We start from the raw sequence: 72089 nt of genomic DNA on the forward strand, positions 1-72089 counted from the left end.
ATGCCAATAGACAGAACTGGTATTGATGTTTACGAATTAGTAAAACAGAGACTACAATTTTCTCCTACACTCCAATGCAATTGACAGAGAGGGGGAGAAAATATAGCGTACATACCTCAAAATTTTGTTCCCATACAATGAGGTCAAATAGGAAGTAAAATTTTACAAAGAAATAAAAAAAGGTTGTCCTAGATGATGTGCCAATCTGCAACTGTCTTCCGACTGGACTCAGATACATTACAATAGGAACAAATAGTGAAAGAAACCACAAGTATGACAATAAAATTATTTATTTTGTTCTTGTCTATCACAATGCATTAACAATTTCAAGTTTGCAGAACAAATAGTGAAAAAAAATCACACAAACAAAACCAGTGTCCATTTGGGGATTTTTCCAATTCAGTAGCTCGGGCTTACAAAAATATTTTTAAAAAAGTAAGGCAATAATTAGTACAATTAAACAAGCAAGAAATAATTTTTCTTTCAGACAAAAGAGAAACAAAACTAACCAAAATTTTTCTTTCAGACATAAAGAGAAACAAAACAAAAACAAACCAGTTTTTCTGATCTCACTTAAACTGTTATTGAAACTGCTTTTGAATCGCTCTGAACATACTAATACTGTTGCTCTGAACATAAATAATCAACAAGCACAGCAATATGCAATCACAGACAATATGCATTAAAACTGCATTCAATGAGACCAGATATGATAAGATATGCATTAAATGACAATGAGTTGTTCTAATATTTACACTCACATTACTTTGCATTTATCACAGTACTTTGCATTTAATAATATGCATTCCACAAAAGAGCTCGCTAGATATCAATGTTTTTGAATTCGGCGATGTAGATGATAAATATTTTTGCACAAGACATTAGAAAACCATCTCAATTTTTTTCTGCTCACATTTGATTCGTCATTTTTTTTATTTTGAAGAAAAAACAAAAAATACCCAGAAAAATATACACCCGCCAATGGAAAAATCTAAAAAGATAGAGGAAATTGATTTTAATAAATAAATTACTGTTAACTATAGGAAACTATAGAATAAATTTTGACTCAGTTTTCGGGGCAAAAATTAATTGGCAAATTGAGAGAGACGAAAACATTAGTCTCCGCCTATAGATAGGCGGGACTAATAACTATTTCTATCTATTTCTATCAGAGGAAAACATAAAAATCAAAAAATTAGAAAAGTTGTCCAGTAGGAAACTTTCAACAGATGGAAGAATGATTGCAATCATCCAAACGAATGTTCAGGAATTTGATTAAAGAGTACACAATCCCAGTCAAAATAATTCTTAGATTGCTGGGGTCATTGGTATTACAATGAAATACAAAACCTATCTGATAGAATTTAAACCTATAATCAATAGTCAGCCTTAGTCAACATATATACATTGCTTTTTCCAGCCCTTCTCACCAAAAAAAATTGGTATCTATCGGTGTCACTATAAAGGTGCAGAAGAAATCTTGGTTATGAATCATGACACAAGTTAACACTGCCAACTTCACAATAACATCCAACACTGAAGTTCACAGACTTCACCTAAATTCCATAAACTTTGCCAAAGATGTACTTTAGAATAAAAGCATAGAACGCCAACCCTCATGGTATGCCATAATGTGATCCACCTTTGAAGTCAGCATTACCAACTTCACAATAACATCAACCACTTAAGTTCATGGAGTTTACCTAAGTTCCACAAACTTTGCTGAAGACATACCTAATGAAAGAGCACAGAATGCCTATTCTCAGGATACCTCATAATCTAATTCCACCATTGAAGTAAATTTCCAGAAAGTAAAATCCAAAAGGTCATAAGTATATCAGCTACATTATAATGCATTGATGCAATCAGAAACATGGGATTAATCTACGAAAAATAAATTCTTAATCAATCCCTCTTTTAATTACATTGTCTTCTAAACACGTTTCTGATGTAGCTCCTTCATCACTAGGTTCTTCGATTTTGTTACCATTGTCCCTCTGTGCAGCAATTTTCTTCCCATACTTGGCATATGCCAAGCTTAGAGCTGACTGTACTGATAGCTCAGGCTGTTTGACTTCCAAAGCCTCATCAGCTTTGTCCCTGCCTGATTCTTTAGTTCTGTCATCATTTTCTGTTTTGTCCTGGCTTGCAACTTCGGTTTTCATGGGGCTCCTACTATACTTTGTGACCCGCCTAAAGGGCTCATGAAATGCATCATAAAGCCGCTTTACCTGCATGAGGAGTAACTGTGAGGGCTACTGTAACTACGCTTAAAGAAAAATAATAAATAGCATGACAGTTGGTAAGTACTACACAAAAAAGGAAAAAGATAAGAGGAATTTTCATACATGGAACGATGCAATTAAAACTGAACGACTGCTTAAATTAGAAGAGAAAATAGGTCAGAAACAATCAAATATGAAAAAAAATGCTTGAATCGAGAGAAATTTGTAATTGCGCAGTAGCTTCCACCCACACACACTGAGATAATTTCAAGAAAAAGCTACCCAGGTTTTTCACTACTCAAATTTGTCTACTGGTATGTGATCTAGTGACAAATTTGACCAGTTGTCCAAATTTCACACAACCTGGGTTCAAATCTTACGAGGACACGATCCAATGTGAAACAAGCTTCATGAGTTCCACGATGTCCTATGCAAGCAGGAAGGGAGGAAGATGCACTCCCGATAAAAGAAGTGGCCCTTTGAACACTTTTGTGCTGAAAATGGAAACTGTCAGCCATGCCTTATAAAAAAGAAACAGGAATTTGTATTTTGTTTTCCCTGGTTTGGTCTGAAAGTGTAGCAACGATAAAATCATAAATCTACATAATTTCAATAAGCCAAAGTGAATTGGAATAAGATGGTGCGCTTGGAAAAAGAAATTTAAAGGGGCATTTTGTACAAGATTCAAACTTGTTTTCCTTCCTAGTCCATGAATATTTGTTTTGTGAGAAAAATGTTGCTACACATGTATTAGTAGTAATAATGTCTTCAGTTGTCGATTATAAAATAAAATTGATAAATGATGTGATAAAAATATAGATCATACCTAGTAATACAAGCGGCACATTCACCTTATGTGCTTAGAAAATGGTATTTTGTCCAAAACATAGGATATGTTTGGAGATCAAAATTTTATGGCAGCCGTACCAGGAAAAGCATGGACTTTGGCGTTGCACTGTTCAGACAAAATACTTGGAACCACCTATTGATGGAGAAGATCTTTACTCTAATCTGCCAACTGGTTCTGAAACCCCAGAATTCAAAAAATCATGTAATTCTCTCATACTGTCATGGCTAAGATAGGATATCAAGGATGGGACCCAAGCATTAATTTAGGATGGATCCTAGGTTTTGAATATCCCCTTACTAAGCATTAGCAGTTTATTACTTTTAAAGATTGAGCTATACAAACTTGGTTTGTAAGGGTCAAAGATTACTAGGTTGTCAAGAGGCAGAAATGTTGGAGAGGAATGGATTAAAACCAGATTTTGACAGGAATATCATTGAGGACTATCAACAATGACTGCCTCTTTTCCACTTCTTTCTTCCAGAGAAAAGATCAGCTCACTTGACAAGATAAACCGGACTATTTATTAGAGAAGCTAATAACACAACCAATCTCTCAGCATGCCTATCTACAAGGATCCATGAAGTAAGATTTAGACCATAAATTTGCAGTATAACTCAGCAGCAAGTTACTTAACAATAACACAGCAAAAAACTCAAGACTTTCAATTAAAAACTCACCTGCAGTTCCATAAGTCCATTTGGCCCCCAAAAAATCATCGTTAAGAGAGTCCTTTCTTTTTTCACAGTGACGTTGGGCAATGGTGTTTAAGTTTGCAGGGGTTTGGGAACAAGAAATTGGCTCTTATCAGCTCTTATTTAGTAGCATTTCCAGTTAACACCAACATATTTCCTGTGCTAGGGTTTAGTAACTTGTTTTGGTGAAATCTTTCATTTGAAATGTTTTGTGCTAGATTGCTAGGGTTTTGTTTGATTTTTTTTGTCTTTCCATATTGCTAGAGCTTATTTCTATTTTTTTCAAAAACAAAATGATATCTGCAAGTATGAGAGTTGGTGGCAAGCTTAGGGACCCTGCTTGAAAGCATATGATAGTAGGTCAGTGTATGGAATGGTGATCTGCAAATAAAGTGGGATGGATATGAGAGGATACACAAATTGCCTCAAACATTGCCTTGTATGGATTGCTTTCCGAAATGTCAAACCATGTACTCAAGTGGCTTAGGAGGTTGAGAATGAGGTAAAATGTAATGTCCCCTTTGGCTAAATAGTAATACCCTATTTTCTGCCCTAAATCAGAATTTCCAAGTAAAACAAGAAATGGAATAGGGTTAGTGATATCATTTACCTGATTGAGACCCTGCAAACAGGTTAGAAACCATTTGTAACATAGTTCATAAAATAGATTTTCTTAATTAGGAACATCAAGAGCATAGATCTTACTATATTGGAGACATTAATCTAATCATAAGATATCTCTAATCTATTTGGGGGAATTCAAACATAGGGAAGCTAGAATAAGGTGACTTGATAGGGTGCCCTAGAGATCCTCTACCCTAGGCCCAAGAGTGGATATACCATCACTCTTGGCCTCATGTGGCCCTTGCCATCCATATGAGGTGGTGTACCTAGTGAGGTGTCCTATAACTGTTCCCCTTCATCATGGCATCCTTTTCCACTTCCTATGATTTGGCTCCTAGTGTATTGGTCCACCATGATAGAGGGCTGAGGTGTATTCACAATAGGGTGCCCCAGAAGTCCATCCCTTCTAAGCCCAAAGGCAATACCCCTTGTACCCCCTTGGCCTCATGGGACTCCCCGGTCTACTACCATGAGGTGGCCTACCTAGAAGAGGACCTGTTGATGTGTATTTTGTACACGACCAAACACAGAATAAAATACCCAGAGGTATCTTATCCTCTCTTGAATAAAGTCTCTGAATGCTGAAGATGTCGCAAAAAGGATCAATCGGGATGACTTCAAGGTTCTGCTTTGTAGGATCTCTACTTGTGGATAAGCACCAGTGGTGGTTGTGTTTGCTGTTTCTTCAGGGGGCCTTACGTACTTTCAGAGAAAGCTTGTCCATACTACTTCCTTTCAAATGAGGGAACAGGATTTTCCTAATGCTGACAGATTTTCAGAAATATCAAAAGATAAGGTTTCAAAGAAGAGATACTTAAATTAATCCTAAGAATGACTCAATGAAGGCTAGACTTGATAAGATAATACCAATTTCAGTATCGCCAAGAGATTACAACTCTATTGGAATTGATGTGATCATCTAAGGGGATTCAATAACTTTCAAATCATCAAGGATATAGATACTATCAAGGAGATACATATCAATACTTCTAATGATGATTGAATTCTTAATCAATCTCAATGTTTCCAGTTGACCACACAAGGCGTTCTTACAATCAGTAAGAAGCTAGTGGTTTGGAATGTGAATCTTATCTAAGATCAAGCACAACAATTCGTCCTTCAAACTTAAAATTTAAATGCTATTTCAATTGAAAGTGATTCAAGAAGATAAACAATCATGAAGATAGCCACAAGTATTGCAATAAAATACCATAACTTCAATATTTTATTGATCTCATAACCAAATGGACAACAATTGTTCAAATTTCTCTCTTCACTACTTAATTTTGCTACAACAATAACTTATTTCTCTCCAACTTTCTAACTTTTTTCACTCTAAACTCTCTAACCCCCTAAAATGAAATGAGTGAGGGCATATATAGCATCCTCAAATACAATGAACGGCTTGGATCAATTCGAGATCAATGGCCAAGATTTTACAATGAAACCCTAATTAGGGTTTGTTACAACAAACTTAATTCTGACGAATGAAATAATTGCATTATTTGGACACGTCTTCTTTGGAATATTCGACCAATGGATAGTCGGGGTAGGTACATCGAAGTTTGTGCCATCTTTAACGAGTCAGGTATATTGAATCTGAACATGCTGAGGTGGACCAACCCGACTGGAGGAGTGATGACTGGGATGCCACCTTGTCTAACACTTGGTTGATGCTCAATTTGGTGATGCTTTCCTTCAAATGCTGGACTGGAAGATAGATGGAGAAGGTCGTCCTTAATGAAACTGGATTGGAGGAGGTTGTCCTTAATGATGTTGGACTGGAGGAGATCGTCCTTGTCCTGGCTTGATCTTTTTTGATGAGAGTCTGCCAAGTAGTTGATCCTCCGGCTTTGGGGGTCGTCATTTGATGCCTACACAAAAGATTAAAGTTAGTCTTTGAGTATAATATCTTAAAGCATAGGATCTAAGACCTTTCAAGGGAATAATTTAGACATTAATTTGAAAATCCAAGAATTATAAACTTTCAAATTAATTATGAATGAAATCAGATTTTACAAGACTAGAATTTTAAAAGATTGCTATGAAATCAAAATAAGTCTTGAATAAGAACTTCAAAAAAAAAAAAAATTGATTCTTCATACCTCTTCTTTGAAAGCTTAACTATCAACCTTGGAAAATGAAGAAAAGGAGATCAAAATTTGCTGGATAAGGACTGAATTTCTGGTCCTCCTTTGGATAAATTATGCCTTAATCAGCCTTCAAAAGAACTTCGCTTTCCACCAGCCTCCAAACACTTAGCAAATTCTGGAAATTAGCCTCCAACTTAATAAAAATTCGCTCCTCTAATCTGCTCCTCAAATTCGCATGTGAATAATGAATGAATGATTTGCATTTTGTCCACAATACACCTCCCTTATATAGGGCGCTCACTCTAATTCCTCATGAGGCCGACTTGGGTCAATTAGCAATAAAATACAATAAAATCCCACTTAAAAGGAGGCCGACTTGCCTAAAAAGACAAAATAAAAGGCTTGAGTGCTCACCTTAATTTTTTTTAATTTTAAAATTAAATACAAGGCTTCCAAGGTGAATTTTATATTTATTTTAAGGCTTGAAATTAATTAATTCAATTGCAAATGCCTTAATTCATGCGAACTTGCATTAGCCTCGCCAAAAGTCTTGAATTTGGCAAATTTAGTGAAAATTGAGGAATATTAAGGTTTGATCAAGGCTTAATGAAGCTTCTTTCCTCCTTAGGCATTGAAATATCCAAAGTAATGAAGGTCTAAATTACTTTCAAAGCTTGTTTGAACCTCACATCCAGGCTTGTTTACTTCATGAGTCAAAATTTTCACAACCTAGATTTGCAAATTCCCATGCCCTTGTCTTCACAATCTCGCAATTTACCCTTGACTCACTCTAACAAGGTTGAATGATAGGCTTTTTTGATGATTTCACCCTAGACCCTTTGGAAGGGTCAGGAGCGATTTTTCAAATTAGGACTTGAATACCTTGTTTTCTTGACTCCAAAATCTTCCGGAAGGCAAGCTCATATTTGTTTTGACCTAATCAAAGTCTTGCATTTCAAGTTTTAGCATTTCTCATGAGCAAATTAGGTGATAATGTGAATTTCGCCCTGGACCCTTTGGAAGGGTCAGGAGTGACTTTCTCTTTTTAGGTCACAATTTACCTTAGCTTGATCATTAACCTCCTTCAAGGCAATCTCCAGGGTATATTCATCTCAATCACTGAGTTGACTCATCAATATTTTGAAGGAAATACTGCTTTTTGGGGAATTTCGCTTTGGACCCTTTGGAAGGGTCAGTAGCGAAATTCCTCCTGAGCTCAAAATTCTCATTTTTTGAAATTCCAAATCTTCCCAAGGCATTCTAAATGGGTTCTATCACTGTAGTCGAGGCCTAGTTTTACTTAAACTTTGGAAGAAAAGGTGGCTTTGATGTTTTTCGCCCTGGACCCTTTGGAAGGGACAGGAGCGATTTTTACTTGCTTAGGCTTACTCCTCCATCATTTTAACTTCAATCCACCTCACAAGGTTAGGAAATAGTCTTCTTCATTCACCCAATCCAAGTTTGATTTGTTCTTGTAAGGCAAAATAGGGGATTTTAGGATTTTCGCCCTGGACCCTTTGGAAGGGTCAGGAGCGAAAATCTTCCTCTAACCTAGAATCATCACTTTTGGAAGCCAACATCAACTCAAAGGTGGTCTCAAGGGCAATTTCTACCTTGGTCTAGTCTTGTCTTAGCACAAACTTAAAAGGAACACATTGGTTTTAGGATTTTCGCTCTGGACCCTTTGGAAGGGTCAGGAGCGAAAATCAGTTTTCAGGGCAATTTTCCAATCCTTTCATCTTCAAATCACCTCCAAGGCATAGAACATCTTGCCTCACTCCTTTCCAAGTCATGAAAATCAAAATCTTGTCTTAAATTGCAAGGAAAAAGGAGAATTTGGAAATTTCGCTCTGGACCCTTTGGAAGGGTCAGGAGTGAAATTCTCTCTTGGCTTCAAAACTTGCATTCTTGTCCACCCAATTCCACTCTAAGGCAATCCAAATGCCTTCTCATACCCATGTCTAAGCTTAGTTTTGTCCAAAATTTGGAAGAAAGGATAGTTTTTAGGATTTTCGCTCTGGACCCTTTGGAAGGGTCAGGAGCGAAAATTCTCTCTTTAGGCTCAATTCCTTCATCTTTTCAACCTCAATCATCTTCAAAAGGCAAAAACACACCTCCTCACACCCATTCAAGCCATAAAAACCAAAAAGTTGTCTTGACCTTGCAAGAAAAATAGGTGTTTTTAGGAATTTCGCTCTGGACCCTTTGGAAGGGTCAGGAGCGAAATTCACTATTTGGCTCAATTCCTTCGCTTTTCAATGATTTCTTAGCACTTCAAGTCACTCCAAGGGGCAATTCCTTCTCGATTTTACCTCATCCCACACTTGTTCTAGCAAAAGTTGATAGCAAAAGAAGTTTTGAGAAAATTCGCTCTGGACCCTTTGGAAGGGTCAGGAGCGAAATTCTCAATCTTGACCAAAAATCATCATTTTCTAAACTTGAAACTTCTTTGCAAGGTAGGATTTCATGTTTCATTGTGCTAGGAATAAAGTTTCATGTCCAAGAAAGGCTAAAAAATAGGTTTATAAGGAATTTCGCTCTGGACCCTTTGGAAGGGTCAGAAGCGAAATTTCCTTTCCTGGCCAGAATCCTTCATTTTCACAACTTCTAAACATGCCCAAGGGTTTCAATATGTTCATTCTTCCTTTCATCATGTCTTGGACACCTCAATTTGACCAAACAAGGCCAGAAATACCTCCTATAGAGATTTTCGCTCTGGACCCTTTGGAAGGGTCAGGAGCGAATTTCTTAATTTAGGCTTATTCCACCATCATTTCAAGTTGAATTCACCTCTCAAGGAAAGAAGACACTACTCCTCTCTCATCCAAGCCATAAAAACCCAAGCTTGACTTGATTTTGCAAGAAAAACAGGTGATTGAAGAATTTTCGCCCTGGACCCTTTGGAAGGGTCAGGACCGAAATTCTCCCTTTTGGGCAAAATCCTTCATTTTTTCAATTCAAAACATCTTCAAGAGGCAAAACAAGCTATCTCCCTTCCATTCATGCCAAAAAATTTGACCTTCTTCACTGCACAATAAGAGCTTTTGGGAATTTCGCTCTGGACCCTTTGAAAGGGTCAGGAGCGAAATCTCCATTCTAGGCCAGATTGCTCAGTTTTCATGTTTCAAACCACCTCATTAGGCAAAGTTAGGTCATTTTCCAAGCTAGGAACAAGGTTGCAAGTCTATCCAAAGCAAGAAATAGGGTTTAAGATGAATTTCACTCTGGCCCCTTTGGAAGGGTCAGGAGCGAAATTTTCATTTAGGCATCAATCTTGCTCTTCAAAATCCACCAACTCCTTCCTCAAGCAAGAACATATCAAACTAATTCACCCTTCAAACATGCCCTACTTAGTCAAAAATGAGAAGAAAAAGGAGGTCTATAAGGATTTTCGCCCTGGACCCTTTGGAAGGGTCAAGAGCGAAATTGAGATTCCAGGCCAGGTCTTACCTTGGTTTGCTTCATTCTCCATCAAACTTGATCATATCAACTCCCTTTCTTCACTGACTCTGCTCAACTGACTCAGACCCGGAAACAAACAGGACCCTGACAAGAAAACCTTCTTTCAATCTAGACCTGACCTGAGACCTATTCACCCTGTTCCTTGATCTAACCCACTTGACTCTCCTGAAAGGCATGCTTCATTATGGCAAACTTGAGGTTTCAGGCAGACGACCAACAACTTCCCAAAACTAGGCTAGACTTAGCTTGAAAGAAACCCTAAAACGAGCTTCTAAGGATTAGCCCTAATCTAGCCAGCCCAGGCGAACCACTCACTCACTCAAAAACCTAGAAAGCAGAGAGAAAAACAAGCAAAAGGAAAGCAAAACCTAAAGCAAAAAGAGAGGGTCCCCATTCAAATGGGGCGATGTGTGAAATGGTCACAACAGGACCCCAACATCGTTTCCCCTCCTTGTAATCCCTCATTGCCCCTATCATGGCTGATTATAATAATTAAGCAGAACATATAAAGAATCCTATATTATGGCATGTAGTCTATACATACATAATATTAAACAATCATAAAAGACTAACATATTATTAATCAGCAATGAGTAGAAAATAATATTCACTATGCTATGTATAAGGAACTCATACCAAAACCACAATATATATTTGAACTGCTGTATACTTAATTTATTATTAATGCCCAATCTGATCTGATCAATGATGATCACTTGATTGCATGGGTGTTGTCTTCTTATACTCCTTCATTGGGGTTGGAGGGTTATGACCGTTCTTCAAGGTGGTGACCATTGGAATGGGATGTGTTTCTTTGCTGCCAACTGTATTTCTCTTCATGTTTTAATCGCTCTTCTTCGTGCATTATTGTTTTATGCTACTAGAAGGGAAGAAGATCGATTCCTTCAAATAAATATTATTTACTATATATCAAATCTTATCATGTCTGCCCTGCAATAATTCTGACTGCTGAAGATAGGTGCATTTTCTACAATCACTGAAATTGTGAAGTCTTACTTGCGTAAGACAATTTCATATTATGGTTAGGAAGTGTTCACTGTTTTGGTCTAGTGTCATGGCAGGGATAATGAAAAAAAAGCAGAGAAAAAGACGATGGCAGGGGTATTGGCAGGTACTAGTTCTATAGGGTCAAAAGGAGATAGTGGACCCTACTTCCATTGGGACACCGGACACATATACAGGGATTAGGGCTGCATTGACCGTCACAAGTAAAAGGTTCAAGGCACTAAGGCATTATGAGTTGAATGGGTCATTAGTGCAAGACGAATCCATAACACAAATTTGTTACTGGATGAACAAAAATTAATTTGAAAACAATTGAGGGGTGAAATAATTTATCTAACAAGAGGAGGAATGGCAGGAATTGTACTTTAATCAACTTTCTCGTGGCTTCAGAAAAACAATTAATATTTTTGAAGTCAATTGAAGCCTCCAAAGAAGTAAAAAATGCTGAGACTTTTTGCAACTTGTTGGATAAGGTGCTAATGGAGGTTGGAGTGATGAATGTTATCCATCTAGTGACAAACAATGCAACTACATGTGTTATTTGATAAAATTCTAAAAGCAAGGTACCCTACTTTGTTTTGGAGCCCTTCAACGTTACCCAATGCATTGACCTTTCCCTTGTGGATATAGCAATACTTAGGTGGGTGAAGAACATGGTGGAAGATGCAAGGAATGCCACAAAATATATTTATAACCACATATTGGTAGTGAATCTCATAAGGGAGCACAGTGATTGCAAGCAGCTTGTGCAGTCGAGATGCAATTTGGGACAATTTTCATCACTTTCTAGAGTATTACAGCCACATTTCCCAACCTTAAACAAATGTTTGTCAGCAAAAGGTGGTTGGAGAATCCTTACTGTAGAATGCCAAAGTGGAAAGAGTCATGAAGACCATTTTTTATGATACATTTGTCAGAGGAGAAGAAGAGATCACCAAGTTCTAGATTATAATTTTCTTCTTTTTAAAAAATATATATAATATTACAATTCGCTAATATTGTAGATTTCTGATATTTCATTTGCTGATATTTAGTTTAACTTTATGATTCCATTTTTATATGCTCTCTTGTTTTAAGTGTCAGAAATGTTGGTTAGAGTTCTACAATTGGTGGATAGAAAAAATCCACAGAATATTTATTTGAGGCCATGGATAGAGTGAAAAAGAAGATTTAGCATTCGTATGAATTGAACTAACATAAATATGAACCCCCTTTGGCACATCATTGATTGGAGGCAAAACTAAGAACTCCAACATATTCATGTTGCTGCCTGCTATTTGAATCCTAAGTTTTTCTTGTCTGCTTTCAAAGCAAATGAGGAGGCTATGAATGGCCTCAACATATGTATGGTGAGGATGATCCCCAATGAGAACCTTACAGACATCATACATAATGAGTTACACTTTTATAAACGGGTGGAGAGGAGGTTGTTTTCTTCAACTCTATGCATTTGAAGGAAAGCCACCCTACAGCCACATAAAAAAACATATATGTTTAATTTTAGTTCCTTATTTAGTTTAACTTTTTAAATTTACTAAAGTCCTTACAAAGTTAAAGGTGTTGTCCTTATAGATTTGTGATAGAAAGATTTCAATGTTACAACACCTCATATTCAATACATGAAGAAAATCAGTTATATGTTCCATAAATTCAATGATATGCATGTTTTGGAAATAGATTTTTACGTATTTATGAGTTTTTTTTAATATGTCCACCAAATCATTGTCAAGTCTGAGTTTTTCAACCATGATTTAGAGTAGCACTGGACTCTCAAAATGCAGGAATTTCTCAACTTCTGATTGTCAGATGTGAAAGGGTTTCCATTGGCCTTGTAGCATCCGTTTTGTATATGGTTGGTTGATATGATCCAACTTCTTGGAGAAAATGGCACTTTGTTGGACAAGGCAAATTACTGACAAGAAATGTATCATTGGCTCAGAGATGAAAGGAAGATCAACCAATGATGCTTCTTTGGAAGATTGCCTTGGTAGTGATTCTGTCAATCCGTAGACTAGAAAACACAGCAGTCTTCAGGCATAAATCGTATTCAGAATCTAGAGTAAGGGTTAAAGAGAAACTTCTGCTATCTGAAATTATCAACACATGGAAGAATGACGAGGATATCTTATAGATCGGGAAGCTGAAATATTTGCAAAATAGCATGTATTTTCTGCCATCAACCTGGTAATCAAGGATTGTCATGATGAATTAACAATAGACATCAGAATTTCATGAAATAGAAAAAACATAGATCATATTAATAAATGGCATTTTGATTTCAGGAGAAAGTATAGGTAGGAAGGGGAGGGATAGGAGATGCCATCAAGTGACCCCACTGCATCTTAACACTTGGAAATACTCTAATCTCTACTTCATTAACAACTAATCTGAGCTTCTTTCACAAGGAAATCACACTTAAATTTGACCTTAAAATCATTTCCCAATGTGAGGAAATTATTAAAAATTTGATCAGCATTGGTTTCAATGAATGCTTTCCCCAGGTGGTAAACTTTGGCAATGGCAACCTAAGAGGCTCTCTAATTTTGGCTTCAATATGGAGGCATGCTTCTTTCTCCTCTCTAAGGGGCAAATGAGTGTTATATGGAGACATAATGGAATGAGGGTGGGTTGGATTTGAATTATAGTTTTTGCTCGAGGTCTGATATACAAAAATCTGTATAATCTAAATTCTCCTTTCCCCATCTGTGACTTGCCATGAATGTGAAAAATTGTGCTTAACAATGTGATGCAAGAAATACTGAAATAGTGAATACTTTCTGCTCATTTTATCTTAAATAAATTTAGAATAGTTATACCCTGCTTTCAGAGAATGGAATCTTATTTTCGATAGCCTTTCAGGGTCTTTTGGGTTTGACCAACTGCTCTGATCACATTTCTATGTTGGAACCAGATTCATATACAATTGTGTATAGCTTCCACTTCCAAGTCAAGCTCATGAGAAATGATAGAAATGATGTGAGGAGCAAGAAATATGAGGCTGCACCCTGCAATATGTCAGCCATCTAAGGAAAATATTATCAGAGAAAGACTGCTATGGAAGTAGCAAAAGCCAGGGATGAGAAGAAACTAAGATTACAAAGAAAACCACTATGCAAAAATGGGAAGAGGAAGAGGATTTTGTGAGTCAAATTTATGCATAAATTTAGCACTCAAATGACATAAGTGGCAGGAGAACTGCATCAATGTTGGTCTTGAGCTAGATAGCAAGATAACACTGCAATTAAAACAGTAATTATAAAAAATCATGCAAGAGCCTAGACAAACATTTAGGAGAATTAAAGATGATAATGCCTGAAATCACCAGTATACAATTCAGCTATGGTATCTGGAAGAGATCACCAGTAGACTCAGTATAACCATACCAGCTGATGTGATTGACCCCAACTCTCCCATATGCAATACCTGGGGGGTGGCTGGCCTTCCTACTAGATAGATATCTTAAATACATCTATCTAAAAGATAAGAAGATATATCAGTCTGGAGGCACCTATATTGCATTTGGGACATAAGTTAGATAAGTGCCTCAAGATTGATATCTAATCTATTTTTATCAGGTAAGTTTATGTAAATGGCTGCCAAATTTATGTTAATATTTATTATCCACTCACTCCATTAAAGCCCCCTTGCTATCATGGAGTTACACCTATCATCGTAATTAACCTGCACACCAATAGGGAGAAGACATCCTAACACAAAGGTTTGAACAATATGGGTGAAGACAATAAGCTTTCAGCTAAGAGATTAGATACTAAAAATCCTTCTGTATAAACTAATATGGAGTGCTGATTTCTTGTCCTTCTGGATAGTAGCACACCTTAGATTAGTCTCAAAACTCATTTTATGATACTTGAAAATCAATGAAGACATAGTGACAGATCACCACCATGAATTTTTCTTTTAATGAGAACTTCAAAACCTTTTATGTTAATGTCATGCTTTATGTTCACCTATCGTCATAATTAACACCTTAGATTAGTCTCAAAACTCATTTTATGATACTTGAAAATCAATGAAGACATGGTGACAGATCACCACCATGAATTTTTCTTTTAATGAGAACTTCAAAACCTTTAATGTTAATGTCATGCTTTATGTTCACCACCATCAGCACACGTAATGGAATGTCTTTTCTGATGCAACTAAGTAGGACTGTAAATCTTGAGAGAGTGCAAAGACAAATGAGAGAGAGCTACTGATATTTGTCTTTTTTCCTCTTTTTGAAGATAGTTCCAGAAGTATTTGAATAAGTACAATGGATTCCTTTCTATTCAGTTGTGTGGTGATTGAGAAAACAGAGAAAACACGTAAAAAAAATGAGAAAGAATTCCAGATGAAAATGCTGAATGAGAGAAAGCTCTGTGAACTTTATACTTTTCTGTCTGTTCCCCTCTCCAAGTTTTCCTAACAATTCTATACATCAATTACATGTCAAGGTGTAAATACTGAATGGCCTGAGTTGTATGATAATTGCCAGCATTTTTTTATGGGCCTGGAGTCCCTTTACACAAAATAAAACAGCAATAAAAGAGGAAATTAGACACGTTACATGGAAGTAGAACACACAGACTGCCAACACCAAATAATATAAGAATAAGTGAAATGTGAATTCTAACATAAAGTATTGATCATTAAAAGATCAGAATAATACCTTGTGTTCCCCAATTCCAGGACAACGAGCCAAGTCTTCCATAGAAGCCCCAATGATTCCTGACAATGTCTGCACATGTCAAATAGAGTTTTTTAATGAAAGTTAGGAGTAAGGAATAACATATCACATTCATAAAATATAATAGAGTTTCTGTGACATTAAAATACTTCTAGTTTAAGAAAATAAATATTGATTGTAGTTATTCAAGAAAAATAAAAAATGTACATTACAAGAACACTAAAATCAAGATTATAAAAATAATAAAACAAATCATGTACCATGTAAATTATTACCTGTGACTCTTCATCCATATCACACATGTTGGAATAAAGAACACAGTTACCAGATATGAGACAGATATGAGAGCAAAAGATATAAAAAAAAAAATTCTAAAACATGGAGGTACTTGTAATATAAGCCAGGAGGTTTTGGTTGGATATTGTGGATAATATTCATTCAAAAGAAAACTATGCATGTCTAAAAACTCAAAACACTGAAAGTATATTATAAAGTTTGAACATAAATTGAATTTGACCACATGCCATGTATGAAACTGGCAGACAATATATGCCAAACTTTTCCTAGGATTCTTCCCAACACTGTCGTCGAAATGGAGATCACCATTACCAAGTATAAAGACAAAAAACTAAAGTCGCAAACATTGAGGTACTTTTAATCTATGCTAGCAGAAGATTATTGAAATTGTTTTAAGTGCGAAATTATAATGTATCTGAATCACCAAGGAGCTAAGTTACCAGTTCCAGTATGGCAGCACAGCAATTTTTTTCCTTAGGTATGGGTACTATATGTACAAAAAACTAAACTCGCAAACATTGAGGTACTTTTCATCTACAGCAATAGAATATTTGTGAAATTGTTTTAAGTGAGAAATTATATTAGTGTCTCTAAATTACCAAGGAGCGAAGTTACCATTTCTGGTATGACAATACAGCATTTTTTTCCTTGGGTACATATACTCTCTGTGTATGTGTGCCACGTATAAAAATAAAAAACTAGAGTTGCAAATTGAGGTACTCTTAATGTACACTAATAGAATATTTTTTAAATTGTTTCAAGTGTGAAATTATATTGATGTCTTTAAATTACCAACGAGCTAAATTACCAGTTTCAGTACGGCTGTACAGCAAAAAGTAATTCCTTGGGTATGGGTATAGGATGTGTGTGTGTATGTCCATCCATGTATGTTTGTGTGCGTCTGTGAAAGTATGTATGTCTGTGTGTGTGTGTGTGTATCTGTGTATGTGTATGTGTACATGTACACGTATGTGTGTGTGTGTGTATTAAAAAATTTAAAATTATGTAATATAAAACAGTAATACATTAATTTATTAATTGCTAATAAAAAATATTTAAATACCTCATTATTTGCCAAAATGAAAACACTCATAAATTCATAATTCAGTGGTTTGTCAAATGTCAATACACAATGATAATTACAATCGATAGTTAATTTATCTTCATATTTCTCTTCAAAGTCAACATTTTGTTCAATTTCACCTTAACCACAATGAGTTGCAATGCCACTTCCAATAAGTTACAATGCCACAATATTAATTCATTTAATCTGAAGGATAGCAGACTACAGTGAAAGACAAGCAAGGAGATAGGGAAGAGGCAAGTCATGTTGGATTATAGGACGATGGCAGCATTAAAATCATTGAGGAAGAAGCTGGGGGCTGAATTTCTTCATTTAGCTTGCGAGGGACAACAGAGTGGGAGCAAGAAGAAACAATGGAGGTAAATTTTAGCCTGCTTGCAAGAGATAGACAAATTGCCTTCACAAGAAGGATAACGGATCAAAGGCTGTGAAACATCTTCAAACGGCATGACCCCATGACACTGCAAACAATCAAAATGAAGCTTGGAGACAAATACTTGAACTTGGAGTATAAATATAGGACGAACGTGGAGATAGCGACAATGTTCTTTGCTTGAATCCTGGAATTGGATTCGAGGGAGGAGAAAGATGGGCTATGACAGAATGTGTTTGGGAGAAGTGGCAGGGTCGAATGGAGGTGTTTATAGCAATGGCAAAGTTGGGAGCAAGATTTCAAGCCTAAGGAAGATGCTAGAAACAAGTGTTTTAAAGGTTCAATCCTCCTTTGCAACTATTTATATTTTATACTATGAGGTACAAATTTCAATGAGGACTAGAGGATGGAGCAAGTACCAGCTGGATGGGAGTTTGTGAAGGACATGTTGCAGGAGCCAAAGGCGGTTGAAGTGAAGGAGGTTGCGGAGCACAGAGATGATGGTGACACCGTAGACAAGAGACAAGGAGGAAGCAAAACCAGTCCAATAAAAAATTTCTTTGTTCCGTAGATTTTCAAGTGAATTATAATGTAGTTTTTTGCTATGAGGGAAAAGAAAAATGAAAATCTGAAGTGCATGTATGAAGTCTTTTTTGGCATATTGTAGGAAAAAATATATTATATGTAAAATCTTTTTATATATCAGTATAATGGATGCAGGCCCAAACCTGCTATTTACCGATTAAAAAATGATAAGAAACAAAAAAAATTATCTGCAAGCATAAATTAATTTCAAAGGTTAAAAGTACACTTCAAAATCTAGGAACGAGGAAAAGCTTACTCCAAATGCAGAACCAAGTGAAACTACATCATTTTTATTGACACGTCGAACAGTTGTCAGAGCACTACTAAGCTGCATGTAAAAACCAAATACAATACAAATTAGACAAAACAGGAAACAATTTAATATAAATGACTTAAATTCATTTGAAGAGGTTCTTCTAGATCTACTTCATCTTTCAGACATTTGTGTCCTTTTTATTCCTAGCAAAAAAGAAATGAATATTTATAAGTTTTGAATCTGGATGAACAGTGCACAAATTTTACTCAAGAGAGGTACGGAGAATACTCGTGATAGATAGTCATTGTCAGTACGCTCCAGAATATTGTCAGCTGGCTTGTTCTCATATGTTTTGATTGTCTCCAAGTAACGAGCACACTCTTCCACACTGCAATCTCAACCAACAATTTTCATTGATGACATACAATTCTCACTAAAAAATGCACAGATTATTTACAACAGGGATAAGGGGCAATAGATCCTCAGAACATGTGACAAAATAAGGCACACATTATGAAATGCTTGCAACATCATTGCAATGCTTGTAGGAATAACAGATGACTTCAAGTTCAGAGTGATTAATATTAAAATAAAATCAGACAAATATTCATTACAGTATTGCATAGTTAAGAGCAAGTCTCACCAACACCAAGCAAACAATTATCAAAAATGGGAATAGCAGCTGACTGGCAAGGAAAAAATCATTACATTGATGCAGAATCTACGAGAAGTTTGACCAGAGCCAGACGAAACATTTTCAAACAAAATGGTAAGGCTGCCAGTAGAAAGCCTTTAAAGTGAGATCCACGATGCAAATAGGCATACAGATTTGTTCCAAAAAGGAACCTATGAATTAGAAAATCACCATGTATCTATTGGCATTTGATGTTCCGGTGATGCTCCAGTGAAGATTGGTAGTCTTTGATGATTGCAGATGCTTAGGAGTTGTCATTGATGGCAACTAAGCCTGTTAATTTGATCCGGTATGAAGTTCTGGTTAACCAGTAATCTGGAATGTCTTCTGTAAACAGTTTGCCCAGTGAAGCCCATTGTACGGGTTTGAAGAGCACTTTTCAGTTTCGGTGAAGCAGATTTTGGTTTTTGTGATCAGGGTTAATTGGTTAAGCATTAGAAGCCTATTATCATGCAAATCTACCCTCCGGTATTGATTTTGTCACTTGTTTGTAGATCCAGTGTCTGGAAGAGCAGCAATGCAGAGTATTCTTCATGTTTGATGATGTAGTGTGTGTCCGGATTGTTTAAGTTAATTCCGGTGGTTGGAATTGTGTTTGGGAGTTATGTGAGACCTATAGGAAGCGTGTGATAATGTGTTTTGGGTCCGGTACAAAGTTTTTGATAAGATTGAAGCCGACTTGCAGCTACACATTTCATGTTGCGTGTTATGCAATTTTTGGAAGGCGACCTATGGGAGATTAATCTTGCGTGTTATGCAATTCTTGGAAGCCGACCGATTTGGATGATGCGATATGTGAATAGTGTGATATGGTAGACCGTTTTGGAGCGATTGAGTGTAGTTTCACATGCGCATTTTGATCTTGGTTGATCCGGTGAGCAATTGTAGAGCAGAACAGTGCAACAGATCATTTTGTGCCTAACCGGAACTGATATTTGGCATAGTCAGATGCTATTCTCCAATTCTTCACTTATTGTAATCAGTTTGTAATCTCTTGTAAGGCAGTGAGCCTTCCCAAGGTTGTAGCCCTGTTTTGTAACTTGAGTAGTGAACTCTAGGCAGTGTGGCTGAATGCAAGTGCATTCCCCTCATGTAATATTGTTTTGCTGCTGGCCATAGTTGAATAATATTGTCGGTTCAAATCCCACCATGGTTTTTCCCATAAGGGTTTCCACGTAAAAATCCTGGTGTTATGATTTTGTGGTTGATCATCTTGTGTTTCTGCATTTTACTTTCTTGCATATGCTTCCGATGGTTTCAGACTAAGTCAGAAAATTTGTTTGCCGATAGATCACTGATTCACCCCCCTCTCCCCCCCCCCCCGTCCCTCTTAGTGATCCTTGAATCCAACAGTATCAGAAGTGATAGATCTTATTGCACAGCTGCCAACATCTGATCAAGCCCAGATGAACCTTATGCCAAAAGAAATCCCTTTCATCGAGGTCCAAGATATTTAAGAATATTCAGATTCCTAAAATGAGATTAGAAATTAAACAATTGAAAGGTGTTTTTGAAAGGGGGAAGGCATATTTTCGTTTGAAAAAGGTGAAACTAACATCCCCACTACATTTCACTTTTAAGATATTTTTTCATTGCACACACTAATAGCATCTCAGAATTATTTGCAATAATAACTTTGAATGTCAATAATAATTGTTATAAGACATCCCCACTACATTTCACTAGATATTTTTTTCATTGCACACACTAATAGCGTCTCAGAATTATTTGCAATAATAACTTTAAAATTCAATAATAATTGTTATAAGACTTTTTCCCCAAAGTTATGGTGGATTCCAAACCATTACACTAATAGCGTCTCAGAATCCACCCCTTATATAAAAAAGTTATGTGAGCTTGTAAAGGACATGGAGATCACTTAAGGGAAAATGTGGTTTTGGTGAGCTATGGGAATTGGAGAAGGGGAGTGTGTCCAACTCAGCATACAGTGTACCCTCGGGATTTTCCTAGCAGGGCTCTGTGCATGTCAAGTGATTACTCTGGAGCATGCTGTGTTATGCATGTTGAGTGATTACTTTGGAGCATGTCTTGTTGTGCATGTTGAGTAATTACTTTGGAGCATGTTGTATTCTGAATAAGAACTGTTCCTCCTGGAATAAGCCATTGTTATGAGGGCCAAAACCACTGAAATCTTCCAAGGGTGAAAGTGATATTTCCAGGTGCTCTGATTCAGATAAGTACCAAACTTATTATATCATTCAAAGATATTTAGAATTATAAATAAGTGCAATGCAGTTGATTTAATTGAATTATCAAACGAAGTTATTTGTTCCCTTTTAATAATAATCATATTGTTGGATGTCAATTTATATATTAATCATAGTGATCATAATGTGCTAAGTCTTAAGCTAGTTAATATTGACAAACAAACATTTTTGTGCATTTGTTCTAAATTATAGATGTACTCTATAATCTTTAAACTTAGATACTACCACTAATGAATCCGTTTTTATACTGAATTAACTCTGTATGTTACATCTATCTAATTTTATACTTTGGAGAAAAGTAGCATTACAATAATTGCCAAACAACATGGAAACTACCAATGTCATTCTTATGTTTACTTACACTACAATATATAAATAACACCAAGCAGCCGTGCACATACTATCTAAGCAAGATGTGCCTGCCATACGTTTAAAATAAATCTGTGTGTTTTCCTTATCCAAATGCATACCTCCAACCACATAGAAGAGTACAATCGTGAAGAAGTGCTGTTCTTGTAACCTCATGAAGTGGTTTAATTACATCTTCCTGGTTAGAACAAAATACAGTAACACTGATTACATGAAAATAATATTGCCCTATGAATTGATATTCCCGTTTCCCTAAAATCACATCTTGAATTAGAGATATATTCTTTTCACGAGTATAATTCAATATCACACTTTCAAGTGCACCAATTTGTCTCCCAAGAATCTAATTTATTTAAGAATAATCCCAATTATTAGGAAACAACATTCCAATAGAAGCTTGCAACTGACCATATTATAAATTGTGACATACTAATACTTTCATGTTCAGGGCACTCAATCTTACCACATCAACATAGCATAGAACAACCCGTAGCTTAAAGCTCTTTTGTATTTCGCGTATCCGATAGTAAATATAATCTGGATGAAGTAAATGGTAGCGCAAACTGCATGGAGAAATAAACAAAATATTTTATTTACTGCACACCCCAACCAAAAGCAATAACAAAACTCTCATAAGCATCCTAAGTCAACCTCATGAGAAATTAAACCTCTTAGATTCTCCATATTATCATTCACTATATATTAAAGTTAAACCAAATATTTTACTTCAGACAGCATGCCATGTACAAGTGAGCAAAATCATAATCAATAATTTGCCCAATTAGTTAAGAGTTTAAATCAAGTGCCATCTGCACAGACTCAAACAGGAACAAATTTTTTATAAAGCTCACTACATAAATATGTTTCATATGTAATATACAATTTGTTATTGATTGAAATCCCCATAGGCACTATCAAGTTGCTATTCCATTTGACAACATTAGTTGACAATATCAAATACCACTGTCTGCAAAACATCTTTGAGATATTTGTGAAGATAGAAATTGTAATCAATTAGTTCCAGAGCACTTCAATCACAAGGACAACAAAATACATCTTTGAAGCACCTCAAGCAAGTTGAACATCTCAATAAAGTTAGAAGGAATATATGGTAAACTTCAAGCAGAAGGAAATGAGCTAGAGAATAAAAACACTAAATGAACAGCCATCCTATGATACAATGTACGATCAATTCACTTCTTAGTGGCCATATATTGCCTTGTCAAAGAATAGATTGGAGCAGAGCAAACTGCAAGTTGAGTTAGCAATGCTGACAGAGCTCTGACCAAGCATGGGCTGACTAGTTTTTGTATCTTTTGGTGGCAACTGGACTACAAAATACCACTTGTATGAGAAAAGCTAATTTTGTACATTCTAAGTTGACACATTTACTATGCTTCACAGGGCTAAGTCATCAGATTGTCTTGGAACACATATTTTAGAAATACGGTACATATGCAAAATACAGGATATTCCATATACCAGATCACTGGTTCCAGTACAACAGCCCAAATTTTTGTTTTATTTAATTATTCAAGGTAATTTCCCTAGATGCTTGATCAATAAGCCATGGATTCTGAATCACTAATCAGAGTTTGTATAACAAAGGAAAAGGTCATATCATCCTAAGCAATAAGGAGAATATATTATAGTAGCATACCATTTACATGGCACTGACATGGTATTTTAAAAGTATAGATGGAATTCAATTATCCAGGTTTATACCAGGGAAAACTCAGCAAAAATTGAGAGCCAAATATAAATATACTAATTGTAAAAACAGAGAAAAAAACTGATTTTGTTATTTCTTGTCAAATATAATGCAGATGTTGTGCATTATAAAATAAAATGCTGATTATAAAAAATTGTATATGACTTTTCAAATATCAATTTTACTTTCACCTAATAGAGTTTACATAAAAAGTATACAACAGGCCTTAAAACAGTAGGTCATTCTGTTATGAAGCATAACCTACTATTTTAGAGGCAGCCCTGTCTTTTTAACCTAAACCTTCATTAGGAATAGGATATAAATTAAAAAGAAAACCCCTCATTGTGGTTTAAACTTAACTTCTAAAAGAGATTCATTCAGGTATAACTTAAAGAAAATTTAAAAGACCTTGACCTTGTAACAAATATGTTAATTCTGCCATTGCTTTGTAGATTTGTTTCTATGCCTAAAAATGAGCAAAAGGAGATATCATTATTAAGGCAATTAAAAATTAAACAAATCTAATTTCTACTTTATACGGTGAGTTTGCTTTTTGAAAATGCTGATAGATACCATTATTAAGGCAATTAAAAACAAATCAAATCCAATTTCTACTTTTTAAAAACAAATCGAACCCAATTTCTGCTTTTTGAAAATAAATCAAATTTAATGTGAGCTTTTTAAAAACAAATCAAATCCAATTTCTGATTTATATGGTGGGTCTGCTTTTTGTTTTTCATACAAGGATTGTGCTGACCTCCCATACACCTTGCTGCCATTGTAGAACGCCTATCGGCATAATAAAAATATCAAAATCACTTTTTGAAAAAATCTGGAACGGCATGGCAAATGCTGCAGATCATAATTGCTCAGGGTTACTTGCCAATTTTTCAAGTTTAATGCTACTACAAGTCATATTGTTATGAAGTAGATCCAAATAGGACAAGGAAAGGAAGTCCCCTCATCCTGGGGAAGTTTTATAAGTCAAACATTGATTCCATGGACAAGTGATACAAAATATTTTCATCGCACATACAAAAACCATTATTAATGCACCTCCTCAACATTCACTGGAAGGAGAATCGGGTGCAAGAATATGCTCTGCTAAACTTAGATACCCTTCAAAGATTGCAGCAAAGTACTCAGAAGCTGCAACAGCTGTAATTTTATACCTGTTGATGGTATTTATCAGATTAACAACTGCTTATCAAATTTATATCAGAGTGGTGGCTGGCCAAAGTGCAGTAGATTGAATGAAGTACCATTCTTAAGTTCTCTGTTCTCCATTTAGAATTTCAAAAGAAAGTTTCCTGCTAAAGCCTAAAGGTTGTAAATCTGCTGAAACCAGCACAAATAAATCAACAAAAGTATAATTGAGCATAGTGTTGTTAATTAGAATTGTTACCAATACCCATAGGCTTGCATGGATGTAGTAATAAATTTGAACCTAGGAGTTGCACATTTGTTACATGGATTTGATATCTGTTGGGAGCTATAAGGAGATTTGCATGTGTAGCTTTGAGTTCAAACTCTAGTCAATATGGATGAGCATTATGCATTTTTCTATGGGTTCTGAAACTATCTATGAGTCAATGCCCTGAAGAGAAAAATAAATTTAACTACCGAGAATCTTGGAGGGGGCCTTTTTAAAAGGTTTGTGATGACCATTATTCTCTTGATAATGGTATGTAGTTTAGCAAGCAATGTTAACTGAAGCCACAATCCCCATAGTTCTTCACTCAGAAAATGCTATTACAAACTAACATTTTATATAAGAGTGCTTCGTGATGTAATTCCAGGTTGCGAAGACAATCTTTTATCATTCAATTTTTCACTTCAACATTGACCAGCTTGACACTTTTGATGATAGCTCACACATAACAGAGATGGATTTAGCTTCCCCATAATAAAGCATACCTCTCATGGTGAAACATTCACCCTACCAAGACAACACATATAATCCCCACAAAAATAACATTCAGCACATAACCATAGAAGCAATAGCTTATGACAAAGAACAATTATATCAAAGCGAGAATAGGTCCAATACAATCAAGTACAACGTGTTAAAACTGTGAATGAAAATTCCAACAGTGGTTGAAATTTATTTAACAGATAACCCAATGGCAGAAGGAGCATCCAACGCCTCTTCTCTTACAGCAAGGCCTCAAAAGAACACACAAGAATTGTAAAATCCATATCATCCACTAATTTTATAACCAAATATGTTCATGATACCAATCCTAATTGCCAAATACTCACATGAGAATGATTCTAAACACAATGTTTGTGTTTTAATGTTCCCACTATGATGCTTGTTTCAAAGACAAAAGACCAATAAATAAACTAGAGATTTAACATTAGCACTAAGAAGTAACTGAACGTGCCTTCTTGACCATCCATAACTTGATTGAACCATATGCCATACCATGTTATGTGTTCATCACAATCAACATTAGTTGACCTGCCCAAATAATGTCCAGTTGTCTTAAAATGTCCATATGATGTTGATAGACCATCAACAACAATGTCACCAGTAGGGTCTCACAATTCAAAAGCACGGTACATTTTTAAACCTCATTAAAGGTATGGAATAGGTTGTAGAGAAGCTATCTGAATAGCTTTAGCTAAAATTGAAGGGAATTGACTGAAGCTCTTAAAAGTCAAAGCCATCCTGGTAGAATACATGAATTAACTAAAGGCTTATTAACAGTAAAAAGAGTTGGTTCCAGACACTACTACTATTTGGTGGAAGAACCCTGCTACCAAAAGCAAAATAAGCCTAGCTGGCATCAACAGGTAGTTTGGCAGAGCCTGAAGAATAATACTATAACAAATCACTGCTGGCTATCACAAGTAGAGTGCATGAAAAATAGGACCACATGAGTTTATAATGCAAGTTCCTTTGAAACTATTATTCAAAAAATGATATTCGGATATTCTGTAGTTGCGCTAGCCTTGTGAAACAGATGCCAAGGAAGACCAGAATAGTTGTTCCCGTTGACAAAAGAACAAATTCCAAAATGATATCTTCTTCCCCAATACAATCATAAAAATTTATGCTTGAGAAAATAAGACATACCATATGGAAGTGTCTATCAAAGTAGGTATCTATACATCTTGCAAGTTGAATCTTTAGAGTAAAGTTGCAAACAAATGCCACCAACTGCAAAAGAAAAAAGAAATCGTAACAATTCAGCACCTACTATTTAAGTGCATGTCAAATCTCAAACGCCAAGAAGAGACTTCACCAAAATCAAACTCCTTGCTTATGACTCCTATGTCAAATGTAAATATTAACCTTTAAAAACCGTAGGAAACAGATTGCAGCATAAAGTTGTCATGTTATTGTAAGCATTGAGAGCTCAGTTAAAAACAAGATCCTACAGATTGCAATAGGTGATAAAATGGTTTTACAATTTGACATATAAGCACTACTTACCACAAGCTGGCAATAATTTTCTCAAGTATGTGTATGTAACTGTGCATGTATACTATGTAACAAGATTTATGTTCATGTCCAAGTTTAGTGTGGAAAAAAATTGGTTCAAGTTTGTCAACCAACAAAATTTGCGAAAAAAATCATGATTAAATTTGAATAATATAAGTCTGCAAATTTTTGTAATTTAAACATATTATATTAAATTTAAATAAATTTTAAATTGAAACTTAAATATTCATTTTTGTTTAAAAAATTATAGAATTAAATAAATGTTTTTTATTTAAAAGTTAAAAGCTAAAGGGAACTATTACCATCGTAAGATTAATACCTAAACTTCTATTAACAACAGGTTATTTTTTTATATGACAAAGCTTGACCAGTGTTGACCTTGTAGACTGCACTCAAGATTGGTAATGACCATTTCAAAAAGAACATACAACACTTTGAAGTCGTTGGTTTGCTTATGTTTAGCATTTTCTAGTTCAAAGATGATGCTTTCTTCGTGTTCACATGTGCTAGTTGTTCATTTGTTGACAGGGCCTTGAACTTCTCAGCCACATGGAGAATAAATTGTTACAGGGTGTGGAAGCAAAGGAGAGAAGGCTGATAAATCTGATTGACAAAACCCCCAAAATTTCAGCATATGTTCCACTACCAAATTACTTGCCTTCCAGTAGAGCTTATGGTGAAAAAAATATTAAAGCTCTATGCAATATCTTCACTACCTTGCTGAACAATTTCTTCAACGCCAAGAACTCACTCTGCATTGGTGTTGGCCATTGCCAACCTATATTTTTTATGTTTTTTTTTCTTTGTATTTATGTCAAAAAAAACCATTGATGCCACAACCACTTATAAAACCTATGCAGAACTGATCCATCAAAAAATCTAGTATTTTTGTTTGGGCAAACTAATGCCAATTCCAAATGAACTTTAGGGGTTTTTAAAAGACTTAATTGGATTTCAAATCTCCTATTTCTATGATAATATGCAGCGAACTCTATAACATAGTTTGTATATATATCATGATTCATAGTTTGAAGACTCCTGTGGATGCACTGAGACTCGATACAAATCACAAGTTGACTGAGAAAACACACTAACTCACCAAGACTCATGAGCCAAGTTTAGTACTCAAACGAATTCAAGGTTGATTTTACAAAGTTATTTTTTTTATTTTTTTTTTTAAATTTGAATTTGAAATAACAAACACTGATAACCTAGGGTACTCACTCCATAAGTACACCATCAAAGAAGTTTTTGTTTGCTAGATAGGCTTTCAATTAGAAGACACCACTTAAGAACCTCTCCAACAGCTTCAACAAAAATTTCCCCAATTCCAATCTCGAGGACAAGGCTTTTCAAAATGGGAGATCATGTTAGGACCCTCACATCCTAACCTTGTACTACTTTGAGCTTGTAATACTCATAGTATAGTTATTTAGTTAATATTATATTGTGTGGATTTATCCCACATCGGTTGTATTTCATAAGTCATTCTTTGCGAGGGCTTTATATTGGTGTTATAATAAAGCAACTATCATCTCTGAATCATGCTCTCAAGCAGTTTGTGCCCTCAAAGAGGCCTACAATTAGATTGTTATCAATATAAAGCATATTTGCAACTATATTTTGAGCATTGTATTCCTTTCACATGTTATTGTTTTGTTTTATCATATTTTACAAATGAAGATCCTAACAAGATATCTCAAAGGTTTGCTTGATCCTCAAACAAAGATTGTGCCCCTATACATTGCCACACTTCATACCGCCAATATTTTAAATCTCACAAAACCAGACCTTTCCAACTCAATAAAACTAGCTAAGTCACCAGAAATCACAAACCAAGATGTAGAGAAAAGATAAACATATCATCGATATAGGCATACTGCACACAGAAGCATTATGAACAAAGCCAAAAGTATGTATGTGCCATGCAAAAGAGCAATGTAGAGTATGTATATCAGTTGTGAAAAAAATAACGCATGTATCCACCTTCTACCAAAATCTCTATTGAACATTAATTAGGTAAATGTTGAGGCTCACAATGAATCTTCTCATGCTATATAAAATGAGATATTTTCCAATCCTTGCTATCCACACTAATCTTGGATGTGAATGGATATTGATCAATAATATCATTAGAAAAGCGATTCATTACTTTTTTGAAAATAATGTATGAAGCTCTCTCACATCATCAATAATGCTTTCCAAACACCAATCTTGAATACCACCCACAACGCAGCCATTGATAACGATTTGTGAATCCCCTTCAATTAAAAGGTGCTAACACCCAAATATCATATTTTAATTTAACCCCTTCCAGAATGGCTGAAGCTTCCCACTTCATTCTTTGTTGTCAAACCTAGATAGAGAGCCTCCTTTCATAAAATCACCAATTACACAGTAAAAGCCCCACTCCTACCAAACCCAAATTGCTTTTTGATGCACCAAACAAAGTTTAGCTTTGAGGACTCTTCCAAGGCAGGAATTCATTTGCTAATTTTTATTTCTTCTTATTTGCAACTATACCTTGAACAGGGTTATTTTACTAACTCATTTATATTGGTATATCTATATATTATATTTATTGTTAATATATTTATATTTATTTATATATATTACATTTATAAGTCATTTAATTTATATTTATATTAGTTCTATATATATTTTGTGTGGCTGCACCAAGCTATACTGAACCCGGGAAAAAAAAAACCATGAACTCAAACTGGCAACATAGGATATAAGAAAAATCCCACTTAAATTCTTTCTAAGTGTCACAAATAGCAGGGCTTAGAAACGAGCGAAAATGCAGTAAGTCTTTTAAAAAGAAATATCAATGTTGAAAAATGACTTACATAACTGATACTTGAAAGTACAACCAACAATACTAACAATAAAAGGAGCTACTATAGCATCTCAAACTCAGTAAAGCAGCAACAGAGAGTCTGCAAAATAGTTTAAATCTAAATACAAGAATGAAATCAAACCCTCAAGAATAAATGACAACAAATACACACATGAAATCATGTAACATTCAGTGACAATGTAGAAGAGTGTTAACTTCAGTAGTCACAATTTTAGGGGTTTTTGAAAAATAAATTGAATGAATGATTCAATAATTGGATGATTACATTGAACGATATACACACGTATATATAGAGGTTACAAGACGATGTTCTATAATTAGAACATAACGTTAAAGTAAAAGATTAAAGAGCTAAACGCTTAATTAAGCTTAAAAGCTAATTAACTAAAAAGAAAAATCTAAATGCTAAATAAAGCTTAAAAGCTAATTAACTAAAAAGAAAAAGCTAAATGCTAAATAAGCTTAAAAGCTAATTAACTAAAAAGCTAAATGACCATTAAACAAGGAACTAAATATAGGTGACTAAAATATAATTAAATATTCTAATACCCTCCCTTAATGGTCATGCTATCTATCACACCAAGCTGCCCTCTAAATTTGAGAAACTTTGCCGGGCTCGAGGACTTGGTGAGGATATCTGCAGTCTGATCTTCTGTAGGAATGTACTGCAGTATCACTGATCCATCTTCAACATATTGGCAGATGAAATGACAATGAAGCTCCACATGCTTTGTCCGCTCATGGAAGACTAGATTTTTGGCTAATTTTAGAACCCCCTTTGATTATCACAAAACAAGGGAGTAGGTCCTGGTTGAGACATTTGCATATCTGCAAGCATCCTAAGTAGCCAAATTGCCTCACATGCTGCCTTAACAGTTCCCCGATACTCTGCTTTGGTCAAGGAAAGAGATATTGCCTGTTGCTTCTTGCTGGTCCATGTGACTGCACATGTACCCAAGCTAAAAACATACCCAGAAGTTGACTTTCTATCATCAACACAACCTGCCCAATCTGAGTCTGTGAAACCAACCAGCCTAGGATCTTTGCTTCTGTTGTACAGAATGCCAAAATCAGGAGTGCCCTTTACATATCTAAGCACACGCTTCGCTGCAACCAAATGTTCAACTTTTGGGGCTGACATGAAGCGAGAAATATAGCCCACAGCATAATTGATGTCAGGTCTAGTGGCGGTGAGATAGATGAGGTTGCCCACTAGTTGCCTGAATGAAGACTCATCCACTATAGGTCAATCTGATTTGGCTGAAAATTTGAGCCCTATCTCCATAGGTGTAGATGCAAGTTTACAATCTTGCATTCGAAACTTATCTAGTAGGCTCTTGGCATACTTTGAGTGAGAAATGAATGTGGCTATCAATGTGCCAAACCTCTACACCGAGACAATAATGGAGAAGTCCCAAATCTGTCATATCAAAATGCTAACACAAATTCTGTTTGACCTGCATGATCAGATGTGTTGCATTGCCAGTAATGATGAGATCATCAACACAGACTACTAGAAATAGAATATCATCACTAGTATGTTTGATATACAAATTGGGATCTGATTACAGATGAGATAATTTTTAAGGGAAAATTATAAACCCTACGAACAATTTTTGAGGAAAAAATCGTGAAAACCCTCCCATGATTTTTTATGGAAAAAATCAGAAAACCGACAGACAATTTTTCAAGAAAAAATCGTAAAAACCTTAGGACCTGTAAGACGAGGTCTGGCCTAAATCAATCTGATCAAGGCAACAATATTCAGATATCGTGAACATGCATTGTTTTCAGGTGTTGTGGTAGCTGTTGAACTTCTGACTATGTTCCAATATGATGTTGGTCAAAGATGCCATCACAAAAATGGAGGTTGAACGAGATCAACCTAGTGAAAGCATGAGACAAAAGAATCTGATTCAAAAATCAGAATAGAAGCAGCTGCACAAAAAATTTGAAACCCTGGAGGAGAATTCTGGCACGAATTCTAAGGCGCGAATTTTGAGGTATGGAAAAAACCCAGAAATTAAAAAATTTCTGCACTTAAAACAGCATAAATGGGGCCCAAAAAAAACAGCAAAAATCCCAACGTCCACAGAAATAGCAAAAATTGTTAACTATTTTTAAATTCCAAGGCAAATTTGCCGACACAAAATTCGAGGTGCACAAAATGAGGCACCCAGAAAAGCTCTCGAAAAACCCACCAAGAATCTAAAAATAGAATGCAGATCTGACGGCTCAAAAATTGAGGCACGGAAAATGATGCACCCAGAAAATATGACAACGACCCAGTTGAGGTCTCATAAAACCCACCAAGAATCTGCAACCAGAATAAAATTTCGACTTGAACTGAAGAGCTGAAGAGGCAAATCCCTAGTCGAAAATTGCAGAAACCTTAGGTAAATTTTCAATCTGCAAAAAAAAAAACTCGAAGTTGCAAGCCCGAAAAATCTGTAGAACCCTAAAAAAAAACATGGACTGCTGCCCAGCACAAAGAAATTCGCCCACGAACCAGAAACCCTCGAAACCCTCAAAAAGCCTTCAAAAAAACAAAATCGTTTTTTTAATAAAAAAACAACAAAAAAAATCTGGAAAATATTAACAAAATTCACCAAACTTTAAAGAATCCCATCGACCCGCTCTAATACCATGAAAAATAAATTGAATGAATGATTCAATAATTGGATGATTACATTGAACAATATACACACATATATATAGAGGTTATAAGACGATGTTCTATAATTGGAACATAACGTTAAAGTAAAAGATTAAAGAGCTAAACGCTAAATTAAGCTTAAAAGCTAATTAACTAAAAAGAAAAAGCTAAATGCTAAATAAAGCTTAAAAGCTAATTAACTAAAAAGAAAAAACTAAATGCTAAATAAAGCTTAAAAGCTAATTAACTAAAAAGCTAAATGACCATTAAACAAGGAACTAAATATAGGTGACTAAAATATAATTAAATATTCTAATAGTTTTAACTATTATGGATAAAACCCACAATTAGATGCAGCAAACAAATTAAGTGTGTTAAACTCAACTATACAAAAGACAGCAATGTTTTTGTTCAAAAGTCATTTCTAAACAAAATGAAATGGTAACAAATTCTGAATGACTAAAGCAAAAAAGTTTGAGAAACAACAACTCATATGGCAGAAGGAATATGCCAGAAAGAGATGGTATCTTAGGTTATTAAGGTGATCCCTGAAAATGTCAAATACTCAATATCTAACATACATTTTAAGAAATAAAAGTGGGAAAGAGCATTCAATGAGCCTTTTTCCAAAAGGAAAATTTAATCACATAGTTGATTAAAATCATTAAGTCTAAGATTACATCCAGCTACTGCAGCTTAATCAAAAGTGTATAAACAATCAGAAAACCTTATTGCATAACCCATCATGCACGTAAAAAGGTTGAAACCCAAAGAAAGCAAAGCAATGTGACCTGATATACAGAGCACATGCATTTTGACCAAGCACATAATCTGGTATGATATCTGCAAATGCCCACCGAACATTCCTAATATGCTTAAGAATTGGATTGCCTTGCTGCACCCAAAAACAAGTGAATTAAATTAGATTTAGCATAAGCTCAGGAGGAGATCTCACTGTACTTCCAAATACTTGACATTTCAAACTTTTAAAAATATTAGTTTCATACATTAACTAGACAGATAAAATCTAAGTTCCTATCTGTATCAAAGGATCCTGAAGTGATGGATGGTAAAGTTGAGGAGTCAACTATAGCTGAAATGAACCAACTGATCAACTGATTTCCTTATATTAAAAGCTGTGTTTAACTTAAATGGCAGAGATTATTCAATGTTTCTTGATGTGCGATGTATATAGCTACCCATTTTAATCAAGTTTAACATTTTCTTCATCTTTCATAAAAGCAGTCTACTGAAATTGTTGTGAATATTTACATTCCTGCCATGTCTGCCAATGGTAAACCCTGATGCCAAAATGTAATCTAGGTCAGGATGTAGCATGCAGTAATTGATCAGCACATATTTTATGTTAACAATGATAAAGTTTCTTAGCAGTTGTATCAAATATTTCACGTGTGGTGACTTGATTGCTACAGAGAAAAACAAGACATGTATACTCAAGAAACACCAAGTAACAGGACAGTTTTATTTTCTTGGCTGGATACACAATGTAACACAAACCATGGGGATAAGTTAACAATTCTTGGCTCAAAATTTCCCAGGCATGTTAAGGAACCAAAATCAGAATTCACCATGAAAGAAGAGAAGAAGGAGCTGATGGCACTACAAGGAATTCATAGAATAATGTAGATAAAAAAATCTACCAACAATAGAAGCAAAAGAACAAGATAAGGAAGTTGATAACACTAAAAAAACAATTTGTTACTGCATTTCTGTATTGAACACTGTGAATTCTCAGGTTGAATTTAATGTGAAGAAAGGTAATGATAATACACAGAATTTCTGTTTTCCTATCAATGAAAAATTGACCTCATTTACATTAACATTTTTCTGGAGGAAGATATCTCTCACTATATAAAAGGGAATAAAGTTGAGCACATTTTGATTTTCCTCCATAGTTGAGCTCAGAAAACCATAAATAATGATATAGAAGAGTTGGATCTTAAAAGAATCGCTATATGTCATGACATATCTGATGAAGGAATCAAAATTGAATTTAACAAGAAACCTTCTAACTAGAAAAATGAAGATGATTGCCACAAGGGGACAGACAGTAAATTTATTCAAATCGGTATGGTCATCCGAGCATGCAGCAAAAGTTAATGTAGTTGTACCTAACCAGACAAATTTGTAACTTTAAAGTCTTCGTTATTTTCCTCCTGCAGATCATGAAAAAAAACATCATGATCAGAACTTGTTGTAGTTTAGAATCTTTTAATTATGATGATAATGGAGATCTGAAAGCTTGTCAGCACTGCATTTATGGAAAGTATACCAAACAAACTTTCCACAACCAGGGTGCCAGATGCACTACAGATCCATTAAAGCTTTTCCAAATAGACGCTTATGAACCCAATTGACCATATTACATGATGGTGTCAGATATTTTTAAAACTTATCAATAATTGGTCAAGAAACCCATTTTTCTATTTTTTATAGAAAAAATCTCAGGCTTTTAAATTTTAGTCTTTAAAGCTAAGGCAAGAATGTGTTCTTAAAGGCTCAATTGCTAGTCCTTCAGCACCCATAGAATTGGTTGTTGTTCTTTAGTATTGAAGAACACATGGTTGGTACTGTTATTCCTGCAATTGATCCGGTTGCCACCAATGGTACCAACAAGAAAGTAGCCCAGAAGTTTGTGCCAAAAGAGATAATACTCCTGCACTTGATGCAATCCCTAGTCATTTTTAAGTCAAAAAAATTGTGTAGAATATCAGAAACAACAACAAGGTACATGTTTTTGGGAAGGCACTCCTTATCGTCAAGCAATGGGTACATAAGAATTAAAATAGTTTAAAAGAACGAGGGCTTTCACCACCTGAAATATGTGACAAAGTAGCTTCTCATCGTTTTTTGAGTCTGCCCCATCTGTAAAGTAGATGCTGTGTCGTAAGCTTAGGTTTTGCAAGAATAGCTTGACCGTTTTGACAAGTCACAGACCTAAAGCCTAGCTCTCAATCAATCACGCAACAATCCCCCCCCCCAGTGCAAGCGAGGGGTATGAACCTATGACCAAGCTCTAATACCACTTGTTACAAGTACGGTTGTCGTTGCACCAAAAGATCAACCTGTTAATGCCCGATACAACCACTAGACTTATAGAATCCACAGGAGATGGTTAAGCCATGTCACAAACCCGAGTGTTGAGCTGCACAACACAAGGAGGCCAAGGGCGCACACCTTGCAACAAAAGAATCACGGAGTTTTAAAGAGACTATAGCCATTTGTCAATAGAGGAACTTATATTGCATCCTGTAAGGGGCCTTCCAGTCAAAGTCTTTGCTGATGACTTATAGTTATTGTCTCGCAATAACACCAATCAAATCAGAATCTCCTGGTGGGAAAATGCTCCCACAATAGAGAGCTAAATTAGAGCTTAATTGGTTGCATCTTAAGAAAGAAAATTCAATAGGTAGCATTGGAGTTATCGTTATTTTGTGCCTTTGCCCTTCATAATTAAGAATGGATCATGCGATAGGAAGAAGCTATTATCAGGAATATTGATTTCATAAGGGCCTATATTAAGAAAGCAATGCTAAAACTAAGAGGTTAAGAAACTAGCATGTCAGTGAATGATTGTTTATGGCAGGAAATACTTCAGAAAATTATCGCTTTAACTTTGGTTTGCGAAACAAACAAAAAATTCCAGGGATACCCTGAGAATCTATAAGGACAGGAAAGCACAAGGGACCAAAATAGAGGATGTTTACTCAAATGTTATGTCCCCATTTTCCAAGTGATCACCCAACGGAGTCCTCTAGCTTATTTTATTCCTATAAACTGATAATTTAATTTATTAAATACTAAATTATCCTAAATCATATTTTGGACATTTATATTTAATTAATTGGTCTATACATTAAATTGACTTTATTAAATGCTTTGGTTAAATACTAAATAAAGTCAATTTGTAAAACGCAAAATATATTTTAAAAATCCAAACAGTGGCTATGAATAAAAAGGTGGTGAAGGAAAATTTTATCATCTTTTGGAAATATTTTATTGAGAAGATTTGGAGAGCTTGCTTTACAGCTTCAGGAAGCCTGGGTGTAGGGCCTATCCTTATGCATAATTATTATAACTCTTACGGGTGTCCAGAATTGTTAGTGTGCTATGTGCTCTTGTTTAAGTGTGTTTCATCATGAATCATAATGGTGAATGATATGGGTGCTTACTCTTTCTTTAACTGCATATTGTAAAGTTGTGCACTATTGTTAGGAAATTGGTAAATTCCATTATATAAATGATTAATTTATATTATTAGTCATGGTACTATATCATAGAGTTAATGTTCGAATGTTGTGAATTCAAATGATTGATTCTTGGACTCGTGATGTTTAAATATAACATTTTACCTTGCTAGTAACATGATATAATTGTGTCTAAATCAAAATTTTGATTTAAATATTAAGCGAAAATTGAGTTAAGTTTAGATACCTGATAGTATATATAATTTCGAATTATATGTACCTGATAGTATTAAGTTTATGAAATGAGTTATGGAAAAAACAAATATATGAAAAATAATAATTAAACGTAACAGGATTCAAAGGTGTCAAAACCATAAATTGCAGTATATATTTAACACAAATTATGTATGTTGCTTCAAAAGAGTGGATTCATTATGTTATCAATTCTATTTATATTGTCAATTAAAATTAATTGAGGAGAAAATAAAGTTTTGCTGTATTTAGTGTTTTAATGGATTGAAATATCGTTGTGGTCCTCTGTGTTTTTCCATTTTGATACGTAACAAAAATCAATAGTTATGTTAAACTATGTTGAGTTTAGTTAGGGATGAAAACTCATATTAAGAGAATGCTAATTTAAGATTTAGTTAATTGAAATAAATTAGGGCATGTGTAGTTTGTGTACATGTTATGTCCACGTTAAAATGTGGGCACGACACTGAGGACAGAAACCCTTGGGATTTCTTGGTGGATTGCACGAAAACCCAATCTCGCTTCTTGGTGGACTCATCTCAGAATTCACAACTCGACTTTATTGGTGAAATTTTGGAAGTCTTCTACAAAGATAAATTTCAGATATATTGATTAAGTTCCAGAATAAAGGTGTTTTCAGGACTATTGATTGCTATTCAAAATAAAAGACTGAAAAAGGAAATTAGCAGCCTTGATAAATAATAAAGAAATATTATTAATGTGGGCTAGGTGGCCAATTTTTCCTGAGTGATAGCATTATTAGTGCATTCCATTGTTTGAACTACTTTATCTCATATTAATCGAGTAATATCTACTAAGGTCAGAATAAGCCAAAGCGTAGAGTTGGTGTTGGCATGAGATTTCTGGAATAAGACGATTCTTATTAAAATTTCATTTCATTTATCCACGTGTGGTGATTCAAGCCTTTGAATTGGGCAATAGTGATATTTAAGGTGGTGTAGGTTTGTAAGGTTGACAGTGTATGAATTCCTAGCTTTGACTTCCTCCAGTTCATGGCATGAGAAGTGATATATTGGTCGGCCACCATACTAAAGTATTGAGCATGATTTTCCAAAAAAGAGTGAGCTTGCCAAAGAGTTGGACGTCTAGTCTCCTCATCTCAGCATGACCTCTGCTGCTAGCTGGTCACACACCAAATGGAAGGCATCCTGAGGTTCTTCAAAGTCATCGGAGGTTGCCATAATTGTTCAGATTAATTGCTGGACCAAGGAAGATAGTTGCTGCATTGAATAGCCTTCAAACTGGGCATTTGGATTCATATTTCTGATTGCCGATATGGTAATAGTCTGAGTGCTGCTAATTGGAACACCTGGAATCAAAGATTCTTAATTGGGCAAATTGGTACCATTGCAAATAGCAAAAGGTCATATTAACTTCTACAAAATGTGTATTAACAGCCCTCACAATTTCATTCATATCATATTTCTGTATGTTTTCAATGCAAATGGGAAGCATGACAAAGTGTTTGATGTAATGCTGGTTGAATAATGTGAATGATAATTTGCATAAGAACGATTGTATTAAGCATATTATATGATTCTATCTCTGAATACACACATTCAAAGCAAATAAATTCAGAAATGCCCAACAATAAAACCATATGACAAGTGTTTGACAAAATACAAATGCCAAGGAATAAGAAATTTTAGACAATAATAGACCACGGATCTTACATCAAAGAAGGAAGTAGAAGCATTACATTATTCTTCCAATCCCTCAAGCAAGAATAACCTGAGAAATTACTCGACTTAATACAAATAAAAGCTGATTCCCCAAGAGTCAAGACTACTGAAAATTTAGATGGATTTGTTGAGCACTATAAGCAAGTCTTTACAGCTTAAAACACATTGCTCAACCTGAAGAGACTATGGCCCAGTGCCTCCAAGCAATCCCTATCAACACCTCGAATGAAAACAAAAAAGCATGTGAGCTTCATCTCTCTTGATGAGCTTAAAAAGGCTTTGCATAATATGCTCAATAGAAGGGCCCCTAGCATTAATGCCTGATGATATAACCTATGTTAAAGGAACATGGGACTTTATTAGTCCTGTCCTCCTAAAGGCATATTATGAAGCCCTGAGAAATGATTCCTAAGAATCCATAATAGAGGTGATATCAAGTTTATGCCTAAGAAAAGGGTCCTGAAGTGACCACTAATTGGAGCCCAATTACCTTTCTTGATGGTCCCTACAAAATCCATACCAAATAAATGGCAGTAAAGACCAAATGCTTTTTCAACAGTGGCATCAGATAAACATGGTTCATTAGAGGAATATATAATCTTAAATCTTATTATTGTTTAGGAAACAATGTAATAGAACAATGGCTCCAGTCAAGATATTCTCTGAAAGGGGCTGTCAAATTTAGCCATAGGAATTTACAAGACATCCCTAGGCAAACCAGACTAAGTACCTCCTCCTTTTAGCCTATTTTTTGGCAATGGAGGCTTTTAGAAATCTTTGAATACAGCTGATTGACATGGGGTCAAGTTGGCAAGACAAAGTTCTTCTATGTATATTGCTACTAGAGAGCCTGAACTTTCTCATTCTAATTCTAAGCACTGTGGTTTGTTTTGACTTGTCATAAAAGGCCTTCTCATTCTCATTCCTTGCAACTCAAGTTTCACATACAGGCATGCAGCAAAACTTCACAAGAAGCTGAATAAATTTAGTAGTGTTGCAATAAAATGATGTCATAGAAGTCGAGTGTTCTACAGGGACACATCCCCTGCTGTCCCAGATATTTTGAGGAATGGTTGAGCAACTGTCCCCATTTTTTCTGCATTTTTTTCACATCCAAAAAATGTTTTGAATTTTTTTCACATCCAAAAAATGTTTTGAATTTTTTTGGCATCCTGGGGACAACCAGCAAACTCCATGTTGATAGTTTAAAAACAGAGAAAAAATTCACTTTAAGGTGTAAGACCTTTTCAAACAGCTATTTTCTCAAACATTTATAATGTAGCAATCTGATATTCGTATTTCTAATTTTTATTAGTAATTTAGAGTTTAACTCATTGTTTTAGTTCGATTTCCAATGGTTAATGTTGAAGTTCATTGTTCAATTACTTTAATTGATGTTCAAAATCATAGATATTAATGTCATTTGAATTGCATCTTTTTAGAGTTGCTTAATGTTTAATTAAATCATTGAAAAGTTATAAAATATGTTGCTTCTAGTATTCTAATTTATATTTATGAATTTATTACTCACTGTTCCCCAGCCATTTCTCTGCCATTGAAATCCGGGAAAGTTTTGTGTCCTAAAATTGTGAACCAGCATCCCAGGAATTAGAGAACATATAGCATCAAAAAACATTTTTTCAGCTCTGTAACATTATCCATGTCCCTCCAAAATTAGGGCTAAAATTTTTAGTAAAAGTCAACTACATATAAGCTGCCACTTGGCAATAATATCTCTTATACAGGTGCTGCAAACTTTCAGTAATCCATCTCCAACATCTGCTAAAAATCTCCCCCTCTGGCATATCCTGAATTAAGTGGCACAATTATTGGAGCCGTAGTAACCTCCATGGGGTGGTTGTGTTAGCTACCTACATAACTGCATGAACCGTTCCTTTCCAGCTCTGTATTTTTGTTTAATCATTTTGACCTAACAAGTATAACTGTATATTGTTGTCAAATAGGATAAGCTTAAAACCAATTGAGAATTTGTAACAAAGCCCCAGGTTCAAATCCCAAGAGATGAGATAAAGTGCTAAAACTGGGTAGAATCCTACATCCAACTTTCTGGGTGTGGTATAACCCCAATGGGCAAGGACAAGTACTAGCCCAGATAACTCTGACAGGAGATACATCTCAAAGGCCACCTTAAAAATGGATGAATTTACCAAATCAAACAATATATATATTGTTGTTTGGTTCAATATCATAGAAGATGAATAGATTAGAATAAGTTTTTAACATGCCCAGCTCATTTCCCGTGTTCTTCGAACACACTGTTCAGTGCACCATTAGAATCTAGATTTGAACGAAATGTTGATCAATAGGAAAGAAAAAGAAAGCGACTAAATGAAACAGTAAAATAAACAAAACTGTAGTTTTCGACATTAGCAAAATCTGCTTTTACAGCATATCCTTTTAGGAAAAAGGAAGAAAAAAAAAATCATCCTTTATTTGTTTTGAACCCTAGAAACTGATAAACACTTACACCTCAGCCACACCATGTAAGTGTAGACTACCTTACTTGAAATATAAAACAAGTTTTCTAAAACCTGCATGCATTTCCTCCTTGTTTCCTTCGTTTAATTCATCACAGATCAGATTTTAAACAAACCACAATACAAACTCCAAACCTGAAAAAATTGGTGTATACCTAGTACAAAAAAACTAGGGCTAGAGTTATCCAATGGCTATCGTCTTCTGTACATACCTGCCTGCGGCTCACCATAATTCCATTCCTTCCTTGAGAGACTGGACCCACACCAATATTCCTGCTCAAACCAGAAATTTCAGCAAACCAAAATGTTCTTAACAATTTCAGAGCTCTATTTCTCAGTATATTATTCCCTTGAAAGGTATCTTTTCCAAACTTACTTCAATTGCTCCAATTTATCAGATAAGATCTTCAAACATGAATCTTCCAGAAAAAAAAAATACAGAGCACCTAAATCTACAATGAAGTTGATAAGAATGAGCAGAAGCTGTGTATCAATTGAGCCTTCATGGGAAAACCCCAAGTTCAAATGTTTAAAAGACATGTTAATGAAGTAATATCTGGCATCCAATCTTGGCTGCCCTTGCATAGTGATATCTAAACCAAAGGTAAGCCCCCACCATTTTCAGAAAAGGACTATTTTTTAAGACTTCACAATTCCATAATCCATAGTATTTATACAGATATTTCTGGATAAAAACAGCATAAATAAATTAATAAAACATTGTTCTGGATCATCATCCCCACGATGCTTAGAAGGAAAAAAAATGTATAAGTCAGATTTCTGCAGCCTATGCTGACAGACAGAAGTTTCTTCATAAAAACATGCAATTAGTATTTTCTTCATAACATCACCATTTCAGGTCATCGCCCCAGCAATGATTAAAAGGTTTAATACTTTGGATTTCCACAGTGCATGGGTATTGAATGACAGAAATTTCTGGATGAAAACAGCTTAAAGAAACTTATTTACACATCAAAGTCTGGTCACCCCTCCATGATTAAAAGGGGACGATTTTAATTTTCATAAGATTTCAAGTTTCCATAATCAATATTTATTACAAGACAGAAACTGGATCAAAACAGCACATAGAAAAAAATCTAAAACATGAACATTTTGGCCATGGTGAAAAGGAAAAGAAAATTAAGAAATTCAGAATTCTGCAGTCAAGACAGAAGTTTCTGGATTTAAAAAAGTCGTATATAGTAATTTATTTAAAGGTGGACATTTCAGGGCTGGGGGGCTCACTCAATTGGTGAGAACTTCCTGTGGTCCAGGATCCCCCAGCCCACGTGGTGCCAGAGGACGTGTCACACCAGCATCACCGGTCACATTAAAAAGTTTATTAGGTGCACTGCAGTTTGTAGGGGGCCTACCCAATTCCTGCAGCCTAAAAAAAAGGTGTACATTTCAGCCTTCGTTAAAACAGGAAAACATTTGAAGACATCAAAGTACTTGTGGTGAGCTCAAACACAACCCAATTCGTCATAGTATTCATGACAGACAGAATTAAAAGGAAGAAGATCGTTAAGAGTGACTTCATCATTTCCTCCCTGCTTTGAGGATCTTGTACCCAATTTTAATGAGTGAACCAGAAGCATCTTATTGCTACAAAGTCAAGATAAAAGAAGATAGAACTTGATGGAGCATGGAATGAATGCAGAACACAAACAATGATGATGAAGTCCCAAAATGGATAATCTAAATGTTAAATGATAGGACTTGAAAATTGAAAGACATTGGAATTAGACATTTTTGAGATCGAAATGCATTCTCAATGCCAAAAGGATCATCATATGAAGGAGATCTCCATACTCAGGAGATTTAATTGGAGAGCACAACGGTTGGATCAAGGGTGTACGGTAATAAAATCTATGGTGTTATCCTTGGAGGAAAAGCCACTGAGTGTCATTTATGCTTAAGAACAAAACCAAATAGAAGTTGTAAAGTAGAAGAAGATACTAAAATTGAATTTGTAAAAAGTCTTACCATAGAGATCTCAGGAAGTTCACTTAGGATCATAACTTTTATTAATTGAGAAAAGGGATGAACAATAACGATGCATGGAGGTCATCATCAATTTTCTTGATTATTAATTGTCATATGGGAGAAGAGTGAACCAAAGTTGGCAACATACCAAATGGCTTGACATTATGTAGGTTGTCTTATCTTATGGATTTCACCACTGGAGGAGTGGCGAGGTGTTAGTCAAAAGACTTGCTCACAAGTGGAACCTGTTGTAGATGAGATATAATCATTGGAATAATTTCATTGTGGTTTGAGTTGCTAACCATCTGTGAAGTGCTTGAAGACCTGCAGTTAGAATGCCAAGGATTCTGTAGAGATAGTAGGTAAGGAAAATCATCAAGGAAATTGATGACTATGCAAAGTGAAGATAACATATACTCAGCTGTGGAGACCCATGTTGCCAGGTGGATTCGTATATAACAACAAGCCTGACTGTATAGACCCAAGTTCTAGGTAGATCTGTATATGCCTTATAATCGGTTAGTCCATTGTGACCAAGTTGTATTGTTGGGAGAGGAATCATTATGTAAATGTCAGATTATTATAAGCTTGGAGATGGAGAAATAAGCAACAAATTATTTCTCTCTTGAATGGAATTCTGAGCTATTCCACATTATCGTAAATGCAGGAGATACGCAAAGATCACAGCCCTGTAATGCTCCAATTCATGAGGTAGGCTAATCAAGTAGGCTTTCCCACTTGTAATTATGCATCTGCCTCAAATATTGTTTGTTGGTTGTTTTGAGACCCAAGTTTATGCACAAAATGAAATAAGGAAAAAAACAACATTGCAGCTGCAAAACTGCTCACATGGATATGGATATAGATACGGAAGCAATATCAGATAGGGATACTGCCAATTTTTAAGACCCCCAATATGGATATGGCTGGATACAACATTTGTAAAAAACACATACACATATATTGAACACAATTTTCTAAGTAATTAGAGGAGATCTTCATTAATTTAAAAGCAATATAGACACATAATTGCTACATAAAAATTATAACTCGGTCTAGCAATTTACAATGTACATGTGCCTAGGGAGGGGCAGGGGTGCATCCAGCTACTCTGTTTCATTCCATTCATGCTTATAACTTGTCAAGCTGTATGGGTATACATTTATGATTGCTGAGATTTCCTTCTCTCAACTTTCCCATGTTCTTCAGATTTGGATATAAACCTAATCCATGGATATCAACTGGTTTTAAGTAATTTACTAGTCTGTTTTTCAGTTGGTTATAATTGCCTAGAATAGAGTATGCCGTTATAGAGTGCATTTAGGTCTATCTATCTTTCTGTTTTATGTCAATCTGTGTTAGCATTGTTGGGGATTGTTTGTATTTTAAATCTTTTTAATTGAAAAGGTGTAAATGTATCAAAAAATTATGAACAGTCAGACGCATTGCTAATAATCTAGTCTATCAAGTTCTAAAAGTAGTGGGAGCAGATACATCTAAGTACAAGAGACAACAGAAGGAACAACTTGTACAGAAGCGGGAATCGCCCCTTCCTCAAACACTTGTTAGCAAATCTTATATTCACAGCCAATTTTACTTATCAAGTATTTATTTTGTGTCTTTAGAACTTGCATTGATCCATTATCAAGTAGTTGATCACCATAATAAGTTAAGCTTGCTTCCACCCATTTCATATATTCATTTGGGATCAGCTCTGTACAAGTTTTATTTTCTCTGTTCAGTGTTATCCTTGCACGAGGAGAATTTATGTCCAGGTGTAGTAAACATAAGCATGTTGGCAACTATAGAACAGGTATGATTCATGTCATCAATTTCATAGATCCAACCTTTTTCAGTGGAAGCATTCATCTCTTTCATATTAGAGTTCACCCATGACCATATTAGAGTTCACTATTGAAGCTATTGCTCATAGACCTTATTGGAGTTGAGAAATGACCTTTAAAGCAAAGGAGTTAGGAGTCACCAGAACTTCAATCAAATTGTTTGCTCGTGAGGCTCTCGTGTTACCTGCTAAAATCACCTTGCCGATTCTACTCATTTATGGGTCTTCTCTTAGAAAGATTTTGTCCAAAGTCTCATGTAGGATCCACAGTCTCATCATTATCCGTGCAGCTTCCTTTGCAGGACAACTTACAAAGTCTTATTCTTCGTTTTCAGTCTTGTAACTGTTAGATGAGCAGATTGTATTTTTCATTTGAACCCCTGCCTCACTTGACCATCCTTATTAACTTGGTTTTCTACCTGGAATTCACTGTTAGGGTTAGGAGCCTTCATATTTATTTCATTACTTCCAAGAGACCCTTCCTAAATTGATCTTTCACACTGCTACTAGAATGGCCCTAATAAATGAGCTACAAAGCTTCTCTCCATCACTCTTCATATGACATTTGTTGGAAAGCCTTTCCACCCTTTTCATTTTTGGCAGTTTCCTTTATCATTCCAGCTTCTACATTCACCTCATCAGAACCAAGGATGGTCTCTAAATTCTGCCTACCAGCATTTTGAAAATGGACTTATTAGCGAAGTATCCAATTCTTAGAAATTGTCTAAAATCTCATTGTATGTTTAATTACCTGTAGGCCTAAAAAATCACAAAGGATAGAATGACTTTCCTTTTTAAGTCAATAGTATCCCCATACTCATTTTCAAAAACACACTTGTTTCTCTTATTCTAGATCCACCAGAGCACATTGCTCAAAACAAGATGCAACAACCCGTTAATGGGTCCTCGGGGGTTGATCCTTTTTCTGATATAGGGGATGTCAAATGGGAACCACCTAGTAAAGAGTGGATAAAGGTCAATTTTGACAGTGCTTCAAGAGGAAATCCGGGAATCTCAGGTGTTGGGGTGGTGGCGAGGGATGATAATGGGTTTATCCTCTTCAAAGGAGCACAATGTCTGCAGGATGGTACGAATAATGAAGCGGAGGTCCAGGCGGCACTTCTGGCAACTAAGTTGGCTTTAAATATGAAAGTCCAACGGCTGCACTTGGAAGGAGATTCTCAGGTAGTTATTAACACAATTGCTAAAGGCAACACTCCATGCTGGAAAATAAACCGCTGGGTGTCTACGATCCGAGAGAAGCTCAAATCATTTGTGGAATTTCGTGTCTCCCATGTCAGGTGAGGAGCAAATGCAGTGGCAGACTTGCTATCTAATATTGGATGTGATATGGACAGTTATATGGCCAAGTGGTGGAAAGGAGATGGAAGACTATGGAGGTGGTCTTAAATGCAGTCTTTTAGGAATTTGCAGCCTGCAATACACAAGCGAGGGAAGTTTTTTGGCAAATACACCACGCAAGTTGGCACTTGCTCCTTGAATGTGGTAGTTATCTTTGGCAGGTCACACAGTTTGGTGCGGGTGGAGGATGGCAGCAAATCTTCCGTGCAATCTCACGACATTTATGCCATTACTTCTGCATTCATTACTCATCCTAAACGACGGTGGAGAAATTTATTTCCTTTTGGTTTGCAAGCTAGTGTTTGTGTGTTTTTTAATTGATTGCACTACTTTGTGGCTTTTATGACATTGTCATTGCAGAAGCTGGTGCAGTTTCAATTTGCAGGTGACTATGGAGGCAAATTTCACTCTGCGCACAGATAAGAAGTTGGTGCCATTCCTGGGCAAGGTGACGGAGAAGAGGATGCCGGGACTTTTCCGTTACAAGGCGGAGAAGTTGTGGAGTGCGGCTCGCCTCATGCTTGCAGAAGAGGTGGTGTTTGTCAATCATCGATACCGGACGAATATGGAGGTGTACTCTTTGATTCTGGCATGGGCATGCGAGTTTGAGCCGGAGGTGGAGGAGATTAGACTCACATTGACCAAATTGATTGATGAGGAGTACTTGCTCAATCTAGACTCACTTTTGGAGTGGGTTGTGCCTCGAGTAGGAATTCGTATCAATGAGGGAGATGACCAGGAGGAGCCGCTGCCTTTTGTCCGCTGGCTGGAGGATGATATAAAAGAACAGTGTCGTGAATGTGCTCGTATTGGATGGGAAGCTATGAAGCTATGTGTGAAACTAATTAGGGTGGACGAAGTCCTGAAGGCATTACAGGTGGTAGCACAGATGGAAGCTAATAGAGACCTGAGAGACAGGTTTGAGGAAGGACGGGTTGTTCAGTTGCTGGGGAGCTTGGAAGGTGACCCTGACTTCGGATGTTTGGATTGCATCCCAAAGATGAAATGTGAAGCGGCAAGAGGTAAAGCTCTGGCACCAAGGAGGGAGGGGAGAAGGAGAGCCAGGGCGACAGCGAGTGAGTAGCCATTTGGCCATTGTTTTTATATGCTTTTACAAATTTTCTGATAATAGTTAACTGTTAAAACTAAACTATTTCTGTAATATTTGGGTTTGGCAGGAGCAGCATTGAACTGGTCTTTTTTGGACTTGCATAGGTTGTATGGTTTTTTAGAACATACCGTATGGTTGTGGGTAGTATGGGGGTTTGTTGCCTACAGTATGTAAATGGACTATGGGAGACTGCATTTTTGTATGCTTAAAATTTTGCATTAATATAATTCAAAAACTATTACCGATCAAAAAAAAAACAAGATGATGCAAAATATTGAAGAAATTACTTTTTGATAGATTTGTTTTTTTTGAAGAAATTTACAAAGAAAGATTTCCAAGCATTCTCCCTATGTAATGATTGGAACCTTAGTTTATTGGTGTGATGTTTTTGGACTGCATAAAAAATATGTCTTTCTTCTTTGAGTTGAGAGGATGACCGACCCCTGCATGCATATTTATTCTGACTATATGATGATGTATACATATTTTTTGAGTCCAGAGTAAGCATTGAAGATTTATGATAAACTAATGTGAAATTTTGCTTGGAGATGACTCTGAACTCTTTGTTGAATAATAGAAAAGAATATTTATTGTGTTTCATATTCATCTTGTTTTTATGGTATTTCACACATTGAAGCTTGGTGCCACTGTAAGATCCTGTAGCATTGCCCATTTTTGCATCTCATAGCCCATTTTGTGTCTCCAAGGAGAAATGGTGTCTTTCATTTTATTCTTTTTATTGTAGTGTTTATACTAGCACTTACATTTTGTGTCTCAAAGGAGAAATGGTGTCTTTCATTTTATTCTTTTTATTGTAGCGTTTATGCTAGCACTTACTGTGTGTTGGAGGAGCCAAAGGTAGGGTAATATATGCACAACATATCATAAACACATAATTGAAGATTCCGTTAGACAGCCAAAGCTACCAAATATCCAAAGGTAAACCACATTTTGAGAGAAATCATTTTGGGTTCATCAAATGCCAGGGTAAAATCAAATTTTCATGATACTAGAACAATATCGTAACTAAAAATGGCCTTATACTTCATGAGGGATTCTGGTGAGCTGATTCGCCAACTCTCCTTTATTGTAGTGTTAACATTTAATGATGATATTAAAAAATACAAACCCACTTACATAAAATGCCTGAACAACTTGTCACCGGCATGAGACATCCATTAATAGAAGTTCAGATACAATCAGGTTGAGATAATCAATGAAAAACTTCAAAGTTCACAGTCACACTTGTTAGTTCAGAAGAATTTTAAAACAATTCAGGGTTCTGTAGCCTATAGTTAGTTCAAGGCTCTTGTTATGGATGAAAATAAACTTGACACGTTTTCGTTTAACCATCCCATGGTTGTATACTTGTGTTTTTGAAAGCATCAACGTCCCCAATTTCCCCGCCATGGTTAAAAGGGAAAATGTTTAGAGAGCCCGGGTTTCTTAAGACCATAGTTATTGAAAGACCAGGATTCAAGCGTAAAGCGTATTTCCTTTGGAAACGTCAATGTCTAGGGTCGCCCTCCCATGGTTGAAATGTTACAATTTTTAAAGAGATCAATTCCCTGCACAGAGGGAAATTTCTAGATAAAAACAGCTTCGAGAGCAGTTTCTACAACATCGACTGTGACGTCACGGGTAGTTTAGAAAAAGATTTGCAGACTTTAGGTGTCACCCATTCATAGTTATTGAGAGACAGAACCATTTGGATGAAAATGGCGTCTGGAATTTTTTGTTTCGGAGCATAGACATTCCGGGCTATCATAAGGACAAATAATGAATTACAGATAAAACTCAGTTATGTAAAATTCAAAATTGCAGGTGATTTAAGAGAGATAAAAACTTACAGTGATGAGTTTAAAGATGCTCCAGCAGAAGAAGACGCCTCATTTGAAGAGGATGGCGGTGGCGGTGGCGGTGGCGTGTAAAATTCGCTATTTTTAACGAAAGAAAAAGCTTGAGTGAATGAGGCAGGAGGCTCCGATGAAGGCCGAAAGAGTGAAGGAAGTGGCTGAGCCCCGGATTTCTCTGACACCTCTTCGTGGGACGGAACTCTTACTAAAAAATTTCTCAACTCCTGCTGTTGTTGATCTTTCTCAGTGCCCATTTCTTCCACCTGGATTGCTGTGGAAGTTGAACTCGACACCTTTGATTCGAGGTTTGCAAAGCAAGGGCTGAGGTAAAGGTTTAATTTATTGCTTCGTCTCGTGGAGTCTTAATTTTGGTATAGAGGTTATGAGGTAAAGGTTTAATTTATTGTTTCGTCTCGTGGAGTCTTAATTTTAATTTGGGTATATAGGTTATCATAATGTGAATAATTTGGGTGTAGAGGTTATCATAATGTAAATAATTTGAGTATAGAAGTTATCATAATGTGAATAAAAATTGGGTAGCAATTGTATCTTGGTGTGTAATGTGTAGTGGAAGATGTGTAGAAAGTTAATTAAAAAATGAGTTTATTTTTGCATTCATTTGTGTAGTATGTGAGGTTGATTGGTAGTATGCAACAAAGATTTCAAAGGATAAGTGCTAGAGCTTCAAATCATTTATGCATCTAATTATAGGGAAATATACTAAAAGAAAATCTCTAAATTAAGAAGATAATCAAGTCTACGAAGAGAAGAGAGAGGTGGGTAAAGAGATGAGAATTAGAGATAGACAAACAAACATAAAGAAATATACTAAAAGAAAACCTCTAAATCAAGAAGATAATCAAGTCCAGGAAGAGAAGAGAGAGGTGGGCAAAGAGATGAGAATTAAAGATAGACAAACAAACATAGATGGACAAATGAAGAGAGAAATAGTAGGGGAGATAAAAAGAGGACGAGATAAAGAGAGCAAGGAAGAGAAAGGGAAAGATAAATTAATAATAAATAATAATATAATAATCATATTGTATGAAATATCATATAATCATTATATTAGCATATTTTCTTATTACAATATATCTCATTTGTTTTTTATAATAACAGCAGCCAAAAATGAGGGGGTTGACCCGTAGATACAATTAGAAGAACAATGGAAGGACCATTGTCCGCAAACAATCAGCACATAAGCAGCCTTTTACCTCTGTCAAAAACAAAAACCATCATACGAGAGTTTAACAGCAATAAAATATAACCAGTCAGTGTATACTTCCAGTGCCACGCAGGGCTATAAGCATTAAAATAAAAATATAAGCCGCAACTAGACCTATCAAGCTTACTACACCGCATAAGCAAAAAATTCCTCCACATACAGAATGTTAATTCTTTTTCCCACGGCTCTTCTTAGGGAGTAGCTTCTTCGCCCATTCCTTAGCAAGGAACTTGAACAGGCCTTTAAAGTCCTCATCCTCCTTGGCTTTTCCTTTGTCCACACTATCCTGCAAAAGGCACGGAGTAGTGGCCAAGCATCTCATGACATTCAGAGCGAATTTAGACACATCATGCATCTTGGACTCCGTCGCCTCCAGTCTGCTAGTAATCACCTGCATGTTGTCAGAGAGGGCTTCTATCTTTTTCCTGAGCTCCGTCAGGTTGGGATCTTCTTCCTTCACACTACTGGCTTCTTCAATAACCATCACTTTCTCAATCCTACAGGTCGGGGACGGGTAATTGGCAGGCTTCGGGCTCAAAGAGGCGGCCGGACTATCGGAAACATGGGTTGAGCTCACAGAAAGGGGGGAATGTTTGAGTTGGGCCTGGGGGGTTTTATCAGTCGGAATGGAGTTGCCCGTGTCATGTGAGGAGGAGTCTCTTAGGGATTTATCAGAGGGTTTAGAGGCTAATCTGGTAGAGCGGCGGGGCGTATTGGCATCTTCAGTAAAGTCCGGGTCCAAATCAATTTCTTGGATTTTAACTTTTTTAGGGGTTCTGACCTCTTCCGAGGAGTGATTCTTGGTTTTCTTAATGGAGGAGCCAAGTTTCATGCCACAGGAGCTTGAATCATTGATGGTCAAGGGTTGGGTCGAGGGGCCTACATTCTGCACAGAAATGGAGGGGGGTGGGCAAAGGGCGAGGTGGAAGTTGAACAAGCAGAGCATAAGGCCCTGGTGCAGGATAGGAAAGTCTTTTCCTTTCTTTTTGGCTTCAACTATGTCTTTAACGTTAGCATCCATCGAGTGCAACAAAAAGAACAAAATGGAAATGAGGTCTTTGTTCCTCAAATGGTTCAGGAAGGGGAGGTGGTAATAGTAAAAAATGCCATACCTGCCTTCGAGCGTGAAGTACTTCATCACAGTGTAGCAGACTTCGTCCCAACGGTGCAGGAGTTCCTCTCTGTTAAAGCCTCCGGCCCTCTTGACAGGATTCTCGTCATGGCGGAAAAACTAGTTAACGCTGGTAGAGTCCGTAATGCGGCTCTGTTTTTTCCATTTTCTACCCTCCATAGAGAGGCTCGTAGCCTAGGGTATGACCTCTTCATTAATTTCGAAGGAGATTCCTCCCACAGTCACCCTTCTGTCCTCCCAGGAGGATACAAATTGTTTAGAGAGTCTCTCGTTGTTGCTCTTCATGTTCTCCATAAATTTGTCAATGCCTCCTTCGGTGCACACGAACCAAGTCGCAGGTTTGGCTTTGAACTCCTCAACTTTGTTGGGTTCCAGCCTAAGCCTGTCCCCCCCCATTTTAGAATCCTCCAGCTTCGCAGTTTGAAAATAACAGAAAACCAGAATGCAGAGCCGAAGCAAACTCAAGATGAAATGGTTAGGAAAAATGTGCCAGACTTGGGTTAAACGGTTGTAATAATCATAGTAATTATTAACCTTTAAGGTCTCGTAGATATCGTTGGCTTGAAATCTACTAAGAGCGTGCGAGCTATCACTTGGGCCAATGTGAGTTGACAGCTCCTCAGCGCCGCCTTTGTCGTTGCCAATTGGTACCATCTGAGTCATAAATGAAAGGTAATCATTCTTGATGTCAGTCCTTTCTTTATAAATTCATCCCCTGTGGTAGTGATGACTCTGTATATCTCTGCTACGTGTCCTTTTTTGGTAGAAATTGGCGGGATCTCCGCGCCAATTTGAAAAAGTTAACATATTTTCCTTCATCATTGGGCGAAAGGGTTAGTCCTTTCCTGGCATAAGGTTTTTTCCTTATCCAGGATTTCCTTAACAGTGATTGGCAGCGTATTGGGGTTCCTCCAGCATCGTAAGCCCATCTGCAGCCTTCCTTTAGCCACCATGGAGTCTGTCGCTCTATTTCCTTCTCTGAAGATGTGGTCTATGGTGAAGTCCTCCATTTTGACCAGCAACTGCCTAATATCCCTCTGAATGGGTTCCACTTTCCACCCAGCTGAAGCCTTCCCTTTGATAGAGTCGATAATAACTTTAGAATCTCCTTCAATTTCCAGATGCTTTATTCCTATGTCGTTAGCCATTTTCAACCCCCAGAGGAGGGTCATTCCCTCAGCTTGGGTGACTGAGCTTTCACTGAGGTTGCCAGCATAGGCTGCAATCATGTCCCCTAGTTGATCCTTGATGATTCCACCACCAGCCTGACTGTTGCATTGAGCAGAGCCATCAAAATTCAATTTAAACCAGTGAATTCTGGGGGGAGACCACCTAGTCATGTGTCTCTTTTTCTTGGTGTTGTCGTTGAAATGGTCGAATCCAGGGGGGAGCTTCCAGCCTCAAGTTATCTTCTCATTTGTCTCATCAGGAGGATAAGGCGAGAGTTTCCATTTTGTAGCTTCTAGATTCTCCGATATCAACTTGAAGCAGGTGAGGGCAACAAAGTCCGAAGGGGTCTCAGTGTCTCTGAAAATTTTGTTGTTTCTCTCCTTCCACAAAGCCCAGCAGATGTGAGGAGGAATTTGTTTCCAAAGTTTAATGATGAGGGGATGATAGGAAGGGGGGGTCCAATCAAACACAAAAAATTTAATATTCTTGTGGAAGACCCAACACAGACCACATTTCTGAAGCGTGACAGACCAAATGTGAGTTGCAAAGGGACAAAGAATAAAAAGGTGCTCAATAGATTCCTCGTCCTTTTTACATAAGCTGCATCTATTGGGGAGATGGAATCCCCTTTTTTTTCAAATTATCAAGCGTGAGGGTTTCGCCATGCATGAGGGACCACCAAAAGAAATTAATTTTGGGAATTAACTGAGGGTTCCAAACTTTCTTCCAACCTTCCGCATCCGCAATGGGTTTTAGGAGCTGAAAGTAAGCAGATTTGACCGAGAACTGGCTTGATTGAGTCTCTTTCCAGATGAAGCTGTCTTTATTCATGATCATGGGAATTCTAGTTTTCAGCAATAAGAGTTGCAATTCCTGAGCCAGGGGGACCAAGTTCAGTTGATTGTTGCAGATGTGGACTAAGTCCTTCCAACCACTTCCTGGGATCAAATAATCCGCAGCAAACTCCCCCAGGATAGCCTTGAAATGGTTCCTGATTTAATGGAAGCAAGTGTTGATTAACGGTCTGTCCTTAGTCCAAAAGTCCTCCCAGAATCTCACCTTTTTGCCATCTCCAAGCTGCCACTTCAGACCATCTTTGACCATCATTCTGATTTTAAGGATGTTGTTCCATAATTTGGAACCTTAGGGAAGGTCAAATGAGTTGAGACTATAGAAGAAATGCTCCCAGTCCAAATACTTAGCTTTGATGATGTTGCACCAGTCCGCCTCCCCTTTAGCCAGGGTCCATCCCACCTTGGCAATTAGCGCCTTATTGAGGGCATTAATCTTTCGTATTCCCAAACCTCCCAGAGATTTGGGTAGACACAGTATCCCAATTAACCAGAGCCAGGCGTTTCTTTTCCTCTAAGCCAGTCCATAAAAAGTTTTTTTGAATTTTTTCCAGCTTCTCACCCATGGTCCCTGATAGTTTGAACATGGAGAGGAAGTAGACCGGAATTCCCTGTAGGGAGGCAGCGAGGAGCTAGAGCTTCCCCGCGCTACTGAGAAATTTCCCTTTCCATCTCGCAAGCTTTTTCCGCATTCTTTCCAAGATAGAGTTCCAAAAGGTGGGGGTGACTTCCTTGACAGTGAGAGGGAGTCTCAGGTAGGTCACTGGGAGAGTAGCCATTTTGCATCTGAGGATGGAGAGGATTCTGAGTTGGAGGTCATTTGGAGTGTTGAAGAAGTAGAGATTACTCTTCTCATAGTTGATGCATTGTCCCAACGCCTTGGCATAGTCCTCCAAAAGGGTCTTCCAACCTTTAGCCTCCATGACCAAAGTTCTGCCAAAAAGGAATGTGTCATCCATGAACTGCTGGATATTAGTAGGGGGGAGCATGGAGGCTGCTTTGAATCCTTGGAGCCTACCATTGGTGACTAGATTAGTCACATTTCTATTTAGGACTTCAACTATCATGATAAAAAGGTAAGGGGATAAGGGGTCGCCTTGCTGGATACCCTTCTCAGCTTTGAAGCCTCCCCTAGGAGTCCCATTAATTAGGACTGAGAATTGGACCGTGGTAACACATTCACGAATCATACTCACCATTTTTTTGTTGAATCCCAGTTTTAGGAGCACTTTGAAAAGAAATTCCCAATCAACCTTGTCATAAGTTTTAGATATATCAAGTTTAAAGGCCATACCTGGTAATCTGTTCCTATCCATGGGATGAATTATCTCATGAGTAGTAATGGCGGCATCCAGAATTTGACGTCCCAGGACGAAGCCTTTCTGAGACAGACTAATAAGTTTTTCCAGGAAAGGTTTGATTCTGTTTACAAGAACCTTGGAGAGGATCTTGTAAATGGTGTTGCAAAGACTTATGGGCCGATACTCCTTCAGGCAGCTAGGAGTGGTGGTCTTGGGGATGAGGACAATGAAAGTGTTGTTGATCTTTTTAAGCAATCTCCCCGTTTTGAAGAAATCTTGGATAGCTTTAGTAACATCATAGCTAACAATATCCCAAAAGTCCTGGAAGAAAGTCGGGGGGAAACCATTCCGGCCCGATGTTTTATAAGCTCCCATCGCAAAGACCACCCTGTGAACTTCCTCAGAAGAGATGGGGGACAGGAGTTGCCGGTTGTCGTCTTCCTCAATGACCATCGGCAATTTACTAATGAGGCAGTCCTGAAGCGGCAAGGCCATTCCACCATCCGCATACAGACTGGTGAAGAAGTCCATCGCGTTTTGTCCAATCAGAGAGTCATCAAAAATTTCCTGGCCCGTTTCATCCTTAATACTTTTGATGTAGTTCCTCCTCTTGTGGTTAGAAGCCGATCTATGGAAGAAGGCAGTATTTCTGTCCCCTTCCTTCAACCACTGGATCCTGGATCTTTGTTTCCAATACACTTCCTCCTTGGCAAGGATATTTTTCCAGCTTTTACGACAATCTTCCTCCTCCTTCAAAATGGGGTCCGGGGGGTTACCAGTAGCCATTAGAATTTGAAGTTGTTCCAGTCTAGATCCCAGGTCCTTTTTTCTTTTAAAGATGTCACCAAAGGTGTTCCTATTCCATCCTTTGACCTCCCTGCTGATTCTTTTTAGTTTCTCCGTTACTCTGAACATGGCGGTCCCTTGGATTGGGGTGGACCACCAGCCTCTGACCAAATTCCTGAAGTCAGGATGGGAGGCCCACATGATTTCATAGCGGAAGGAGGGTGGACCCTGGTAGGGTCTGTCTTTCTAGTGGAGAAGAAGGGGGTTGTGGTTAGACACTGTCCTTGGGAGGGATTTCAGGAAGGAACTCATTCCCAAATCCCAATTGGTGGAGATCAGGAATCTATCCAGTCTGACTTGGATGAGGTTTTTGCCTTTCTTGTTATTCGACCAAGTGAAAGGGGCACCTTGAAGGTCAATATCCACTAGGTTTGAAGCGTTGATGAAGGTGGCTAGGTCGCTCATGCTGTCAAAGAAATCCTCCAGGCCACCACACTTCTCGGAAGGGTAGAGGGGGGCATTGAAGTCCCCAACAAGCATCATCCTGTCCTTCTGATTAGTCATAGTGATCTTAGAAATTTCCTCCCACAGGTTCCGTCTTCCCACCCTAGAGTTGGGGGCATAGATGTTGAACATCTGCCAGCAGAGATCACCATAATGGAGAGAAACCGCTAGGAAATATTGAGAGCTAGCAAATAGCTTGCCTTTTATTTTCATGGGATTCCACAGGGTAGCAATACCTCCAGACGCACCCAAGGCGTCGACATATAGGTAGTCCGCTCCAGGCCAGAGTTTACCGGTAATTGCAGCGAAGGTTTGCGAAGGCATCTTAACTTCTTGTATTAGACAGATGTTGATTTTCATCTCAAGAATGACTTGTTTTATGGCGAACTGCTTCTGGGGGTTGTTCAGACCCCTTATGTTCCAAGAGAGGAACTTCATTTCTTACTTTTGCTAAGCCTATCCAGGGTCAGTTGTCTGCCCTTTGTAATGTCCCTTGCCATCACCTTTTGTCTCAGGACTCTTACTATAGGTCTCCCAACTTTGCTTTCGTTTCCTCCCACATCAGCTTTCTTGGCCTTGACTTTCTTCTTCTGGGTTATCCATTCTTCGCTATCCGTCCGCAGTGAACACGGGGGGGATACATTCAACGGAGTTGCCAGTGAGTTTACAAAGAACTCCTCTCCATCCCTAGCTGTAGGGGAGGAAGGGGTTGGAGTGGTGGGTAAGGAACTTTCAATCTTGAGAGGTTTAACCACAACTGGGGTTGGGTCAAGGAGAGCATGGGGTGGGGGGGAGGCAAAAGGGAGAGGGATGGGGGACATGGTGAGGGAGACTGCCTGGGGGATCTCCCCCTCTTCCAGGGTGTATTTAGGGTTTTTGACTGGGTCCGCTGGGGCTTTTAAGATCTCAAGGCTCTTGTCATTGTGCTGGAGGGCTTCAGGAATAACATTCTTAATAGTCTGCTCGAGAGGGGCCGAGGATGACGGGTCACCAGGGTTGATGGGTTCGGCCCAGATGGCTTTATTCTTAATCTTGGGTTCAGCTACCACAGGGGCTTTACAGTCTATATAGGAATGCCCCTGAGTGTTACACTTCTGGCAATACAGAGTGGCATTTTCGTACACAATGGCCTGGGACCATTTTCCCCATTTGGACTTTAGGGAGATAAAGTTCGGTAGGGCTTTGTTGATCGTAACATTGACACAAAAGCGAGCATACACCAACCTGGACTTGTTGAGAGTGACCGAGTTCGCTGCAACAAAGCAACCAAACGAGTTTCCTATCCATCAGAAGATTTGTTCATCCCATAACTCCAAAGGGAGTCCGAGTAGCCTAACCCACACTGGGGCCATGTGGTTTAGTTCTGCACAGGGGTCAAAACCAGGTTTCCATTTAGCCATGGTGAAGAAGTGCTTTCCATACGCCCAGGACCCTGACAAGACATAAATCAAGTCCTCCTCAATGATAAATTTGAATAGAAAGAGTTCCCCCAGCATGGCTGAGACCTCCAGGCTTCCTTTAAGCTTCCAGCAAGATTTAGCCCAATGCCTGACCATGTCGATAGAAGGTAGGAAGGAGAAGAAGCGACCAACTATTGCCAGGTGAAGGGAGGTGGTGATTTTGTCCATTAGGTTGTCCGAGAGTTTGATTTTTGTTTCGTCTTCCATTTGGGAGAAGGAGGCCACAGCGTCAAGAGGGAGCGAATTTGTTGACCCAAGGAGGGCGTTCTTCCAGCTAGACTTGGGATTCACCTCCCCAGTATCCTTATCCTTCTGACCGACAGAAGTTTCCGGCCCGGGATGGGGTATATTCCTTTCCTCCTCATTCGGTCCAGAATCTGTCAGACTCGGAGGAGTGGAAAGGGTGCGAAGATTGCCATTTTCTTCTATATGGTCCACAGAACATGGGGACCCCGCAACCGTCCCAAAGGCATGTGCGTCGACCATGGAAGCGGGTGTTGGGTCCAGCAGGGGAGGGGGGGCCTCCCCAGGGGGGCGGATATCCAGGCACACAGAATCTCAAAACGGGCGGGAGAGTTGCAGAGTTGCAGAGCGCGAATTGTTTATAATATTGTTTATCTCATTTGTTAGATTATATATTTAATTTATATTTATAATTAGATTATATAAATTTCTTATATTGTTAAATATATTCTAATATATTATATTAGAATATAATCAATCTATAAATATAATCTAAATATTTAGTCAATATTTTTAATATTTTTTATTTACATGTCATATGTTTTAGATTTCTACTATTTTGATATTCTACTTGTTATATTATATTAATTATATTTATATAATAATTCTTACATTAAATTTAGTAATCATAATGTATGACATAATATAATTGCTATATTAGCTATAAAATAACTATAAATATATGTATTCTTGAATTTTGTTTTATAAATATACAATAATTTATATCTTTCATCTATTTGAGTATTTGGTTTCTCGTTTCTTTTTTCATCATTTTCTAATAATTATTTGTAATTTCTTGAAAAGACATAAATAATTAAAATAATTTTTAAAATATAAATAAAAATTAGAATAGAATAAATTAAATGTAAAATCCAAATATTAAGAAAAATAATAATTTAAAATTTATGTGAATAATAATAGGTTTTTAACATTTATTAAATAAACAAATAACTATAAAATATACATATTTATTGAAAACTTACTATCATTTACATGTATAATTTTTTTAAAAGTTGAATAATAACATTCTAAAAAATTACATGTATACTATAATATAATAATCATTAAAATAGATAAAAAAAAATTTTAAAAATAAACATATAATTTATTATTTAAATATTATATTTATAATATTATGATATAATTATAAAAAAATTAAAAAATAATATTAAATAAAAAATTAAATATATAATTAATAATTATCTATACATTAAATTTTTATTATTATTAAGATATATCATAATTAAAATAACTATAAAAATCAAAGTTTTAAAAGTTTAAGAAAAAAATTAAAAGCATGAGCTCGTGTTAATAATTTTGAATGAAATGACAAAAAGCATAAAACAAATAGTGAATTAATAAATCATTAATAAAATTCAAATGCAAAACACTGACACAATTCTTGTCTGATTATTGGCTTTATCACTTTGTCAGGAATTTTGTTTCATGTCAAACGAAATTAATACATGAATAGTGGATAGGAAGAACAATGAATGGACGAGATAATTTTGATCGTCTTGCAAGGGTTAAGAAGTATTTATAACCGTTCATCATCCAAATCAGGTCATCCATCTCAAATAAGAGACGCCTTCGGCGTAAAAATGATGTTCGACTCTAAAATTTTGGTGGGTCACTGGATCTTGATGTCATGTCTATTACTAGTAGTTGCATGGTTTGCATGCAACAATTAGCCGATAGGCGGGAACGGGTAGGGAACAGAGATGGGTGGAACATAAGTGCAGGGAAGATGTGTGGTGGATAGATGCAAATTTTTTAAACAGTGTCGTGATCATAAAAGGTGTAATCAATGGCAAGGCATTTAACATCAGAGGTTTAGAAAGTTGAAATATAAATTCATTGTAAAAGTCATTAGAGTTGTCAATAGTTTTTTTGTTTTCTTTTAGGATGAATATTTATTTATTGGTATATAAAGTTTTTTTAATATAAAATTGAAGGTGAAGCAGTATAAATAGAAAGCGAGGGAAGGGTTGTGTAGAGGGGAAGGGAGTGAAGAAGGGTATTTAAGTGGAGAGCTATAATAGAGACTGGGGAAAGCAATAGCAAAGAATGTAACACGCAATGAATGAGAACATTTAAACTATAAGAGAATGAGATTGATTTGAAGGATGTGAGACTCTAGAAACAATTTTATTGTAAAAGTCCTTTGATTGTGAATATAATTTGTTATTATTGATATAGGCAACATATTTTATTTTATTTTAAATTGTTATATAAAACGATGAATTAATGTTTGTAGAACCATTTGTTTTTAATTTTATGAAACAAAAATGAATATGATTTTTAGTGCAAGGCAATGATAAAGAGGGAAATTGTTGATGGAGGTTTTTTTTTTTTGTATATGATGTTTATCCAATATAAATTTCCGGTCATTTGAAGTTTTTATATCTACAAGTAGAGTTTTAATAGTTTAGTATGGGTATGCACATTGTGTCATTTTAAACTTTGCAAATAATCAATTGATATTAAAATTGTGATTGCCATTAAATTTGGGGAAGGGACCATAACTTAAGAAAAATGTATATTTGTATAGGAGAAAGAGATTAATCTAAGGGTCGTGAAACTTACAAAATGCTATTATTGTAAATGTCCTTTGAGTGTGAACACAATACATTGTTATTCATATTAGTAAAATATGGCTTCTTTTTTTTTTAAAATAGACTATATAAATGATGAATCGATGTGTGCAAAAAGCATTTGTGGTCAATTGTATGATACAAAAAGGAATATAATTTGCAGTGCAAGTGAGTGGCAAGTAGTGTAATCATTGGCGGGTGCTTTTTTTAATGTATATGATTTTTATTCAATATAAAATTATACTCATTTTAAGTTTTTATATGTATGAGCGGACTTTTAATTGTTTAGTGTGGGCATGTACTTTGAATTGTTTGTTTAGAATCTTTGGAAAGATTCAATCTATATTAAAGATGCAATCGGCATTAAAGTTCTGGAAGGGACCACATTAAGAACAATCTATGTTTGTTGTTTGTATTAGTAAGGTGTATGGAGGAAATCATTCATATATAACTTATATTTTTTGTAAATATTATTTGACTACATGAACGAGTGCCAATTTGATGAGTTTTAATTGGTAGAACACATGCATAGTTTTTTAGTGACAAATTGAAATTGCACTTAACAACCATAATGTACAATTCTATATAAGATTATCAATAGTCTATTTTGAATTGAAATTTGCCAGTTTATTTGGCTACATAGTTATTGTATGAAGAGTAGAACCTCATTAAAAATGTTTGATACATAAATTGGGTGAAGATGAAGCAAATTAGAATGCAATTATATCATATGCACATACAAGAATGCGGGAGTCTGTCAAAAACATTAAATGATGGATGGAGGGGAACTTAAGTAGAAAAATATAAAATAATTTTTATATATATCATGGAAAGGGAAAACATACTGTAAATACAAAAAAATCCAACCCATTACAAAATTTGGGCAACATGTTTCAGAATATTTGTAATTGAAGGATGAGCAATGAATTTTAAGAAAAATAACATTCATAGTGTAAAAATGTTTGGAATAAGTCTGTCCTATCTTTATTTGTTTTCAAGGAGATTGTTGTGTACTTTTGTAAATGAGTACAACGACAATGATATGTACATTGATGCAAAATGGTTGTTATAAATAATATTTCGATCCAGGTATCTTCAAATACATATGTCAAACAAAGCTTCCTTCCAAGCATTGCAACCAGAATGCATTTCATTGCCCACTCGATGCTTGTCTCTTCAGTGGAGATATGAAATTGATGATGCTTATGGTTGCATTGATAAAGTGTAAGTATTTTGTTTGGATAGAAGAGAACTATAACTATCTCGCAATGGAGGAAAGTATAGTTTACCAGTAGTAGCAATGGGAATAAGTGTGCAAGAAGTTGGAGTTTGTCACAGTATTTGGTGCTAATATCATGGCAAATGGTTCTATGCATCTACACATAACAAACATTGTAATTATTGGACCAAATGAAATATTAACATCAATAATGTTAGGAAAGGTCATTAAGAAGGAACATTACAGTTTGTGATGCATTGGTTGGGAACTTGCCGACTATGAAAAGAAACTAAAACATGGTGGCATTCAAAAGAAGTAAAGTATTCCAAATCGTAAATAATATTAGAGACAATATAATTAATAGTGGAATAACATATAGTGGAAACTATGGTGATGAAGGGAGTTTACACAAAATGCTCTCTAAATTGTGTGGATGGTTGGGTTATGTAGTATTGTTGGAAAAGCCTGTAACAATATTTTGTCGATCTTGTATGGACAACCAAATATGGAAAACATGCATGTATAAGTAATTTGCTGATAGTTATATTTTGTATTATGTAGAATGCATATGCACTTCGATAGAGTAATGATGGGGAATGGTTGTACCTGAGTTGTAGGTGGCATATGATTAATTGTTGTATGCATGACATCCAAAGTAGGTAATGTATGAGCATACTAGGACAATGCCTGCAAAGCAATATACTTCTCAAAGCGAAATAAATGTAAAAGTAAAAGAAATAAACCATATAGAAACAACAATTATTTTACCTATGGATGAAGTTGAAGGTGCTTGGGATTTGTGTTTTGGATAGTAACAAGTAGTCGATGGTATTCATGGTCTGCCATTTGTATTGCATAAAAAATATGTAAGTGGTTGTATGGTAGTAAAGTATAAACATGGTGTTATTGTGTGTGAAGTAAAGCATCCTAAATAGAAAGAACTGCATATTGTGGAGATATATAGTAGTAGCAATGGAATAACAGAAATTGAAAAAGCTAGTTAGAATTTGTGAATGTAAGATGTCACAAAAGTGAAGGGGAGCAATAATCATCGTGTTATATTTCTATCATTGAACTTCCTTTTGTGTGGCTGGCCAAGTAGGCACTCATCATGGTAGATGAAAATGAAATAATTTTGGGTAAACATGATATAGATACTGTAGTTTTGAAGTGTAAGCTAAATAAGAATTTAAAACCTTGAAAAACTTTTTTTATTTTATTTTGCAATACAGGTGAGGATTGATGATTTCATCTGTGAAAGTTTTTGTGTAGATCGTTTATGGGGATTGATTGTACCTAGGTTGCAGTCGATGTATCATTAACCGCTTCATGCATAACTTCTTCACAAACATGCAAGTTATGACCAAATTCATAGAGTTCCTACAAATCAATATACTTGTGGAAGTGAAACGAATGTTCAAATTTAAAAGCAAAATAAATAGACTTGTTTGGAAAGTAGAAACATTTACTTGTGCCTACAGTGAAGGGTGTTGAGACTTTGTGTTTTTGCGAGCAAGAAGTGGTTAAAGTTTTGGATTAAGGCAAGAAGTGGTTAAAGTTATTGATGGAATGGTAGTTGTGTTCCATGGACAATATGTAAATGCTATATAAAAATAAGTGGAGATTATGGAGGAAAGAACTATGAATAATGGAATAATAATATTCAATCACCCTAGGTAGAAGTTGTGAATATGAAAAATTAGAAAAGTAAAGGGAAGGAATAAACGTGTTGGTATGTTTACATGGTTGAGTTGCCTTTTTATGGTTGAATAAGCATTAGATTATCATCATAGAATGAAAGGACATAGTTATGAAAATATGTAAGCAATATTTTCATGCTGGAAAACATTGTTAATCAACAAAATGCAAATATATTCCAAATGTTTTTGGAGTTTCCTAAATACAGTTGTTTTAATGTGGTGGGTGGCAACATACCGATTAAGCAGCAAGTCCAATGGGCAACAAGAGCGAAACTATTTTTTTCCCTGATGCGTTGCCTTCCGATGTTCTCAGTGGTGAGCTGGCTATACAAGGAGTTGCAGTAATTTACATGGTTGATGATGTTGTCATCGTAGAACTATTCTAGTTTGAAATCATAATTAGAATATGATTTCAATAAATATGTATGAGAAAAGAAGTGTATTATTTGGTAGACAATTAAAGTTTAATCAGAACAGGAATCAAGTTTATAAAAAATTGTCAATGTAAATATTTGCCTGGAGCAGTGCTTGGATAGTTGAATCAACAATTTAGATACAAATGAAAAAATGGTCAACATGAGAAGTTAGCATGTGACAAATAAAAGTTATTTGGAATCTAATAGAGGAAAAAACAACATTAAAGTAGTTTATATTTGGGCAACGTACTTGGTTCGTAGCTTTTTAAATTTGGAGAAGTTGAACAGTCTTTATGAAATTTGATATTTGATGAAGCTATGTTTCCAAATAACATAGTTTTCATAATGGATTGAAATAAAAGCATAATGAACTTTTGGTTGTAACAACAATACAAAAAATTTATACAAAAAGAGTTGGAACAGTTTGTATTTTGGAAAAGACTATCCAATAGTATTCCAATGAGCTGCAACACAGTTGATATAAAAAGGAAAAGACAAGTACATGTTGTTGTGTAATTGGAGCAACTGTTATTGTTGGCAGAGGTTGAAGCCAGTGGACTATAAAACGCAAGAACCTGAAAAATTTGTGGACGAAGTAGTGAAATAGGTAACCATAATGAAAATGGTCACTGTATTGAGCTGGCAAAACTAGATCAATGCACCAGGGCTATGGTGGGTAAGAGCATTTGCAAGTGAGCCTCCTCTTTCTTCATGAGTATTGTAAAAGCATTGTTTTGTATCCTACAATACCTTTTGAAAGTGAACAGTTAATCTATGTGGAGGCCTTCAATGCTTTTGAATCTAGAAATTGCTTTAAATGTCAAGCCTTGTCTTTCGTGATTGTCAATGTACATTGTTGTTGTTGTTGTTAATGTAATCATTTGTGATTTATTTATTGTTATAGCCCAATCCATCCTAAGTGAGAGTTGTCTACGATTGCCTCGTGTTATTCGCAGGAGAAGGATGTTTTTGGGGTTTTTTTTGTCCCATGGAGGGCCTATATAATTATTGAAGTGTATCACAACATAGTTTGGTGGATCTGGTGCTTTGGAATCAACATTATAAACAATATATTTGATTTCACCCAGTTATCCATTGACAATGCCACCTTGGACCCATAGGTTTGAGGTTAACAAAACTTGTTGGACAATGCAAAGTAGCAGCTCAAGGAGTAGCTGGTCATTGCCATCATAATAACTTAAATTTTGTTAAGCAGATTGAGCAGTACTAATAGCAGTAGGAATGTTCAATAAATTTAGCATTTTTCTATTATGTAATGCAACTAACTTATTGGTTGCAAACAAATGGATGGTTGTATCGAAGTATTGTCTTTGCTCAAGGGTCAACATTGTATTTGTTTGATTCATAGGTATATTCCAATGATGTTCAAATGGTTAAGCATTTATTATATTTTGGAGATATTGCAAAAAAATTGTTGTGCAATGCTCTAGCCTTATTGACGAAAAATGGTATCTAGCATTATAGCAATTGTGAAACTGTGTCACAAAGTGAGAGTTCTAGAGTGGGATGCATAAATAGGTTTGTCCATAAATGGGGGGAGCTGGCTAAGGTCGCCAATGAGGATGAGAGAAGCATCACCAAAGCTTTGTTCATGTTTATTTGGGCATGTTTATCAAAGTCGGGAATCAATTTTCAACAATAATTTTGGGCCCAAAAAACTCATCTCATCTATCAAGATATATTTAATATGTTTAAACTCTTCTTGGAAAATTGTTAATGATTTCCCTTGCAAAGGATTCATTTATTTTATAGGGATTCATAGGGAAGTGTGGTCTGTTGTAGCACGTGTGTTGTAAGCAGCAACACTAGTGGATGTGAGTGCAAGCAGTGGCTTTTTGTTGCCATGAACTAATATGTTTAATTGTCGGTACATAGAATTTATTAAGAATGATTTTCTTGTCCCCGTTTTGCCTTGCATAATCACACACAACAACTCTTTTGGGAATGGGTTTGCATGGTGGGTCTCGAGGATATCAAGGGCAAGCTTTTATTTTGGGGAGAGCTACAAAGATGTTGTGTCCATAGATTAACATAGAACGTGATTGTTGTTTTGTTGTGATTTACATGCTGAAACAAAGTGGACAACAATATTGTCTAGTTTAGGTGGCACATTATGTGTATTCCAAGAGTGGGTAAGATCAAAATCTTGCCTGCCTAGCAATTCAAACTCATCTATGTTAAAGTTATGGGTTGCACCTAACCGCGACAATATTTCCCATTCATATTCATCTGATAGAGATTGATAGTGGGAATTGTCATCATCACTTTGGGACTATTTTTCAATATGAGGTACATGTTGGTTAAGGGAAAGGCTAGATCTCCTTCCTTCACCCCCTTCGGGGGGGTAATTCGCATGTATGCCAAGGGTGATAATTGGCTACATTTAACAATTTCCAATTTTTAACTATGTCTTCTTTTGCAACACCTATATCAAGGTGAACATTTTGAAAAGGTTTGTACATTAGCAATTTAGACTAGCAAAATGTCTCAAAGTTTTCATCAATTTTAGGCGGAGCATCCATAAATAGTAAGAATACGGTTACTATCGCACATGTTTGCCTCTTGCGCCTTTTATTTCTTTTACAATAACCAACATATGTCTAAAGTTGTGTACAACATATGTGTAGAGTTGTGTTGATTTTAAGAGGCACAAAGACTCCATCTCAGTAGGTCTTTCCATATAGTAGAGGACATGTGCACTTGTGAGCGCACTGTCACTTTGGTCTTTCATGAGATGATGCAAGATTTTTCTGCCTACATTCAAGAATATAAAAGGATGGTTTCATGTCACAAGTGGAAATATTTGTAACATGTGACATGAATCCTGAGCTCCTATGTCGCGATCAACAACAATGTTCATCATATGTAAATTTTTGATATGTAAGTAATGCTTATCTTGACGTCTATCTATATTTGCAAGTCTTTTTAAGATGTCAACATATGTTTTAGACTTAAATTTCTGATTTAGATGCATATTTAGAGATATAATTGAGAACAAATTTTCTTGACGTGACAGGCTGGCAATCAACATTAACATGCCAAATTGCAAGAGTTTGAGGAATGTGAATATTAAGACGACCATCATTTCTTGTTGGTTTGTAGCATTTGTTCTCTCCATTGTTTGTAGTTAAGGTTGAGATGGTTTGTTCAACACATGGAGCTTTATAATTACATTGCAAGCTTTGTGCCTTCTTTTTAAGGCATGTATGTTATATGCCTTTGTACAATATTCAACAACTCCCCATAATCTAACAAGGGGTCCATGGAAAGGAGTTTGATGGTTGAAAGCAATCATGAATCATCTGTTGCAACGTGGTATGTTCTCTTGCATCTTTGAAGGTGGCTACGGCGGTTCCAAGAAGAAATGTATCTGTCAAATTCAAACATCTTGCTATATCAATCAGAGGAAATAATGCATACACAAACTTTGTGTATGTCAACTCTAAATCACATAATTAATTATGCAAGATGCCTCATATTTTTACATGCTCATGACTGATGAGAGTCAATCTTTGTCAAATACGATGGATAAAAGTCTAGAGTTACCTAGAGATGAATTGACTAATTCAGGAGAACCTTCTACTATTCATAAAGATAGCAATATCACCTGTAGTAAAAATATCCACACTGCAAAGTCCTTACACAATGATGGGCCACAAGATACTAGAATAGATGATATGAACCGCCCAACTAGATTTAAATTATTCAATTTTGAAACTATTTGTCAAACTATAAATCCTATCAATCTCATTACCTCACCCACATCTGCATTCTTTGAGTCCTCCCCCACCTTTATTGATAAACATGTTCTTGTTAACAACACCAACATTGATAGAATTTCCATTATGGAGTCTACTAAACAAGAATATGCAAATAATTTTCAGACCCAAGATCCCCACACACTCTTCAATAGTCTTGTCATTCACCTTCAAAATATGGGCATAAACAATATGCATGCTATGAATTATGACTTTGCTATTCCACATGTGCCTAGTACTACTTTCAAATATGTTGCTAAACATTTGATTTGGATGATCTAAGTATGTTCAATCTAGATAACCGACAAATCTATGGATTTTGATCATTAGTAATGAAAGCAATTCACAATTCTTGTCAAATTTATTATGCAATACCATTTAGAAATGATTGCAAAACTAATTGATATTTTGTTTCAATAATTTTAATTACTTGAAATAACATTATTTATTTGGTTCACAGGGCAGTATAAGTTACATCAACGAAGTTATAGCTACCTTAGTTATACGTAAAAAGATAATTTCTTGCAATGATTATATAATGCTATTTGGGAATATATGGATGAAATAAAACAATTGAACTTGATGATTAGGTCTTCAATTTTTTTGCTTGCATGCTTGTTATTAATTTCATATCCATTCTTCTACTTGTTTGTTTGTTCCATTTCATATTTATCACATTTTGATCTTATTATCATATCAGAATGTGCAAGGTGGCAACAAATAGACGTATCTACATTCCACCACCAATATGGGATTGCCCCATTCTAGGGCCAATTGATTCTACTACACCAACACATATTTTTTCTATTGTGTCTTTCCATGCTAAACAATCCTTTAGATTCATATTAGGTGAAGACTTTCTTAAGAATAGTTCTAGCACAATCTACCACTATGATGTGGTATCATGCTTCTTATCAAATTATATGGACCTGGTCCGCAATTCAACATTCATGGAGAAGTTAGCACATGCATGTATATTAAAGATTATTTTGTTTCATCAGTCGGTTACAATGGAGCTATTGCCGCTTACAATTTAGCAAATGATGATGCTCTTTTGGGTGGTCTATTCTCCCATGACATGCTAAATGAGTGTGATGCAACTTCTTGTGTTTACAATGCTCTACAAATGGTTGTCAAACAATAATTGTGAATTGGTTTTTGCAAATGCCCTACAAGCACACAATTCCTACTTGGGTCAGCATGTAACAACCAGGCTCTCAAATGTCTTTAAAGCGCTCGTGTTTTCATATACGCATATTCCTCCCCGACGACTTGCAACGTCTCCTATATCCATATCCAATATACAACCAAAGTCCCCAAATGAAATTGTCAATGTTTCATCTCCTTCCTCTGCAACCTCTCTCTAGTTTGCAACTCTAGCTTTATTTTCTATTTATGTCGATGCTTTACTATAATAGCCACAAAACTATGTACTTACAATGGGTGACCTCCTCCCTGTGATTACATATGAGGTATTAACCAGTGAGGGTAACAATGGGGGACCTCCTCCCTGTGATTACATATGAAGTATTAACACCTCTTTGGATTTGTCTCTTGCGACTATCGCTCAACCTCTTACCACCACCCATCCCCCTTTGTCATCTGCTACCTCTGTCCTCTGTCAACCCCCTCCTATCATCCCAAAACTTCATTCACCCTTTGTTGGCTTCTAGGTCTGCCTCCATCCTTCAATGGCATTTATCCACCTACCACCATCCTCTAGCACCTCCGCTCCTCCACCTGCATCACCTTCTGATCCTCCTATCCTTCACCACTCCACCCACCTCACCTCTGCTCTATGCTTTCAACACCTCCTTATCCCTTTGTGTCATCTTCTCCTCCTATCTCCAACTTCCACCTTTCTCCACCTTCCTTCCTCTTCATGTTGCCACCTATCTCCTTCATCTTTCTTTCGCTCCACGAACATCTTCTCTATCCCCCACAATATCTAGCCCATCATACCATGAGCAGTCCATTGTGGCCTCTAGCAAGTGGCATCATTCCTCTGGTTAACATGTTTCAGGCCTAGTCGCAACAAGTATGAAGCAAATTAACCTGCTAACCATCGATCTGCCTGGGACTGTGATTTGAACATCAGACCACTGTATTCACACAGTGTTGCAACTATTGTTGCATTACGGGTTGAACCCCAAGTCTTCATCAATGTTATTGCTACAAGAGGTATTAGAAAATATTCAACATACTTTTGAATAATATCAATTGAAATAAATCAAATAAAAATAAAGATGATCAAAAATATAAATGAGATACACAAATATAGATTACCAAATCACTGCCAACAATACAATATTGATAATGTTAGGGAAAAGTAAGCATTGTTCAAAAGCAACAAATTTAAATACAATATACGAGGTTTTATTTCCAATTCATTACAATGGCTACATAATAATAAATACACATTGATTGAACTATGCAATGCAATAATTAATTACTTCTTATATTTCCTTTCACAAGGTAATGCAAAGACAATTATCTCACCCCACTATCAAATACATCCTTATAAATTATATGAATTGCTTGTGTCACAAATTCTTAATCAATAAGAAAACAACAAAAGCAAAGAGGACCAACTTTAATAGTTGTTCAATACATATATATTATAGGTACATTACACTTCCTTTCTCTTACCATTGCAAATTTCATATTTCTTTTGACAATAAAAAGAAAAATAGATTGCAAACATATAACAATAAAAGAGATAATCGATGTAGAGAAATATAGCTTTGCAAATAATCTTGAAATATGCAATATGGATGATGCACTTAGAATTCAAGGATTAACTTGAATCAAAATATTTAAATACAATGTAGGAGATTGCCTTTTTGATTCATTAAAATTCCTCCTCAACAAACGTTACACATCAATTCAATTACGTGATGGAACAATCCACTACTTCTTGAATTGCCTTTCACAAGGCAATGCAGAAGCAATTGCTTCTTATAACTACGAATTAAATCCTCACACGCTAAATGAATTGCATGGAATAGATGACGTGGAAACATATTTTTGTTGAATGAGAAAATTTGCACTCCCAACTACAAATAATCAAAAAAATTGATTATGGGGAGACATCTTTTGTACTAAATGGCTGTCAAAATGGCTAGATATACAAATAAGTGTTTGGTCAGTTACTACATCAAAGAGATACTTGCATTTCAACTAGTCACCGAATACAAAATCATACTCTATCCTCTTTCATGATACAAATCCTCTTTGTGGTCACTTTGTGAAACTAGAATCCATTCGAATGTAACCCTTCATAAAATTAAACAATCCATTAGAAGTCATATTGAGCATGAGATAAATTCATCTATCCAAAAGGAGAATAACATACAATCACTTTGAAAAACAAGAAACAAATACACACAAAACACTTAACAATATGTACAAAACTCAACAAAGACAAAACAATGTCACCAATAGAATTTTTCAAGAAACAAGTTTAGGATACACCTGGGTATACATGTTCAATTTGTCAAATGTTGCCTTTTAAGAAAGACATTGTTCATTTCAAAAATAAAGATATGCAAACATATCTTTATTTAACAAAAAAATAGACCTTTAACATAAACAAACTATATTTGCTCCAAAGGCAGAGCATCATTAAAACAATCTAAATTACCTGACTATGCAACACCCAATAATATTTAGACAAACAAACCATTGCAATATGTATCAATGCTTTCATAATTAGACGAGAGACTAGTGTCACTTAACATTGCATTTGCACAAATATGGCAATTAGGATATAAAAATCTCAAATCAACTTAAATGGCTCAATTATAGATGTGTCTATCGATATAGACGTCCTACAAACAACATTAGCACACTCTACTAATAAAATATCTACTATTATTGTTGCTCTTAAGAGACGACTAGAATACAAAAAAGCATATCAGATAGGAATGGTGCGTGCAACTATCATCATGAAAGCTTTGAAACAATTATATAGGAAAAAATTATACAAGATGCAAAATGTCCAAATTGCAAAAATTGGCAACAAATCCTTCAATTGAATTATGTAGATCACAAAACCAATGAAAGTAGTACAAGTGAAAATGGTGATGAAAGTGACATAGAAAATGGCATTCCATGCGAAACATTGATACATGGCTTCACTAAATTTAAATGCATACATGAAATGCAAGACAAAATCATAGAAATTTCACTAGCAGAAGGACATAATCTTATTGGGATCTTCAAAGATAAATATGCCGAAGAAATGAATTTTCCTACATTATTCTTTGGAAACCCACGTGATGAAAACATTACAAACAAATATTCATACCAAAAAATTGCAAAATGGGAATTACAACACTCAAATAGAACATTTGCCTATCAAACAACAAATCTATTTTTCAAGACCATTAAAATATTGATACAACAAGTGATGTCTACAAATTGGATAAGACTACACAAAGGCCAACTAAAAGGAAGGAAGCTCTTGGCAAAAGATGTAAAAAGTAAAGCCTAATTTAGAAAAATTAATTAAATCCGATATTGGTTACATAGATTTCAAAAGGATATGAATATCTCTAGATTACCTACACCAATTGAAAAAAAATGTCTTTGCAATGATACGACAACTTGGACCACCTACCTTTTTTATTACAATTACAAGTGTTGAACACTATTGGGAGCCATTA

The 72089-nt window shown here is 36.0% G+C and overlaps 2 protein-coding genes across 6 annotated transcripts; both read right to left on the reverse strand.

Annotated features, from left to right (window-relative positions):
• Positions 1-1241: 1241 nt before the first annotated feature.
• Positions 1242-49418, reverse strand: LOC131069034 (DNA excision repair protein ERCC-1). Of its 5 annotated transcripts, XM_058004341.2 has the most exons (10): positions 49037-49413; positions 41097-41157; positions 33015-33118; positions 22009-22108; positions 21647-21723; positions 18543-18642; positions 18255-18326; positions 15642-15710; positions 1926-2231; positions 1242-1734 (listed from the first exon to the last, which is right to left on the reverse strand). In XM_058004341.2, exons 1-10 carry the CDS (start codon positions 49294-49296, stop codon positions 1666-1668), a joined length of 1218 nt encoding a protein of 405 aa, XP_057860324.2. In that variant the 5' UTR covers positions 49297-49413; the 3' UTR covers positions 1242-1665. The 5 variants fall into 5 exon arrangements, with proteins under 5 accessions (XP_057860324.2, XP_059075922.1, XP_059075921.1 ...); XM_059219937.1 differs by lacking the exons at positions 1242-1734; positions 1926-2231 and adding an exon at positions 5635-6265 and having other exon boundaries at positions 49037-49417; XM_058004344.2 differs by lacking the exons at positions 1242-1734; positions 1926-2231 and adding an exon at positions 15054-15491 and having other exon boundaries at positions 49037-49415.
• A 2799-nt stretch (positions 49419-52217) lies between these two features.
• Positions 52218-53986, reverse strand: LOC131875199 (uncharacterized). The gene is made up of 2 exons (XM_059219256.1): positions 53874-53986; positions 52218-52668 (listed from the first exon to the last, which is right to left on the reverse strand). Exons 1-2 carry the CDS (start codon positions 53984-53986, stop codon positions 52218-52220), a joined length of 564 nt encoding a protein of 187 aa, XP_059075239.1.
• Positions 53987-72089: the final 18103 nt, after the last annotated feature.

This window comes from Cryptomeria japonica, chromosome 4 (assembly GCF_030272615.1).
Source record: "Cryptomeria japonica chromosome 4, Sugi_1.0, whole genome shotgun sequence".
Taxonomy (NCBI): domain Eukaryota; kingdom Viridiplantae; phylum Streptophyta; class Pinopsida; order Cupressales; family Cupressaceae; genus Cryptomeria; species Cryptomeria japonica.

Coding starts and splice junctions, on each gene's coding strand:
- LOC131069034 (XM_059219937.1), bottom strand. CDS start 49,296: ATGGGCACTGAGAAAGATCAACAACAGCAGGAGTTGAGAAATTTTTTA. Junction 41,158..49,036: donor GCATCTTTAAACTCATCACT/GTAAGTTTTTAT, acceptor TGGTTTGAGCAG/GAATATTGGTGTGGGTCCAG. Junction 33,119..41,096: donor TTATGGTGAGCCGCAGGCAG/GTATGTACAGAA, acceptor TTTTGGGTGCAG/CAAGGCAATCCAATTCTTAA.
- LOC131875199 (XM_059219256.1), bottom strand. CDS start 53,986: ATGGGTGAGAAGCTGGAAAAAATTCAAAAAAACTTTTTATGGACTGGC. Junction 52,669..53,873: donor TCTACCCAAATCTCTGGGAG/GTTTGGGAATAC, acceptor TCAATGCAACAG/TCAGGCTGGTGGTGGAATCA.